The following is a 72089-nucleotide window of genomic DNA, read 5'->3' on the forward strand; positions in this document are numbered from 1 at the left end:
ATGTGATTATTACAGCTTTTATTTGGAGAAAAACAAACGAACAACAAACAAAACAGAAACTATTTTATGCATTCCTACCCTTCTAAATATCACAATTACGCATTCTAATCGGACTCAAATAATGGAGTCATTTGGGTTGTGTTTTCACCATCCCCACTGAAAAGACCCCCACTGAATTGAAATTATACAACTTTCTTGACTCACTACATATATCTGAAAAGATAATGCAAGCTATGACTCCTCGGGGGTTAATTATCTTGTACAGTCCACTTGTTGATTTATTCATCAGCATATCCATATGTATATATGAAATGTCTTTCTTCTGGAGCTTTATTTTTGTGTATTTTTGTATATCTTTTTTGAAAATGGTGGAAATTGCTGTCGGCAGGCTGAGTAATTCTATTTGCACTCTTGTCCCAAAGGTTCATATTGAATTATTCAAGAGTCCTCTTTTACTTTGAGTCTGCATGGAGCTCATTGCAATATAATTTGTGATTAAATAGGGAGATTTACTTTACGCTAAAAAAAGCTGTCAATGAGTAGAATTTAATATGGAAGCAAGACTGTTCCCTGTCTTGCTGTCCTGTTGTAATCAGTTTGGCATAAAATATCAATGTGCATCAAAGGATTACTTAGTTCGTTTATGAATTTGTTCCTACTGTTAGAAGTGTGTTTGGGAAAGCTGTTTTAAGGTTTTAAGAGCTATACATGAAATTCCAAATGAAATGGCTTAAATAATTAAAACTCTGGAATTTGGGAATTTGTTAGTGTTTTTTCTATGAACTTAAAATTGATTTTAAAGTGAAGATGAAACACAGTGAGTGGTCACAAAGGTATACACCCAAGCAGACTGTTATCTTGGCTGCCCACATCAGGGTTTCCCTACCACAGAAGGCCTACACCTAAAATGTTCAATTCATTTTTTTCTCTCTGTTGGTTTAACATCAGTAAAACAGTAACATTAACTAGATGTGCTAGTGTGTCAGGCCACTGTGTGTTATCAGAGAAGTTTGACTTTAGCATTAGTTCACCAGTTTTTATTCCCTCTCTAGTGGGTGAATATAGCATTGTTCAATCAAAAGATATTCTCTCATTTGGAGTTTTGATGATGGTAATGGAGAGCATTGTCACATAGGTGTGCAACTTGGATGAGTTCTGATAACTAAGGATCAGGCCTATGATTTGCATCATTTTCATTACTGGTAAACTAATCAGTGACACCTGGTGCACTGTGGATAGCGGCATTGTCATGCTAGAAGAGACCACTCATCAAAATAGAAAGGTTTCATCAAAATCGAAAGGTTGTCAGAACACTTCTCCGGGTGGACGCAAACCATGCCCGCAAGATGTTTGTATACCCTTACTGCAATCAGGTCTGTTCTACTCTCTTGGTGCAAGCTGTACATGCACTCACCGCTTATAAAGAGCATGACGATGACTCATCTGACCGTGTCAGTTTTTTATTATATGTAATGAGGGGTTTAAGCACTGAAACCTTTTTAGAATATCCCTCACATACTCATTTAATTGTTGGACTGTGCTTTTAATTTGTCAGCTGTTTGTAAATCCTCGCCTACAGTATATGCTGTTCTCCAGTACTGTGGTGAATTTTCACTGCACAGTTCAGATGTCACTTTATGTCTGTATAGATGTAAGTGCAAAAAGGAAAAGTACAAGAAGGTCCACAGCAGTTTAAAGTGCATCCATTGTATACGCCAGAGCTTTTTATATTCATTCTCTACCCTTGGTCTGCACTTGCACACTGCATATCACTCAAACTTAAGATCAACCTGAACTGACTTGAGTTCAGTGAAAATATGAAATGTAGCATAATGTTGGCAGAGGAAAAATCATTACTGCAAAAATTTGTGGGAAAGTGTTGTTGAGGTGAATGGCTGCAAAGGTTAAAAATTTGCCATCACATTTTTATTCTATTAATTTGTTGGACTGAATAACTCCAATGCCGTTGATACAATTGTCACTGCAGGTAGGTGTAGGTTAAATATTCTGCAGCAAAATACATATAATATAATATAATATAATATAATATAATATAATATAATATAATATAAAAAAAATATTATTGCCTCTTCCAGATGAGGTGGAAGAGGTGACGGGGGTGAGGGAAGTTTAGACTTCTCTGCTTAGAAGAGTTTATATTTTATTATATAGTAATAAACATAGCATATCGATATCTGTATGTTTATTCTCAAACTTGTCCTAGAGGACTGCTTTAATGTTGATGAAACTTAGGGTACCAAGGTTTGTCACATCTATGTTGAAAGTGATTAAAATATTAACTTGAAATAAAAAGTATAATTTCTATTTTGTAGTGTTCACACATTCATATGCACGTTACACATTTGTTTTAACTGGGAGCAGATGACTCAGGTTTTAATAATCTTGTTATAACCTATCTAGCACCCCTTTATCATCCTACAGCACTAATTAAGGGTGAAAGATGGTTGCAACAGATGACAAAATAAGGGTAATCTTTCTGGATATTTGCATGCTTAAAACCAGAAACCATACACACCCAATATTAATTTAGGTGTGTAGGAATGCTTCATAGGGATGCAAAGCTGTTAACTAAATTGTGTATATTGTTGCAGTTATTAGCTATTCTTTCTTGCGCAGGGAAACAAAGAGATAATAATGATGAAAAAATGTTTTTACTAGGATTACACACCAAAGTAACGTAGGCTGTAGTTTTGATTAAAATACACAAATTCACAACATTAGCCCTAGACAAGAAATGGGGAATGAAAGTGGGTTGCCTGCTACTATCACTAGTCCATCAAGGCACAGTGACCAAAGGACACCTTGTGCGTATTTATAAGACATAGCAGCTTGAAAAAAGAGGCTACATTTGATGCGCTTGGAATGAAGATGCGCTTGGTTATCTTGGTTTTAACATTATCCTCAGTGATTTCCATTTAGCAGCTGCTAGAACACTATCATTCAGCAAACTGTGTGGATAATGATTATAATTAACATTGCCCTGTGCCTCTGCACTGTTCTATTTCATGGATTTCTATGCATTTCAATCAATGTTACACCTGTTAGAATGGGTGTCCTTATTACAAGCCAATACTTATTATTTGCCTAAGATTGGTTAGATAACTGAGAATCAATGCAGATTTGTCCTTTGGTGTGTGTTAAAATTAAAAATCATTGTTAAAATCAGCTTAAATAATCCAAGAGACTGGGCTAGTCTAATATTAAGGATCACTGCATCTTATGCCATTGACGTCCTTCAACACAAGATTTTAAATTGCAAAATAAATGATGTGAAAAAGGTACCTGACACTATCCATTCATCCACCCATTCATTCATCTATCCATCTATCCACCCATGCTCTTCTACTCATCCTTATCAGGAGGTTTCGGGTACACCCTGGACAGGTCAGCGATCTGACACAGGGTGAACAAAGAAAGACACACAACTGCTCACACTCACATTCACACCTATAGGCAATCTAAATCCCAAGTTAGCCTAACCCCAAGAATTGTATATCTTGTTTGGACTATGAGAGGATGCTGGAATACCAAGAGGAAGCTCACAACCTGTGCTAACCACCGAGCCACCGTGCTGCCCCTACTTCACACTATACCTAGCTTATTCATTTTTGTCTTATTTTATTGTTTAGTTAAAACTTTTACATGATGACACTGATTAAGATGACAACCCAAAACTTGTTGGTCAAGTAATGCAATCGTTCTTCACGCCAGAAGTGCGGCTAGAGCTTCAACGTCTACAAACAGCCTGTCATTCTGTTGCACATCTCCTTTTCTGTGTTGTAAGGTGACGAGATCATATTGAATGCCTAGACTTAATTGCACTGAATGACGTCAAAAAAACAAGACATAGTACTTACATTTACCTTTGGGTATGACACAATGACAATGGCAGACACTCTAGATGCAAACCATGTGTTCCTATCTTTTGTAAACAGAGTGTATTAAACCACACAACTGCATTCAGTTACAAGAAAAGATCAATATTGACTAAAAAGTGCAAAAAAAAAAAAATCCAATTGTGACCTACAGTAGGTGACTCACTGCATCTTCTATGATTAATACTTCATTAGTAACACTAAACAGCAACTTTAAACAAATATTGAAGTTGCACTGTTTATATGACATATAATAAATTGATAACTTAACACAATACATAAAGATATAAAGACATTTCAATCAATCAAATTAAATCAATACAAACTGCCATACTGTGTTGTTAATTTCTCTATCAGTGTACCTTGTAGGAATAATCAGAATACAACTAAATACCTTTTTTTTGTTTACAGTGCAGTGGTACGTGCTGACTATGGTGAATTTAGTTCGTGTATAGTGAAGGATTAATGGAAAAGCCTGAAGTTTAAATACTTATATCCCAATTAAATTCCAGCGCAATTTCCACTTTAGCTGTGTAATAATATATTCGATTTGGGTCTTATTTGGCCTGCAGTGGCTCCTCTTTGTTGCTTTCAAACCAAATGTAAATAACTGTCAGTCTTTATTTTTTTTCCTCCTCGGAGCTCTGTTACATCTTCCTTTTTAATCACCAAGTTCTTGAGGGTTTCTTTTTAACTACACAGAATAATGAAATGAATACATTTTTGAAAATAACTTTCACAGACTGTGCGTCATTATGATGAACTGTGCACACCAGGCACAATATCACCACCAAATTGCCCCAGAGAATTAGCTATTCTGTAATATATCCTCCAAATGAAAAAAAAAAAAAGAAAGAAGTGAGTCATGTAACACAGGCTTAAAACCAGTTCCTCATGAGTATCTACCCCAGGAATACCCCAGAGCCAGAAAAGCATCTGGCAGAGAAGTTAAATCCATCCAGCAGCTACTGTCAGCACAGGTCCCAGTGGGTTATGCGGAAGCCAGTGAGAGATATCCATACCTTTAAAGCACACGAGTACGTCATCTCCTTAATCATTCACCACAATTAAATGTTCCTTTTTTGTTTAAATACAAAGCAATGACCACACAGATCCCTGGGAAATTGACAATTTGCAGTGTTTATACTGAGTCAGTAAGCTACAGATATTTTCGTACATTCAACGTCTTTTATTCAATTTCTTCGTGATTAGCATTCAGATTTCAAAAACACTAGCAAAGAATAACCTTAAAATGACCTCTTCACGGAGCCACAATGAAGATGTTGAGGTATCAGTAAAATATAAGACACCGTGTAATTTATGTCTATAGTATAAACATTTGTGCATTGAAGCTTTAGCCTTGTTTGACTTGTTCCTTCAAAACACGAGAAAGAACCAAGAACCAAGCTGTCAACACCCCCCCACCGACCCCCTCCTTCTTGTGGCAATTGTTAAACTTTTAACTAAATGACCATCAATGTAACAAAAGAGCAGTAGTTTCAATACATTTTATACCTGACCAACCATTCGAATGACCCTTTCTTCTCCCAGTGCTATTGAACAGCCAGCTACAATAAGTAAAAATACACCATACACGGTTTGGAAAGTTGTCTGCTGTGTTGTCAAAGAAGCCGCTATTTGAGAGTGGTGCTGTTCGATACGTCATGATTTGATTTCTCTGAGTATGGCAAGTTTCAAAGAGAAATACTGAGACTGAAAAGAAGGCTGGCAGCCTGGAGTACAGAAATGTGAAACCTCCTCCATAATGGGGGAGGAAAGATCGACAGTTACTGTGTCACCACTTGTCAGAAAGAGGAGTAGAGGTATACTGCAGAGCTTGAGTTGTTCTCAAAGTAGTTTTACATGGTACCTTGTGCTAGCTGTCTGAGAAACACTTGGGAAAAGGAGGAGTTCAGTAAAGGATATAGACTGTTGGCCATAATGTTTTAAAAAAGTGAAAAAAAACTGAGTTGTTGTGGGGTGTCAGATCACAGTTAATTATATCTCAGCAGCACTTTTTTTTAAACTTACAATACACAGACTGAATGGATATGAAATTCAATATGTGTTATCTGGAAACTTTTGTCACAATTAGACGTACAATTAGAGTCACACCTTTTTATTTATTTATTCTTTAAAAGGAAACTGTCAATAATATCTCTGAATGCTAACTGAAGCTTGGGTCATGCTAGGAATACAGACCAAAACAGTGATGCAAAACAAGTCAATAAACTTTGTCACACCATCCCATAAAATGATTCAACTACATAAGCTGTACATCAGCAAAAACAAATGGGGAGGCATATACCGTGAAAAGTATTTGTCCCATTTCTGATTTCTTTAGGTATTACCCTGACTGATGATAAGAAACTGACTATAATTACAGTGTTAAAACTCTATGCTGATATCTGATATCCTACAGCCAAGGTTCATGGAATGAAATATACATACAATATTTTCAATCTGGTCTTGAAGTGAATATAAGTGTATGAATCCTGCTTCCGGGTCTGAACTACTCTGCATTTATTAAGGCTGTTGTGTTTTTAACCTGTTTTAATGTTTTGTATCTTGTTCTATTTAATCTAAACAAGACCCTAAAAAAGTCAGTGATCACTCTTAGGCTCTCTCGGTTTATTACCACTATTCATTTTAAAGCTCAGTATTTAAACCCTTACGATGTAACTACAACTCAGCCCATGCAGCAGTATATTAATGATTAACCTTGTATTGTGGATGAATTATCTAGGTTATCCCTAACAATCGTGAACCCTCACGTTAAATTTTATTGAGTGGAAAAAAGTTAGCATTCATCCTCCGATGTCACTGTGCATTGATGTGTTTCAATTATGCTAACCATAGCTGTGTAGCTAGCCACTACATAGCACATCATTATATACCAGCTAGCTCAACTTCAGGAACACTACGAATGTCACTGCTGTTTAATTTTCTCTCTTCGTTTATGTCGGAAGGGATAGCAGAGCAATATGTTTTAATTTTTTTCAAAAATCCTTCAGTCAGAACATGCTTTATCATGTTTAGGTAGAAAGCGAGCTACCTGCTAACTTCACAAATCCTGTTTTCATGGATGCCTGGGTGTTAAACTTAATTGTTACACTTGCTAGAGCATCCACACTGATCATTTCATTAAAGATGAAAGGATTAAGATAGTTTCTAACCCTCAGTGTTACCGTACTGTTCTTTTGACTTTGGGACCGGAAGTAGAGTTTGAACCCGGAAACGACTAATGACATTAGACTTAAAGACTGGATATATATCATTAATATACATGTAAATTATAAATATTATCATATATTATATATATATTATATATATTATATATATATATATATGTGTTGTGTGTGTGTCGTGTTATTATTTTACACATGTATATAATACCATTATGTGTGTGTGTGTGTGTGTGTGTGTGTGTGTGTATGCCTCTTTTATTCCATGCATTTGTTTGTTTCACACAAAATTAAATAGGAATAAGGCCTTTGGAAACAATGATTTTATGTCATGTCCCATAACCTATCCATGGCAACACTGTTTCCATGCAATCCTCCAAGGAAAAAAAATAAATGACAGCATGAAACTGAATGCAACTGAACAATAGCTTAGAAACATACTGGGGCTTCTAATCAAAGGGTTTTTGATTAAGAGTAACTGAATCTATTCTGGCCTCATATTATTATGGGGTTAAACCCATTGGGGAGAAAGAATTGTAGGAAAAACAACAAACAAACAAAACAAACAAAAAGATTACCCCCAATCTGTTGTATACCAGTATCACTGGTAATGTCAAGGTGTTTAATTTACCATTTAATAACATGTGGCAGGAACTATAGCAAGAGCAGACCATACAAATCATCTACATGGGTGATGTAGAGCCAAGAAAGTGAAGCACAATGTCTTTTATAAAAAGAAACAAAAGAACAAAAACAAGAACAATAAAAAATGTTTGCAGTGAAAAAAAAAGATGAACGGCTTTGTTTATAATAGCCTCCAACACATAGACGTGTCCACGCCTACAGTAGGTTTTCACAAAAAGAAGTTACATAACGTAAAATCCACTATATGAAAAATAACAAATAGAAGAACACACTGTACATTGGTCAACCAATGTAGAATGGAAAGAAAGCAAAGAACTTAACTGTCTTTCATAACTTTTAACAAATAAACAGGTAACTGCAAGAAAAGCATATAGTCAAAAATATGAGTCATTTATGATGGTTGACCAATAAAAGTTGGTACACAAGTGCACAAACCTATTTGTTGGTTAATACATACATGCAATTTGAACTGTTATAAAGGGAGTTGTGCAGTAAAATATATTAAAATGTATTTGTGACTACTTTGAAATAGGGGTGTGTATTGTATCTGGTGATAAATTATGTATCACAATACAGGGGAGACAATACAATATAATGAGATACTAAAAGCCAGACGATATTTGTGTTTGTGTTAATTATTGGAAGGAAAACTCACAGTAAACAGTCCAAACCGTTAAATGACATGAGCTTGACATGAGCTATCTCAATTAAAATAGAGGGACACTTTCACTAGAGGAAACAAAAACACTCTCTCTTTAAGTTCAAAATAAATGGAGAAATTAAAATCTTGTCAGAAGTCATGTCAAATAAACAAAAACCATTTACCGATATATCAACTATTTCTTTAACATATAAAAGTAAACAATGTAACACTGAGGTCTTACTTAGTGCAGCATCAAAACGAAGCACTTTTTATGTTATCTTAACATAAACAAATATAAATCAAAAATTAAATTGCTTGAAGAATTCATCAAAGTAAACACTGAAAATATATGAGTGTTATTAAAATTACAGTAAGTGCTAATAAAAGAAAGTACACCCTTGCAATGTCCATCAATGGAACACTTTTTGTGCAACCTGAAAAGGGGAATTTGTTCATCTGTGTGACTGAAGATTCCACTGATCAGTTACGTGATGTGCTGTAACAGTTATGTACGATTCAGTGGCTCAAGTACAAGCGTCGCATGTCAAAGCAACTGTCTCTGCTGAGCTAAGTGAGTCCAGCACTGTCGCTTTGACTTCCTGGTACAAATTTGGCAGAGCGAGTGGTGTGTTGTTGGGAAGGAAAGGTGTAACGGGGCTCCAGCATTTTAATCATATTACGAAATCCTTTATACTCCACGACAGTTAGAGGGCACATGTCTTTGCAAATAAAAACAACTACTGACTATTTTTGTTGCTCTAGTTGAAGTTGCTGGTAGTTTCGAAAGGTTAACTTCTTCAATTGTACGTTGAGCACCTCCTTTTGTTTTAAAATTAGCATTAGACGCTACATCGCTATGGTGTCTAGACACATGTACTTGTAAATTTGCTGTGGTATCCAAATATTTGACTCTGGCGGTGCAGATTTTACAAACTGCATAGCTTTTGTCTTTACAGCCTTCTTTTGTCCTGAATCCTAAATAACTCCACACATCTGCTTTGAAAGCTGCTGGGGCCAGCTGTATCCTCTCCTCTTCAGTCAGCACAATTTTCCACACATCGACTGTACTTCTTTGGTTTGGCAAAACAGACACTTCTACGGCACATGCAGTGTTATTGCGAGACCTCATTTTTCCGTTATAGTGAAGGCGGTAACAACTGCTAACAACTAGCGGCCAGAGTTTGAACGCAACACATAAAAGTAATACTCAGTAAGTGCATTTAAATTATCAATAAGAAAAAAATCGATAACACTGCTTTTGAATATCAATTCAGTATCGTAGCACGGAATATTGCAATTTATCAATATTTTCTCACATCCCTACTGTGAAACATATGATACTCTTATTCAGGACTATGCCATTCCTTCACCTAAGATCCTCCCAGGCTATATGACACATGAATCCAGGAAGTTTTCTTTTTGGCTTTCCCCAGTTTTTCTTTCCATTTGGCCACTTAAAAGTTCGGATATATACACAGGAGAGTATCTTGATCAAATACCCAACCATTACAAGTGGTTTCTTACAAACAAAAGTGTGGAAACTTAATTTGTGGCTTCTTTGTGTGACATTACAACAATTAAGATATATACATTTGCAATACATTAGTGACTTGTGTTTATGAGGAAATGAAAAGTACACTAGTCCAACTAAAAATGCCTAATTTGCCAAACAAACACTGAAATCTAGGCTGAGAGGTGGTGTTATAGCACTGCAGAGAAATCAGTTAGCTGTAGCGCAAGTCAGGCAACTACATTTTACAATATAGCTCTCTTGCACTAAGGTGTCACTGACTTTTCTTGAAGTCCGTATAATGAAACAAAAACAACAAAAAAAACTAACTAACTAAATAAAGTTTTTGTTACATAAAACATTCTCCATAATGGCAGAATTTTTTTTATTTCTTGTATTTAGCATGACTCCTCTTATCACACTTAAGGTATGTACTACATATGTAGTGTAAGTAAGAGGAAACTCCACTAGATATTGAGTTATTGTATTTAAAACCTTCAGTAAGACTATGATATGTTTGTACAACTGGTCTGTTTTGGATGCCACAATGTATAGAATAGATTATTCAAATTTGCTTAGTCACATTTTAATAAGATAAGGCCATTTTAAACAAGGAACTCTTCTAAAATTTTATTGATGGAAAAGATGAGTCTGTCTTGTTGTCTTGTCCTTATCTATAGTTATTAAAATATTAAGCACAAATAATGTGATAATGAATTAATTGTGAGTGATGTGAATTATGTGCACAAATTTAGGCATGAGGAGAAATTACTGTGTGTATATGTGAATTTTATCTTTTCAGTTTGATTTTCCTCCTTAAATTTTGTTTTTCTAAAAAAAAATTTTTGTCCCCTCAAACATCCAAACCTGGCTGAAATCAAGACGTGCCACCAGAACAGTCCACCACTCTATTTCTGATGTTTCTGATGAAAACCAAACTTGAAAACCAATATTTACTCACGTGTTGGGAAAGAATAAACATAACTGATCTTTATAAATATTAGACTATCTAGAACAATGACTAACTTTAACTTGAAGTGTATGCGTTTCAGTGAATTTTATGGTAGATGTTCCTAAACGTGTTGGAGACAACTTTGATGATGTAGCGAGTGAACATTAAGGTGTCAGTTTGTAAACATGTACAGACGCTCTGATAGCAACATCTACCATCTGAATGATGATAAAAGACTTTTCAGTTACTTGAGGCTTTCCACCAGCTTATTTGAGGCTATATGTCTCCCTGAGAGTTGCCCTCAAGCCTGCATAATCAATTTTAAGTTGTAGCTTCCATGTTATTGCTATATCTGATTTCTTGCTAGGAGAAAACCCCTTCACTAGTTTAAACCCATTTCCACTAACAGCGACTTGAGAAGACTAAGCCATCACCTTTGATCTTTAAAATTGACCCTCAATTGTATTCATTGTTTCATTCATTTTTCATAAACAAGAAGCATCTTGGATTTTTAATTTGGTGTAGTCTAATATAGAGGTATTGGTAATAACCTGTTTAAACATGGTTGTGTTTTTTGTGTGTTGCATACTGTTCTACATACTGATTAGGGAAAGGTAACACATTGTCTGTCTTGAAAACATCATCTGTTGTTCAGCTCAGAATCAAGAGTTGTGTGGTCTTGAGGCTAGTATTAGTTATTAACCAATCACATCATCACCTACCCGTTATACCCGCTTTGCTGGAAAAGGATAACACATTAGATCACCATTGGTCCCTGGAGATAAACTCCAACACACACAAAACAATGAATACGGTCCACAAACAGATTGGTAATAGAGTCAGTGATAATTTTCCCTGGAGTATCTACCAGCATTTGTCACCAATCATGAAGCTCTTTCCAGCAACACCACACACACACACACACACCTCATCATTGCTGATAATAGAATTCCCCCCCCAAAAAAAAAAAAAACAAAACAAAAACCCATTTATTATATTGCTATGTGCTGGGTGTGTGTGTTGTGTGATGATATGTGTGTGTGTGTGTGTGTGTTTGTGTTTGTGTGTGTGTGTGTGTGTGTGTGTCTACGTGTGTCTGTATCTGTATTGATCATTGTACTATTTTTGTAAGGGAATAGGATGATGTGATGTTTGTGTTTTTTAGTCAGTTTAATTATTAGGAATTTTGAACATGCTGTTCATTTATCTTGTCATTAGCAATACGGTGAATATAAAATTGGCCAATGACCCATTTGGCTTTGGCCACTTATTCCTTAAAATAATTACTAAAAGACTTAATTATACCCTGGAAATGTAAGGTTTCAAAGAAGTCCATATTTATGAGCCAAGATGGCTCTAAAGTAATACATCACACTGTTGCCACATGGGAAATAAAGGATCCAGTAGTTATGGTGCCTGAACAATACTATGAAATGAAAAAAATTCTCAGCTTTTGCTGCTTTGATTTTCCCCACTCAATCATAAATCTGTCTCTCTAAAGTCCCCCAGTTTATGGAAGTGCATTACCAAATCACTTGAGTACTTCTTTAACAAAGGGACCACTTTATATCATTTTTTTTACTCTGCTTTTAGGCTTTGAAAAGTCACACTGGTAAACAGCTGTTAAAAGAAAAAAGAAAACCTTTAGAAGATTGTCTTCTTAATAGGAACTGTTCCTAGGTATATCATATGGTAGAGTAACAAGTGCAACACAAAGGATGAAGTTACCTCATACCATCAAAACTTGACAGAGCAGGTGACAGGAAAAATAGTTCTCTTGAGACAAGACGACGACAACTGGTGCCGTTTCCTTGAAGGCACACATGAGTGAGCTTTGCCCGTCAAAATGTCAGCAGCTTCAGATGATGACATCACACCAGATGAAGCCATATCACTTCAATGCAAATGACATAGTTTAGCTTTACATAGTTTAATGCGATGGCAACTTTGCTGAACTGTACAATTTGTTAGTTTACCTATAACCTATATCTTCGGTTATAGGTGACCTCCTTGGGCAGTCCTGCAGGATTTTCTGCAGTATATGAAAGTGCAGTTGTACCATATGCATCTATGAGTACGCTGTATCTACTTTGGTATGTCACGACATCCTTAACTCATTTAAGGCAAGATAGATAAAATCCCAGAGAGTTAACTCAGGTGATTATCCTGGGTGGTCAGCAAACACCAACTTGTGTAGCATAAAACACATATGGATTACTGATTTGTGGTTTTAATGACCAAACCTAATTGAAAGATTGCCTTGCTAAAAAACATTTTTTTGAAGAAAGACAACATGTAAAAGAAAATACACCTAAAATACCAGAGAGACTCAGATATTGCGGTTTTGCACACAAGTGACCGCTAAACACATTATATTAATTCGAGACCAAAAACTCACCCCAACCAGTTAATGAGTTTTTGCTAGAGGTTGATGGCAGTCACTGGGAAGCTGACTGCTAAAGCACCAGTCACAGAGGCCTAGAGACTAGTTTGTAATCCCCTGGGAACAACCACTGACTAAGTAAAATTACTTATTTCCTTACTGGTCGGCAAAAACCTAATATTTGCTGGTGTCGCCAGTAGATTACTTAGACTGCCCATAATTTGCATGGAAAACAATGACTCTACAAGCGCTCCACTTTCTACTTGCCAAACAATATTGTAAAGTGCAACACAAACCAAAAACAAAGACTGTTTGAGTTCACAATAAGTTTCAAGTTGCCTTGAAATGTGTTTGCTGTGCTGAGGTGTAAATGTTGCTTTTCAAGTGTTGTAGCGGTTTTATTTTTATTCATTAGAAAGAGTTTGAAAACAAGCAGGCAGCTGCCACAACACAAATTATATGGGAATCAGAGAGTGATGAAACAGCAATCATAAGCAGGTTTTCAGTTTAGCGTTCTCTCTAGATTTGATCGACAGCAACCACCGGGAACCACTCGCCACCAACTTGTGGAGTCAAGCTGAACCCACTATTCCCTAGCAGCCCTAGGTATGGCTGTATCACATTCAGTATGGCAGACAACCATTGAGCCATGTGGGTGTGACATCAAGTGAGAAACCTCTATACCACTGCCTCTGCAGCAGAAACCTGCATCAAACCTTATATTCATTAAACCCACAATGGTCTCATCCAACACATCATATAAATATCATCATCAAGATATACAGTCTTAGATATGTGTTCTCCTTGGTTCTACAATGCCACTGCCAAACTATGAAAATATTATACCTAATAGCATCTAAAGAGAAATAACCAGAAATGTTTACTTACAAAAGAAGAAAAATTAAAATGCCACTTATATTGGAAAAAAAAAGATCCTTATTTGTATTTGTTTATCTTATACATTAACATGTAGAATAGGAAGACTGGTGCAATAATGCTTTGACTTATGTTAACAAAATAAAAACATTCAAAACTATGAATGGTTCATTAAATGTCTTTGCTATATTCTCTAGTTGTAACGATTTAGCTGTTGCTACAGTTAGTAAGTTATCAGAACAAATTACTTTTCAAATATACTTTGACTTCTTGGCCGACCTTTTATTTTATTTAGTGTAAGTGACAAATATCAGACTTCCTTTATTGCACAGAGGAATATTGTTAAGCTTAGCTGACAAAAAAAAAAAAACACTGACTGTTTAGTGTCTTTCATTGCATTGTCATCTGTAACCTTTTATTGATTATTTTTCCTTAGTTTTCAGAAATACACAACAAGAAAATACAGTTATGCAAATTTTAATTTATTAAAATGAGTCCAAGCATTATTATTTATCCATAAATGAATGAAAGTCCCCAGAAGACTGTGCTACAAAATCTGGTAAAAGCCCACAAGGGGAAGTGGACTGTGAAATTTTTATGATAGTGCCAATTTAGTCAATAAAAGCAGATGTATCGCCTGCTGAGCACTCCCATAAGTAAGTGTTCACAGACTGAGTGAAGTGTCATCACTTTGGCTTGGACAGGAGCATCCTCAGGGCTTTTCTTGTGAAACCATCATCCAGCACTTCTTCCTACACATGACATCACTCCACACAAATGTCACCGTACATTAGAGAAGATTTGTGCCTACCACTGAAGGAAGTTTCTTCTAAAAGTAAAACACTTTGTTAATTAAAATCATTCTTTAGCAGTAGTAAATTAGATCATAATAGAGGTGTGTCTATTCACACCTCTGTCAGGACAGCAGATTGGTAGATTTGCTGTAATCTCATCTATAATCTAATGCAGGCTATACTGTCTTTTATGTGGTCTGTGGTGTTATATGCACAGAGAAACTATCAATGAAGTCTTGTGGAGGCTGTACCTCTTCCCAGAAAAAAAGAACTGCTGTGGGGAAAAGTCTGGGGAGGGGTCCTCCATAAGGACAAAGATAGGGACAGAGAAGACAGATGGTTTGAAAGAGGAGTGAATGAAGCCATCTATGTCCACTGTGAACGACCATCTTTGAACAGAGGCGGTGGCTTACAACACCAACTGTCTGCCATCTATAATCCACTTTTGAGATCCCTTCACAGATGCCTTAACACCCACTCACATCCTGAGCCTTCTGAGCTCAGGAAATCGCATGATAGAGTGGGGCTAGGTTTCACAGTGGGTTTACCTGAAGCGTTGGCTGATTGTGACCCACACCCGTTTTCACACCTTGGCTCGTGTGATTAGGTGGAAGATCAACAGGAGGGTCCATGACCCTCTTGGGGGACACTCAAATAGGTCTTAAATCTGGGGCTCTCCACCAATTGCTCTTAGAACTGAAGGAGCCTGAGAAGCTCCTCCAGTTCAAGGAAACTTAGAGAAGTCCAGACACTTTTCTTTCCAATCTCCTTAGAATATATGATCAGTATTTTCAAGATCAAATCTAATTCAGATGTGACAACATAAATTGTTAAATATTATTTTAATATGGCAGAATTAAATCCCCCCTACTGTGCTATTACAGAGGTTCCATTTAAACATGAAATACTGTCAAAAATGAAACAACGAAAACAAAAGAAAAGAATAAATACATATTCCATATACAGTTATTTCACAAGATGATGTTTTTTCCTGCTTTCCTACAGCTCATCAGCCTTTTTTACCCACATCTGTGAATCTCCTGACAGAGAATTCAGTGACCCTGTTCATTTACTGAAGGTTTGGAGAGTTAGTGAATGTGTGAAAATGACTGGGCTCTGTTTTACAACATCATGGACAACAAGTTCTAACTTGTGAATCATGCAGTGAATGACAGTTGAGTTAGGGTTGATATTTCTTTTCCCACTCAGGAGTGTGGTTGTTTAACTCTATCAGCCCATCACAGCTGCTGCTCCACCACTTGCAACGCCAGAAAAAACATGAACATCATTTCTTTAGAGATGCCCTTCATAGCAAGGCTTTCTAACTACACAATGTCAAAAATAGCAACAGCAATTCAAAAAGTTGAGATCAGAATCTATCGAACTCACCTTTTCAGAAAATTCTAATGTAGATTAGCAGACACGTGTTTTTTGTGTATTTTTTTAAGTGTCACGCAAAAACTAGCACTCAGAATCCTTTTGATTCTCTTGTATTTAGTTAGAGGGAGTTTTCATGCTGAAGCTTGGTGGCATAATGAAAAGTGACATTAGAACAGGATCCAGACCATCCCCCCATGCAGCACAAGTCCTGAAAATGAAGGGGAAGTTCTATATTTGTACTGTATAGTTTCAAGATGCAGTGCTAAAATCAGTGGGGAGGATCAATCCATCAGGTATTTGATGCTAGCCTTGATGAATGAAACATGACATAACCAGTACTGACCAGTGCTGTTTAACTATTGCAAATTCCTTGAGTATTCATTTTCTTGAAAGGAAAACTAATGGCATAACAATGCCAGGGAGGAACAACTGTACTGTGTGTACTAAGTCAAATGATGGTACAAGGTATTGTGTTTACATGCTCCATGGTTTCTAATCAGAGAGAATGGATCTGACATTCACAATATAATAACCTGCAACCCCAATCAGCTTCTGAAAATGATGGAGCTCTATCAAATACATTGCATCATTAATTTACTGCTTTTCTTTCCAGTGAAGCAACAGTTTTGTCAGAATATTACACCCCTGCAGGGGAAATAGAGACACCCGCTGCACCTAACAAGAATCAGAATCCTAAACGGGAGAAAAAGTGACCGTATAATACTTATCTCCTTTCTTTTGAAATGTCATACCATAATAAAACTTATTTACGCACAGTACCGTCTACAGAAAAATATTTTATGAATGCTTGCAAACGTAACTAAATGGTCTAAATTGAAAAAAAAAACAGTACTTTACTTGAGCATCCTGGGGTGTGCACTTCAGGCAAATTTTAGCAAAGTTTATGGAGGTTAGGTAAAATGTTATGCATGAGCTGTCATAATAATTCATGACGTGATAAGAAATTATCAAAATTGAATGTTTCTGTTTACATTTTTTAAACAACAACATGAATGACTTACTCACAACACTGGATCTCACTTACAGTAATAAACACTGGATCCAGACTATACACATTTTAAATAAGTAGCCAGCTAGTAAAAATGAACAATTTCAATTAGATGACATTGTAAGGATAAGACTAAGAAGACATACTACAATAAAATATATCCTTTACATATAAAAAAAGGAAAAGGAAACAGCATTTACTTGATCAACACTGCAGTATGATGCCAAGATAAATACATTTTTCAAGTGGAATAAGGACGAATTATTATTGTTCTCGGCATGTAAAAAGAATATTTTCTGCATGATGTTTTTCACAGATATGCATCAGATATTTTACCTATTTTCAGTTTTCATTGCACAAAATACTGCCAAGGTTACCTCATTCCAATAAATGTTTGCTCTGTGACTCATTGTTTAATGTATTTTGAGGTTCTGTAAACTCAGCGTACTTACATTTTTACCAAATAAGCCTTACAGTATGTCTATGCTTAGATTTTTCTGAAATTAACCATTTTAATAATTTTATGTTTGAAATGTTACGTGCAAATTCAATTTCAGTTATAAAACTAAACTTGCATAACTAACCAAATTGTAATTCAGTAGTTCTACAACATTCCAGATTTTTGACATGTATTGTAATTTTATCCATTCATGTATTCATTCAATTTCCATTTTTCTGAAGTCAGGTTGAGGTAGTAGCAACTAATCGGAATATTCTAGATGTCCTTCTATATAGTAACCCTTTTCAGTTCCTCCTGGGGACCCTGAAGCATTCTCAGGCTAGATAAGATGTATAATCTCTCCAGCAAGTTTTCGGTGTACCCCAGGATCCCATCCCCTTTCGGCATACCTCCGACATCTGCACCTAACACACATTGTAATTAGGTGCCCAAACCACCTCAGACATCCATCCCTCTGGATGTCTGAGCTCCTCACCCTATCTCTAAGGCTGAGCCAGCCGCTATACAGAGGAAGCTCATATCAGCTGCTTGTACTGACAACATCATTCTTTTGGTTATTACCCAGATCTCATGATCATAGGTCAGTTAGATTGATCAACTGGTAAATTGAAAGCTTTCATTCTAGTTTTGGAAGATTTTACTTTTACCCTTTTTATGCTAATTAACAAGCTTTACATGTTTAATAAAACAAAAGCTAATTTATTTTCCAATCTTTAAAGCTTATAATAACTGTTAAGAATCAAAAATAGCTATTAAACAATACTAAATCACTGCAATGCTGTCCTAGGATGGAGATATAGCAGTGGAGGTAAAGCACACTGACAAAGCGCACCCTGCCAGGAGGTTTCTATGTGTCTGCCAGCACCAGAAGGGCTCTTGAGGCCTAAGTACATACAGTACCTTTGTGCACACTGATGAGCATATCACCCATTGGGTGACCATTTATATCCACTGGGTGTTAGCTAACGGCTAGTGAGCTGTCATTCATTCTCCCAATGATTCACTCTTAACCATTCTTTTCCTTCAGAATTGCTCCAAAATTTATATAAATATTGTTTTACTTCTTTTCCCTACATATCTGCATTTTAAGAGTCCAGTGCCTTTTCTCTCAGCCTGCTTTTCATTCTCTCTGCTTTCCGTCGCCTCCTCTCTCTCCTCTCCTTTTGTCTCTCTGCCTTCAGCATCACATTCTTTCTGTTCATTTCTCTCTCTGTCCTCCTCTACCATTCATGTTCTTTTTCCTTCTGTATTTATTGCCTGTCCATTTCTGTGTGATTCCACATGTGTCTCTCCTGCAAATGTGTGTCAAAAATCATTTTTGGTGTGATTATATAAACCAGTTTAATTCAATCCTTGTGTTCGCATCATTTTAGATCTGAATTATAAAAATGTGTCCAACAGTACCAAAACAACACATATTTATGCATTAATATAAGAAATTAAAGTGATAACATTCCTTTTTGTTGTTAAATTGAGGCTATATATTTCACTGTAATAACCAAGAAACATATGCATTAATCTCTGTGGTAATTAGGCCCCCATTACTTGATTTTGACAACAGACGGATATAATGCAGATACAGTCTCAGGCACAGTGGGCAGTAACCACTCTCCCTTTGCCACCTTCATCACTCTCTTTTTTTTCCCCTTCATCTCATCAACATGTCCGGTATCTTATGCTTTTGCAGTCTTTCCGGTTTCTTCTGTGTCACTGATTGCTGTGTTAATTAATATTTATCAGCAGAATCTTGCAAATAAATGCACGAAATATAAGGAGCCCTACTCTTTCAAACCCGCTTTTCAATTCCACACACTGAAATGATACTACTGGTTCGTTAGTCTGACACTGGATTGATGGAATTATTGCTAGCTTGCAAACTAGTTAGATTTATTCAGTAACAAGTCAAAGTCATGACAGTCATGCATTGCTTAATGTAGCAGGACCGAACGGGAACCATTCAGATGATTTCTAAGTGTAAGCGGCAGTGAGCTACAAGCAGTCAAATAGTACAATTTTCCAGTTACTAGCATCACATATTGGGAACATGGGGGTTATATTTATTGATCAAATGAGAGAACCGCTTGTGTTGAATAAAGATTTTGTAATAAAGGCAGGATCACCAAAGTAGATGCCTATATGTAGATGTAGACAGCCTATATAACATAATACAAGACAAGGCAACATGCACAATTACTTTAACATTGTGTCACCCCTGAGTTTTGTTGAATCTAGAAATATAACACATTATGACAGGCATTCTCCTAAAGAGCGTTTAGCCAAAGACTTATCTTGGCATGCTGTGTAGCGTGTCCTTAAAAAACTGGACAAGTGGGGGAGAAAATAAGAAGTGGAAGCCTAAAAACTATTTGCAGCAGATGAACAGGACCTTAAAGACACATACTTAAAACATAAGGAAACAAAACAAAACAAACAAAACACACAGAAGACCTTGAACCAGACCTGAAAGTTAATTTCAAGGTCAATTTGTTGTTCAACAAAGCCTCTTCAGAAGTGGTCTCAGTGGAAGGGCAGCTGTCAAGAACTCATTCTTCAGTAAAGGAAACAGGTTGAGGTCTGACAAACTGCACAAGAACTGGAGAGATAAATCCAAATTTTAAAATTTTGGATTTTGGTATCAGTGATATGTATGGACAAGGTGAGGAGAGAGGTGCAACAGTGAGTCATAGTAAAGGCTCTATCATGGTTTTGGGCTGCATTTCAGTCAGTGGTGTTGAAGATCTTCTCAAACTTGATGAACTAGAAAACAAAGTACCATCAGATTTTTACAATACATGCAACACAATCTGGAAACCATCCGACTGGCAACATATTCAGTTTTCAGAAAGAATATGATGCAAAAAACACAGTAAAAGCATGCCTGGATAGAAAAACATACATTATTGAAGCAGTGTTGGATCATTTTGATAAAGCTCAGGAGGTAGAGCAGGCTATCTTCTAACTGGAAGGTTGGTAGTTCGATCTACATGCCAAATATCCTTGGGCAAGATACTAATCCCAAGTTCCATCGATCCATTAGAGAATGTGCGTGAATGTTAGATGGAAAACACAAAGTGCCTGTATGAATGAGTGTTCATACAAGCACTGGGTGAATTAGGCAAGTTGTATGAAGTGCTTTGAGTTCTCAGGTAGAGTAGGAAAGCTTTATATAAGAACAATTTCCCTTTTTTTCTTTACAGAGAACAAAAAGCAGCCAACATCCAAAAAAGAGCTTCGCCCTTCTAGAAACTGAAGAAGAATTCCTGGAAACTAATTAAAGAACTAACCTCAAGTTTAAGAGTAATAAAAAATAAAAGAAAGCTTCTAAATATTAAAGTTGGTCATAAATCGCTGCACCTATTTCCCATTTCTCTAGCAAAGTGTATATAAATAAGGAATGAGTCAACACTTTTGCACAGTACTGGAAAACTGGAAATAAGTAAAAAGTTATTAACTTAATAACAGTGGGTGGATGATGGAAAACTGCTGAAGTGAAAGCATTAAAACACATGAGCAAGATGAAGGTGAGAGTCTGCTAGTCGTAATCTACTGCTAGATATAGCCTTTCAATGTCAAACATGAAATCAACATTTAATGTAAGGAAGGTAGGAACAGAAAGCTGCACACTCAAACCTTTTTGCCATTTTGTAAAATATCTTCATATAACCGCAAAAAGCCCCGACAGAAGATGAAATGTGAGCTTTCAGTGCTCAGCTAATGTGGTCTTGTCATTGGCAGAGCTATATCAATAACCTATCTGCAGCTGCAGTTGTTGTGCTAGCACAGCAAACAGTGGGTAGACATCCGCACTTGTGCCTTCCTTTGGGAAGGAGAGGGAAATCAGAGAACTAATCAGCAGCAGCTAGGACTGTGGAGGTGAATGCAAGTGCAACAAGCTCGTGATGCTGATGGGAGCTGACAATGAGAATTGGGAGAGGATCAGGAGACACCCTTACTTAAGCTAGCTGTTTCCTCAGCCTGGAAAACTTTGATTTAATGTAATGGAATCTTCATCAGGAGGGAAGGAAAAAAAAACAACGGGAATTTGGAAACTGTTTGCTTGGAAGGCCTGTGAAATTAAGATGAGACGATTGGAGGGTTTGTTTGTGTGTGTTTATAAGGTAGTGAGGAACTCTGGCTCTGAAAATATGTTTCTATATTTTTCTGAAACAGTTGGGTACAATGCTTGTTCTTGTTCTCTGATGTTTGCAGAGTTGTTTGGGCTGCGTAACAACAGCGTAATTAACGTCCCAGGGGTGTAAATAGCAAATAAATTAATACTAATTCTATGCAGAGATGTACAAAATAGCCTCCATTTTTAGTAGCTTGTTAGCGCGCGCACACACACAAACACGCACACACACAAACACACACAAAACGGTGGCATGTACACACACAAACACACATGTATATCCTTCCTGCACACATATGCATATAAGTAAACATGACACACCTCGCCTCCTTCCAGTCATACATGAGCATAAAACACACAAGCTAACACATTCAAACATGCTACCAATACAAACACACACCTACTTCTTAATCCCTCAGCACCACGAACACAACAAGGAAGTGAATTATGATGTGTGAGGACTTGGCTTGGTATCACAGGGAGGCTACCACACTGCTCATTTGGATGTTAATTAGTTTGGCCTGTTTGCATTTTTATTTATCTGGTGCACAGAGTTTGAGCTGATAATCTATTCACACTGATATTGGGAGATAAAACTTCAGCTCAGATGAGGCTGGCCAGTAAAATTGCTGCTTTTCTTAAATTATTCATCAACAGGGCGGCTCTGAGTGGCATCCCATGCATTTCAAAGTCACTCCATCCCGCCATTTATCTGCTCAAGGTACATGTTGGGGATTGATATCGGCATCTATAATAAGGTATGGCTCCCTGTCCCTCTCTGTCTCACCCCTCAGCATCAAACACCTCCATGACAAATTGGTCCCATCTCTATTTCCTTCAGTTGAATTAAAATGCTATATCACCCTCAATAGCACATACTGTATTGAGATATATTGATATGCATCCAACACGGGGCATGTAATGAGAAGAGATGACAGAGCGCTTGGATTGCCGGTGCACCTGCCACATACTGCTGGCCAAGTCAGTGGGATGAGAGATGAAGAAGAAGATGAACAGGGCACAAATGCAACCCCCCCCCCAGCCTCCCTCGCTGCGTGGCTGATTTACAAGTTATGGCCTTTTTCTCCTTCATTCCGCCGTCATTGAAAGAAGATTAGATGGGGCCGATTGCTTTAGACATCAAACATCATACAGTCAATCCGTCGGAGCAGTCACTTTCAGTGCCGCCCCTTACGCACAGCTTTGTGGATGCATTCACAGTGAGAAAAGAGGAGGAAAAAAACTGTATGCCTTCCCAGAGTCCACCCTCTTCTTCAGCCTCTAACCTCCCCTGTTTCTCTATTCCACAGTCAACTGATGCTCACTGGGATGTAAGGGCAGTATTTTCTCCCCCACCCTCCCCTCCCCCCCATGCTTTTTTGTCTCGTTTTTCTCTCTCCCTTTTTCTTTATCGCTAACTTGTGAATGGCAGCCAATCAGGGGAAGAGTCGCCTCAGCTTCAGCCTCGGTGACATCCACCGCCAGAAGTGATGCACGGCTAGAGAAAGAGAGAGGAGGGGATAGAGGGAGAGAGAGAGGGAGAGAGAGGAGGGGAGGGGGAGGGAAGAAGGGAAGGGAGGGAGAGAAAGAGAGACACAGACAGAGCAAGAAGAGATGATAGAAAGAAAGTGTAGAGGAGGAAAGGGGAGAGAAGCCAGAGAGCGGGGAGGAGAAATGGAGCGAGGGAGGGAAGAGAGAAAGAGCGAAGCATAGAGTGAGGGAGGGAAGTAAGCAGGAGACTCTCTCTCTTTTCCACGCACACACACTCACACACACTCCCATACACATTCGCACCAGCTGTGCTGTTGTCAGTCTTGGAATGTAAGCACTGCCGTGAGGAGTCAGAGTCTCCACCGCTAAGCACTGCTAAGGAGTAGGAACACAGTACCGTGCACTCAGTGACACAGATGGATGCTAAGCTGTGAGAATCAAAGGTAAGGGCTTTTTCTGATTAATGTTTAAGGGTATATTTATATTTTGTCTGCTCTCAGACTCCAGGGGATGATCTGCTCCTTGCACTGTGACAAAGCCAGACTAATGCAGCAGTGTGGATATCTCAGGAAAAGAAGTGTTGGAACTTCAAAGAGCTAGAAAACAGCTGAATCAAATTAGCTGTATTTTTTTTTTTTTTTTTGGTATACCTTAAAATGTTTTATTTTTTTTTAAAATTTTCTTGAATGTACAAGGAAGACTTGAAAATCAGGGAAACTTCACATTGTGATATCCAAGTAGATTCCAATTTTTTTCCTTTTTACAAATGAAACTTAAGGATCAATTAGGGTGCTTTCTTTAAAAAAAAAAATTAAAAAGCTTCAGCTTTTTTAAAATTCATTATATTTTTTGACATTGTAAAATATTCAGCCCATGACACCTGTCACACAGGAGATAATATGTACCTGTAAGATACTATGACTATGTAAAATACTTAGTAGTCCGATATCCAAACTTTGTCACTTATTCTTAGTGTGATGTTCTCCATACTGTGCACCCATGGTTGCCTGCATAGCTTATATGCATGAGTATAGCCTATGCATACACCTAAGTGCACTTCTGCTGTATATATGACTCTATGTGTGTGTGTGGAGATGTATTTGTCTGTCTGCTGAAAGCCAGTGAGTGCGGCTCACACTTGTGATGTGCTGTGGGCAGATTTGATGGAGAGGCACTGTACCATTCATATCTCTAAAAATGCATGAAGGTGTTTATGATGGTGTTCGAGCACCGCAACAAGAGCAGCCAACAGTGTTACAGTGTACGTATATGTGCATGTCCTCCACAGCACAAACTTAATCCAACCCTGACTCTCTTTTTCAGCCTTTCTAGCAGCAACAGCAGCAGCCTACTCCCTCAGTGTGTTGCCTCACACGCAGACGGCTTCACAGTCACCAAAGTGATATATGAGGGTTTAGTCGTGTGCGCCAGGATGCCCGTGTAACACCATTATTGTTTAGTGCAAATTAGCCACTAACACGGTCCCTGAATTATTGTCAGATATGGAGCGACCTTTCAGCATTAGAATGAAAAGAGGTGGAAATCCATTCTCCCACAGAGGCGAAGAGGCTCTCATGAGCATTTGCAAAGCTGGCTTTAAAGAATCAGACATGAATACATATTTGAAAAACACTACATATGTTCAAACAGAGAAGCAAGAGTGGGAAGTGAGTGCATTTTCACAACAAAATGGGAACTGTAATAAGCTCGCTTTGAATTAAATTCTAGTATTTGTAATTTCTTTCTGGTCTCTGTCTAAAACGACTTGGTCAGACTTTCATTCCCACCTAGTTACACTCTCCTAGATGCATCTCAGCATAAACATTTTTTCCTCTTTTAATCTCTTTTTGTTACCTTTTCATTGTCAACACACCCTTTTCAAGAATAACGCCCCTGCATCCACAACCCCCTTAGAGTAGCTTTTCAACACGGAAGTGTGCACTGTATCACAAAATTGCTTTGAGGATTTCAAAACATGAGTAAAGCTTGCTGAGGTTTGCCAAAGACTGCAGCCGGCAGAGGCCGACTTGGGAAGGTCTAGGGCTCCACCAAGTGGAAGTTTGCGCAGGTGCAGCAGCTTGGTGCATCAACGCCCCTCATGCTAGATTTATACTCTGTCCGTGCTGCTCTGTCAATACCGGCAAGCAATCACTGGAGCCACTCAAACTGCCAATCACATAACACTAGTTTCTAGCACCAACCTCACATAAATGGTTAGCATTTGTCACCGCAAAAAATACAGCATTTGCTTGCTATAAATCATGCCCTTGGACAAACAGTGTAAGTACAAAAGATCACCAAGACTAATCATGACACCAGTTCGATGACCTTGCCGCCTTCCTGTGCCCTCTCTCCATCTTAGTCTTCTCTTTTTCCAATTACTCCACCTCTGCCTGTGTTTATTCATGCCACTTTTAAAATATATTCACGCGCAGAATTCCTTGATTGTGCAACATAAGACTAGAATTTTGATGGGGTCTAAAAGTCTGTGGTTTCAAAGTGGGTCAATATTGGTGTAGGAGGTAGGAGGTTTTGTGTAGCTGAGTCTTTATTATGTTGTCCTACCCTTATGTAACAATGCACCTATTCATGGATAATGTAAATGTATTATGTTACTTTGGGGGACTATTTTCATTTGATAAATCAATGTCATCCAAAATGAATTTTTGGTTAAGTAGGGTGGTTTCCAACTCCTTTTTGTGTCTTATATCTTCACTAAACAGCTAAATCCCTTATATACTTATTAAAACATGGCAAGTCTATTCACTGCAGACATTTGCAGTAAATAGTAACCACAGTCATATTCAAGTGCCAAAGTTTGCAGCAATATTCTCCCATGTACGGAGGATTATCAGTTTATTATGCAGAGAACTCTTAAAGAGGTTTACTAGCCAGACCTCTGCTGCATATTGCATCTATAATTATTGTCTCACTAGCGTCAGAGAATAAAAGTGCAAGGTTAGCGTGCTCGGTTTGGGCTTCATGGGCAAGCCTGCATGTTCAATTTCGGGGGCATAAAATTTTACACAGACTAATGTGCAAGCCTGCGCTTTTCTAGGAAGCATATCCTGATGAACAGCTAGTTTATATCTGATCAAAGATATTCTTATTCAGCAAAACAAGAATGTATAATTTGCAGATTACAGAAACGGAGCAGAGCAGAGCAACTGCCAGACTGTGTCTTAGCCAAGATTAAGAATAACAACCCTAGACAACACTTAAAAGTAATTCTGTCCCTTCACATCTGTGTGCCTTAATGCCAAGCCATATAAGCTGCCTACAAGTTAATCTAATCATAAACAACTTTTTCTTAATAAACTCCACGATTTAATAGGTTGAATAAGCTGGGATAATTTAGTTTGCGTATATAGGATCTGGCATACATTCAGCATGCTCACTCATCCTTTAATGGAGTGTTTGGAAGAATTCTGAAAAGAAACACTGGCCTAATGCTTAATAGGCACACCACATCAAAGATTAATATCCAGAATGCTATTAAAACTCAAGGACAGGCTGGGATGATAATTAGAAAATGCAATCACAAGCATCAGACTAGATTAATTGCAAGGCGGCGTTTCCTGATTTCGGCAATGCACGTGTCACACTAATGTCACATTATGAGCAAGAAACTAACATAAAAAATGTAGCACATCAGCAATTTACCACAATATCTACATTTCATCTCCATTACTGCGGCAATACTTGGACAAAATTAAAGTCTCTGTACTTGCAGAACGCTGGATTTCATTCATATGTGCAGCCTGTTGTTCTTTATAGTTTCTTAAAAGCTTTGGGTCAGTCCTACCATGTCAATGAAATTTGTGTTAGAGTTATTACATAGTTTTAATAGCTTTCTCCTCTACCTCATCCATATATCGTATACATTAAAAAAAACTTTGATCAGTTATTGAAGAATTACTGTTGACGTAACAGATTTAATTCATTTAAACTCCCCGAGTCACTGAGAATAAATACAATGTTTCAAATTAAGATCTATCAGCTACATGTTTTGATTTTCTATTCACAGTACTGCGTGTACTTAAATTTGCCATTTCGCTATCATCATTAGAAACATAATACTAATTTGTTCCCTGACATTAATAGATCCTTTGTTCATGTGACTTACTTCACAGTCCTTTTTTAAATTCTCTGAACAAAAGCAGAGGCATCGACTCGCATGGGCTTTTAAACAGCGTTCCCTGAGGTACACAGCGAGTGCTTGCTCGGGTAACTCTCGTACCTTAACCTTTATAAAGGGACACTGCTAAATAGGTTCTTTTAGGAAGAGAGGTAAGATTTATTAGGATTAACTTACAAAAGACCATCAATTATGCATGGACACCCAAATTACCTATCAGGACCAGTCAGTGGGGACACAGCCTTTAGTGAAGTATTGGAAGAAGACTGCCAATAACACAAAATACCTTTTCACAGGCACAAAGCCTGACAGACACCTGGGGATAATTTTGGTGGTTTGGGAAATTCTGTGTATGTCTATATGGATTTTCTCCTTTTGGAGTGCATCAAAACATCTCCAGGGAATAAAAATCTATGAAATTAGCCATCAGTAAAGGATGCAAAAATTAAGTAGAGCTAAAAATTGAGAGGAAGTGGGTAAGGAGGGTGAACTGGATGGAAGAGATGAAAAAGACAGACTTCCCTTTAGCAAGACGATCCATTTATACATATGTTAGTGGAAGTCTGTTCTGCAGCTGTAAAATGTAAGTGAACAACTGTGAAGCAGAACATTAAAAAAAAATCTACAGAGGATGTTGGGGTAATATATTTTGCTCATGTCAGAAGCATACTTCTCCCAGAGGTGCCTGTATTAAGCTGTTTAAACATGCTCACCGTCTTTGAAGCATCTCATCAGTGTTTGCATATCATCAGTAATGCAAGTTATAATTAGTAAAGTGCACCACAGTCCTTTAAGATGCAGGGTGTGGAAGAGATATGTCTGATTGTGAATTCTACCATATTTACTAAACTTAAATTATCTGCATCTAAAAAAAAAAAAAATACAAATTTGCTCCGGCTGATTACAGGAAGATGATTTCGATAGGGTGCCAGTGTTGGTAATAAAGGATGTGGAGTTGCCCATTGAAAAATTAATAGGACCTAGCAAAGTTTACCTGCAGGCTAATCATTGCTGGCTTAGTGTGTTTCCACTGTAGTGAAAAAGCGACTGAAGTCAAGACGACCACTGCTTGACCACTCATACATCACTGGTGTTGTAGTCCCTCCATTAAAGTTTATGTAGTTTTCTAAAGCACAAGCCACTTTGTTTGTTTGTTTGTTTGCTTTTCTGGCCATCACGATTGAATGACATATTTCTAAATGCTTCTGGTCTCTGGGGAATGTTGCTGCGATGGAGACTTAAGAGTAAAAATGTAGTACTTGAATAACTGCTTCCAAGAAAAAAAAAGGAATGTCATTAAACCCTATCACATAATGAATATGTCAAAGTCAAAGATCATTTTGATACAAAACAAGAAGCACGATTCATTAAACCGAATTTGATCTTGACATCCACTCCATTGGTTATGCACTTAGATTACCGAAGTCATCTGGTGATACATTTATTATGTTTATTGTCTTGAAATTCTTTATACTTCATGCCTTTCATTTATCATTTACTTAGAAGTTTGTCAAATCAGTTCCACCACGTTAGCTTCATCTCTATTTTTATCACTAGATAAGTTCAATTTTACTAGAAAAACATATACACTCTTTTATGATGACACTATATTAATTTATTCTTAAGCTTACGGCTCTTAGACAAGCCTCAACATTAAATCATGGCTTTGAAGCTTTTAAGGTGATTGAATAACTAGTGCAGCTCTTGGCCTTGTATAGCAAAATCTGAAGGAAATCTGAAGGAAAAGTCATTGTACACAGAGTACCATGGCTTGCAAAGCTGCTGTTTTCACAAGTGCACATGCTGTTTGACTGTTTTAATTGTATACTGTCAAAGTGATAGATAGGTGTCATGGTCTTTTTCTTGAATACAGTTTCCTCTTTTCACAGGGATCTAAAGGAGATCAAAGAAAGGAATACAATGTCTGTTCTGATGACACCACCTTCCAGTGCTGATCCTCTCAGAAGCTTATCACCATAATTCGGAAGTCATTCAGGACATTTCCCAGCTGATTGGATACCATGATAACCAATCAAGTTCTGCTGCTCCTCATGCTCTCTATCCTCTGGCCCACTATTGCCCTTCCTTTTGCACCTGGGAATATTGGGAATCTGTTTGGGATGCCAGAGAGTGATGGTAAGATTCTTCAGCGGTCCAAACGTGGATGGATGTGGAATCAATTCTTTCTGCTCGAGGAATATACAGGAAACGACCATCAATATGTTGGCAAGGTAAAACGTCCAACCACATTGTCTGTAGACTAATTATAGGAGTTTTAGCTTGTCGAAGTAGTGTTTGATGTAATTGGCTGAAGATGAATGGGCTGCCAGAAATCTGGCTGTTACAGGCACAGTTACTGGAGCTATCAGACAGAAACAAGTGTACACAACCTCACTTTTTCCATGGTTTTCTTGATTACCCTGTGCAGTGTGAACATACTATTACAGCTAAAATAAAAGTACAGATTTTTTTTTTTATGTGGCGGACAGCATTAATATAACAATAACATCCCATTTTAACAGTAATACCAAAAACAACCATTTCTGGCTTTATAATAATTTTTGTGAGATCATAATGAGACAAAAAGTCAAAGCATATAGAAGCTGAAACAGCCTGTGGACCAGCCTTTTTCAACAATATGACTATTCCTACCTTCAAATTTGAGGAGGCAGGAATGGTTATTTTGTTGAAATAGGCATGGATGTACAAGAACACAGTGATGGGTGATACATAATACAAGAAAAACAGAAATAAAAATGAATAGACAGTGGCACCTACTGGAGTCAAACTATGGCATTTGTACATGTGTTCACCATGAAACTAAGGAGCACTTCAAAACTCGTATATGAGTTTATGCAGCTTGTAAATCACCAGCACATAGAACAAGTGCAAATTTAATATCAATATGAGGTCAAGACCAGAGCAAATCCAAGCCAAACAAAAACATGAGACTCGGCTCCTGCAAGACTCTCCTAAGAATCGCCCCAAAAAGTTTTGGGACAATGCTATTCTTCTCCACCCACCTACTTCAGACAGTTCTTTGTCAGCTCACCCGTGCTAGCACCATAAAGACAGGTGTGATGGGGAGCATTGCAGTTATCAACTCAAGGGAGGGAAATGAGGTGACTGTCGACAGCCAATTTTCTAAGAGGAAGCTGGCTTTCATCACACACCTCATTCTCTGGAGTAAACAAGTGTCTTGTGCAAGGTTGAGTACGGGGGATATGACAACTTCTTTTGCTGAAACCATCATTCTGATGTGGTGAAGAGAAAGGAACAGTAAAAATAAAAAAAGAAGAGAGGGAGGAAGAAGAAAACATATCAATCAAGAAGGCCACTGAAATTCACCTTGTTGTATTATGTGATGAAGCAGCAGAGGAAATGCTAACTATAAATGGGGCCATCCAGTGATATGTCGGTGACTGGTGTGATGTGGCTTTTTCTCGACTCTTTGATGCTTTCTGGCACCCAACTTCTGTGGCATGACAGCAATCACACTCACCGGTTCCGCACTCCTCCTGTGTCCAATATCATTCACTATTAAACTGTCAGAAAAACATGAGCCTATAATAAATTACTGTAGGGGGAAAATAGGGCAAGCACACGCTGCCATTCTGCTTTACAGAGGAAGCTGACACAAATCACTAATTCCATCAGTTTAACCACAGGGAAAAAACTGTGATGGTAACAGAGACTGGTAAACAGACAAATAATAAGTTAAGATGAAGGCACATAGCCTTTAAGGAGAGTTTAAGAGTGAACAAGTTAAAAGATCAATCAATTAGTTGTCTATGAAAAATTAATCAGTGCCCTACTTTCAACCCTACTTTAATCACTAATTTTTCTCATTTATCGAGCAAACATACCAAGCACCCCCTGGGCCCAAGTCAGTACAAGAAAGCAGGACCAATGCCAAAGATTATATAGAAAGATATACAAAGACTGATACAGAAAACTGAGAGAGTAACTCTGACTGTTCAAAAGATGGACAGGAAAGAAAAACCCAAGAACTGCAAATAAAATAAGAAAAAAATATGAAAGATCAAAATAACTTAAGACCCTCTGACTGTCACAAGAAACTGAATGAAAAACAAACAAGATCATATGGAAGCTAAATAACAAAAAACAATGCCAAAGATGGAAAGGTCTATATGAAAGATACTCTTAATATACGACTGCAACCAGAGACTGACAATAAAAACTGAAAGGAAAACTGTAAGACTATACAAAAAATGGCCCAAAAAACTGACCTATATAAAAGATTTAATATAGGACAAAACTGATATGAAAAAACGGAAAGACTATATGAAATACAATACAAAAGACTGACAAGTAAAACAGATGGTGATAGCCTGATAAAATAAAAAAGAATGATAAGAATGAATGACGAACAAAAAAAGAGCAATATGAAAAAAAGAAAAATAATGAAAGATTTAGCTTTAACACAAGACTGTAAAAGAAAATATGAAAAATCACAAAAGATGAGGAGAAAGAAAGAATGAAAGAAAGAATTGGATATATAGATTGTAACCTTACAAGACTAATACAAAAAAAATGTGAGACCTTAAGAAAGAGACAGACAAAGACAGATAAACAGAAAAACAAAGATCAATCAAAAAAAGCCGGATCAATGTTAAAGGTAGAAGTAAAAAAAAGACAAAGAAGGACAGACAGACAGACAGGTATGAAGGGAAGAAAGAAAATGTAAAAAGCACTCCAGTACCCAGCACAAAGCCACCAAAGCCTCGATGGTCTTTCACATAAAGATCACTTAATGGCCTTTGTAGCGCACTGTAGCAGAACTTGTTTATTTCACATTCAATCAAAGCTCTCCAATCAGCCCCCACACACTCACTAACTCTCACTTGAGGTTGATTTCTTGGTGATGGCAATCAAATGTGATGTAAAGAACAGTCTCACACTCGTATGCCTCACGTCTCAACTGAAAAGGAAGCAGTGCACGGCTGCAAATGCACTATAATAAATGCAGATGATATTGCTTATCAGGACTTCAAAAGACACGCAGCTTTGAGGCTTACATAATGAATAGTGCAGTCAGATACCTCACAGGATGATGGAGACAAATAACTTCATTATTAAAGTCGTATTTTCAGCCAGATTCGGCAGCAGTTGTCAAGTTGCTAAAAAGCAGAGTGTATTTTATGTTTTTATATATTCTATGTAGCGCGAGTGTGTAGAATCCAAGTGTAAATCCACCAAATCTCATTTTAACTGACTTTCATGGGGGCATTAATGAGTGTGAGCACTCACTGTCTGCAGCTGTGGTGCCCTACTTCTTAAGCAGGGCTGTGAAGTGTGAACGCTTGCAATGCTGAGCAATACAAGCGCAAACTTTGGATTGTGCAGCATATGAGTGGTGTGTCTGAAGTGAACAAAATCCTATTAAATGCTCGGTACACTGCATTGTTTTTGTGCCTTGTAGACAAAATATGCTGCCTAAATTAAAACTTTCAAGGTAGCTCACTTTGTGGTGTTAATATTTTGACAATAAGTATCCTTGGCTTTTTGAAAGGCCTTGCTTAACACTCCTCTGCATGAATTTTGCCGAACCTGTGTGCGTTACAAAAAACACAAAGCGCAACAGAGATACTGTAAGCTGTACCTCTAACCAACATATTGCACATTATAGTACATGGCTCTAATAGTAAAGAATTCCTGCCTATGTCTTAAGAGACGGGGGGAGAGGAGAACGAGTGATTATTCTGTAACCGTTCTACACTCTATTTTGCTATCTCCTCTTTGCAGCACCAAGCAATGCTTACCAGAGACCTGACAAGAATTGCCAATGATTTTGGTGCTTTACTGACAATTCCTCAGTGTTTGTGCAAGGCGATTTAACTCATCAAGGCTCTCTTCTGTGCTTCTGTTGTAAGGCCTTGAAAACGTTGTGTTTGTGCTGCAAGGCCTTGAAAGGAGAGCCACTAAATCTCTGCAAATATAGTGTGGCAGTGCAAACATTAGATTTTGTAAGGGCTGTGTGAAAAACACTTTGTGCCACACTTTCTCGAGAGTGTCAATGGAAGTTTTTCTTTTTTTTTTTATAGCTGTACTAGATTTACGCTACATGTTAGATACAAAGTCTAGCACACTTGAACTGTGTGCTTCAAGAAAAAACACCCCTCATGCCTCTCTCAAAAAACAAAACACAAAAAAACCCAAAAAACAAAAAACAAAAAGTATATACATATATATATATGATTAAAGTGCATTACAGTACTGAGTGCAGTTTCTATAGGACATCCCAAAAGGAATAAAATCCTAAAATCCCATGTTCCTGGCTCATTGCCTTGCTGACAACAGGAGAACAGAAACACTATTATTTTTAGATGCTGTGGTATCTTTTCCTAACATTGCTTACTTGTGCAAAATCCCTCCTTATTTGCAGTTCCACTAAGTCAGAAATCTATATGGCCATGGGGAGAAAATGTTTCTTTTACCCATGACTATGAAGGGAACGTTATGTCGACATCCAATAATTGGCACAAGTGCACAGGGAAAGGGCTTGGGTGGGGGTTGGGGGTTCAATTTAGACTAAGGGAAATATGTAAAATACAGGGCTCTGCAAAGACTGTAAAATTCCTATTATCTTTGAGACAGCTTGGCTGCACAGGTTTAGGCTCCTTTGATGGCTCATTGTTTGTTGTTTTTGCTTCTCAGCTTTCTTTTAACTGGATTAACAAACAAGCCTGAAAAATATGGTAATAATCAGATGAAAAAAATGTGAGAATATCATGAAAAGATGAAAAAAAAAATGCAATTGCTGTGACATGGTCTGAAATTGCGCTGGCCTAATTATCACAGTGTTAGCACACAAGAGTATGCGAGGAGTCACAGTTTTGAATATCATTAATGAAATATGTTCTTCTTATGTTGCACAGGATTCCAGTGATGCGTAGTGAGCTAACCCTCCTATAAGCTATATGCCAATATATGAAAAATTATTTTTAACGATAAGGTGACTGTGGAAATATAGATTCTTTTTGAAGAGTGCAATTGCGCATAGCCAAGATATGAAGCCTATTTGAATGCAAAAATTCACACAAACAGTTTCCTGGCTGCTAAAATTACACTGTCATTCATAGTCAATAGCAGTAGCAGCTTTCACATCCATAACACATCTTAAATCCTTGGTTCACTGGCCTACGGCTCACATTCACCAACAATGAACAGACTGTCTCAGAACGCAAATATATGTGAAAATTCAAGCTGACTGATATTTCTCTTTAATAGCCTTTGGATAATAGAGATCATCTGCTTGAAAATATTTCCCCACACAGTGCCAAATGCTGTGTCTATTGTTCATCTGAACTTGACAGCATCTTGTTTTCACATGCATCCTTATTTATTTATTTTTTAATTCTACCTGAGAATAGCTACCACTCTGGTAATACATTTCTGATTTCCATCCGGAGTTGTACTGTTGACATTATTCTTCCAACTGCAGGAAAAAATAATTAGTTTCTTCACAGCATGCAGATATTAATATTAATAAGTTACTGACGTACATTCTGTGTCCCTAACTACTTGTCATTTAAAATGTGAACCCATGAGATAGTGCTCTAAATATATCTGCTGACAGATCCAGTACAGTAATGAGCTTGAATCAAGTGTCTGTCACAGTATGCCACCATTACTCGTCTGTGACACTTAGGAGATGCTTCAAGGTGATGGATAGGTCAGAGGTGACTAATTTTAGCAATTGTTGCTGTGGGTCAGGTTCTCATCATTTTTCAAAGGCACAATCTGGAAGAAAAATCCAAATCCACGACTAATTTGATTTGGAGTAATGGAGTGCGTCACACTTGATACTCTGGGTGCAAAGGCACCATTTTCAAAGACTGAACCAGATTCCTTCGTGGGTTTCCACAATTATTTCACAAAGGAACAAAAGTCAAAAGAGGAAAAACTGGCCAACTTGAGAAAGACGAGGGCAATACAAAAAAAAAAATCATTTCTCTCCTACCAGTAGTGCATGCAGTGGGTTTTTTTCTTGTTTAAAGTTAAAGAAAATCTAATTAGGGAGAAATGTAGAAGCAAAGTTCTCTAGATCATTTCCAAAGGCTTGAAAAACTAACAACAGCAACTACATTTGATGTTAGCAATTGAGAAGCACTGTTGTTATTGTATGGAGAAGTGTTCAAAAGTAGAATTAAATTTTAAATAGCTTTGTACTTTATCGCCACTGGTTACACAAAATCAATGCGTCTTACTGAAAGCTGAAGCTTTCTTGTCAGCCTGAAGTCCATGACGGAAGAGTGTGCAATTCCTCCAATTACACACCCATACAACATAACGCAATTTGTACAGGTCTGTCTTAAGATTCGTTTCAATTTTTAATATGGATCTCTCTGATTTTCAGCTGCACTCTAACATGGACAAGGGCGATGGCAACGTGAAGTACATCCTGACTGGAGATGGGGCAGGCACCTTGTTCCTGATTGATGAGAAGTCTGGGGATATTCACGCCACAAAGAGGCTGGACAGAGAAGAAAAAGCCATGTACACACTGAACGCAAAGGTTCTGGACAGAAACACCAATGCAGAGCTGGAGCCTGACACTGAATTTAATATCAAAATTCATGACATCAATGACAACGCCCCAAAGTTTGCAAAGGAAATCTACTTTGCTAGTGTGCCTGAAATGTCTGAAGTGGGTAAGTTATGGTTCGTTTAATTTTAACACTGATTAATGGACAAAATTAAATCAACAACTGTTAATTGGCTGGATAGCTACAAAATAAAACTGGCCATTTGTGCTCTGAAAAATCGCATCCCCATTGGACTAAACAATTAACTAATGATCATATTTAGCTTCTAAATCTATAAGGAAAACCATTAGTCCACATTTATTTATCTGAGAATTGATGCCATTATAATGTTAATAGAATATGGCAAAACAATTTTCAGGCAATGCAGAAAAAGCAAGCCACTATTCATCAGTCAGCTGGTTTGGTTTAATGTGACGCTGTGTTCACTTTTTTCACAGTTATTTGCTGTTTTGCGATTGTTATTCACGCGGTCAGGCTCATTGGGCATTCATAACAAGTAATGCCATTTGCCATTTTTAATAGGCGGTAGAAATATTAAAAGTTTAGATTGTCACAGTCTTTCCAATTAAGGATTTGCTTCATTGCACTCCACTTCATTCCATTCAAGTAATATAAATAAGCCAGTTGGCATGAATATAAACAAAGCTTACGAAAGTAATGCATGCAACTTGAAATCAATCCTCAATTATGCAACCACAAATTAATACACGGGAACAATCAAGGGTAAATCAAAACCCAATTGCCTATATGACAAAAAATTATATTCCATTTGGAATTCATAATGCATTTTTCTTAGACGTCCTAGCTTCAAAGACTGGCTCAGTGTCACCGCTACCCACCTCTGGACTAATAAACTTCCTTATATGTTCAGTCTGAACACACTGGTTAGCCAAGTCACCCAGCTATAAAAAAAACCAGCAGCCTCCTTTTATACTATCAGTGCTGGGACTAAGTGGGACAGATGTTCGAGGGTTCATTAGTATGCACGGAGACCGTTAGACCCAAACAGGACACGGCAGAGGTCTCCTGAATGCCAAGGACAGTATTCGCAATGTAGCACTACTGAAACGCTTGGGTGGATTATACAGGACTTAATATGGAAGTGATTTCAGTGACAGCATATCTGAGAGGAACTGAGTTCTTTCGAAGCTTGAACTTTTTTTTAGACACATCTTTAGAGTCCCCAGTGTATGTGTCCTGGTGGTAATTAGTAATTGCAAACACTCTTTCAGTCGCATAAAAAATACATAAATAAAAATGATTTAGTTGAGTGGTAATTGTACCTAGACGAGCATAAAAGCATGTCAGTTGTACCTTTATCTCTCCACACTTTGGGCTGTTAACAGAAAGGGGGGGAAACCTTTTCCATTTTTGGGGGATTATTATTATTATTATAGTTTCAGCTTCTCACAAAATATTTTATGACAGTAATTGGTGTGCAAAATGGCTACGGGCTGGCGTGTCATTAGTCAAAACTGCATGGCATGAATTGAAAAACTAAATGTGTATGTTATTACTACATCTTTTCATACCAGGTTTGATTTATGAGACAGAGAGAGTATTCTTTCCTTAAGGCTTGACAAACCATCATTTTTTAGTCTCACTGCTATTTAAATTAGACCCATTACCTGGGTTTAATCAAAGTAATAATTTTGACTGTGGATCCAGATGAGATCTAATCACAGTCTGAAAGTGTAGGTTATCAATTTTGATTCACTGTTTAGTCACTCGCCTATCTCGACACGCTTGCTTTTTTGGAGAAAATTGATTTTGTTCAGAGGCCCGGTCGTCGAATAAATACGAACAATATCAGGGCACTGATGGCGTTAATAATGGTCACTTTGAGCAACTGGCTTTCTGGAAATGAGTGTCAGATTTGCAGAAAACTTTCTCTATACAAATGGAAGTAAATTTCAAAAGTTGACTCAGTTACTTGATCATGTCTTGTTTTAATAAGCGCAGTAACAGAATCAATTAAATTTGACTTTCGATGTTTGTTTTGCAGGTACATCTGTTGTCACTGTAACTGCCACTGATGCTGATGATCAAACATATGGGAACAGTGCCAAGCTTGTGTATAGCATTCTACAGGGACAGCCCTACTTCTCTGTGGATTCTGAAAATGGTAAGCCAAACGCAGCAGGATCTCTTAGAAGCAGCTTCTAATGTGTTGCAATGTGTGTGAGAATTAAATCGGAAGAAGGGGGATTCATCTGACTCTCAGGGTTATTAATCCAAATAAGTGCAAGATTGATTTCTTCCACTAATTTCAGCTGAAATTTCCAATTGTGTTTGTGTTTGGCTGAAAAAAGTGTTCATGTTCAAGTTTTCTGTCAGGAAAGTAAGAGTTTAATATTTACAAGAACACTGCGGTATTTGTAGCCATGTAATCTTTCATCTTGCATATATCATGGAAGAAACCAAACATTTTGTCTGTGAGTCATAAAATATTAATAAGACAAAACCTTTCAAATCCATTAGGCCCATTATTTACGTACAGCATTTCTAAAATTGGATATAAGTAATGCCTGACATTTTGGGAAGTGGGCTGATAGGCTGTCGTACCAAACAGAGCTAGATGGGACGATCAATGTCAATTTCATCTCTAAGCATTCACTCAGTGTCAGATGGAAACAGAGATTGATGCAACCAAGCCCTGTTAAAGCAACAAACAACTGCACACTGTCTTATTTACAGAGCGATTATCTTATAATTCAAGAAGAAAATGATTTGAGAAAGTTCGATCACAACAACTGGGCTCTGTATTCACAAAGCAGGTTAAAATTCCTTATTTCCAACCATAAGCTGACCCTGAAAGGTATTGTTCTCAACAATGTTACAGAGGTTGTCACAGAATTTATTTCTAGTAAGTAAAACCAAACTAAAATTACATTTATTAAGGACTTTAAACAAAATGCTTATATTGTGTAATCATAAAAAAGAAAAGAAAAAACAGAGAAAAGTACTGCATCGTGCATCTGGTATACAAATGTAGCACTTCTGACACTAAAAAACATTGCCAAGAAACATAATCCGGGCAGCAATTAGATTTCCCTTGAAAACTTAATTGGCAAACTAAATCAGAGGCATATAAATGTAATTTTCTAGCAGACATGGTTGCGACAGAGACAGAATTGATAATAATCTCATCGCATTTACAGTAAGAGAGGAAATAATTTCTCAAAATAAAATGTATCTTTAAAACAGCAAAAGTGGTGACTAACTTTTTCTTTTTTCTTATTTCCAGGCACGATAAAGACAGCTCTCCCTGGTATGGACAGAGAAGTCAAGGAAAACTACCAGGTTGTGATCCAGGCTAAAGACATGGCTGGGCAGATGGGAGGGCTTTCAGGAACCACTACAGTCAGCATCACTCTCTCTGATGTAAACGACAGTCCGCCTCGCTTTGCGAATCGTAAGAGGCCTCCCTCTTGTACAAAGCATTTTAAGACAAGAGTTTTGAATCTATGTACAATAAAAATGATCATGGATTAATGAAGCAAGCACGCAACCAAAGATTTTCCCATTTAATGTCATGTTTAGATTCCTTCCGTGTGACTGCTGTCGAGTCCACAGTGATTGGAGCTGCTATTGGGCGAATTAAGGCTGATGATCCAGATGTGGGCCGTAATGCTGAGATGGAGTACACCATAGTTGGCGGTCATGACATTTTTAATATTATCACTGACCAAATCACACAGGAGGGAGTCATTATAATAAAAAAGGTACCTCAATTCTATTTCATCTTCTGTTTCTCTCTATTTCTTATACTATTTTATATGTGTTTTCCACAGTCACTGTTCAAGTAACCAGCTAATGTCATAGCTGTAACATCAGACAAAAAAAGTAGTTACATTATTTCACATTTTGTAATTGGTTTGAATATTCCAGATTTGGGAAAAAGTTTGAAATATAGCCCAAAAGTATGGTTTTGATTTTAATTTGACATAAGATATGTAAAATATCTAAAATAAAGATCATTTAACTTCAAACTGTAAGTCAGGACAGCATAGTTTCAGATTAGATATTAGTTAGCAGTTTTGATGTAAGAAGAATATGACAGCCTATTTTTGAACTGAAATGTAAAATCACCCTAAGGTAGTAAAATGAATAATATAAAAATTTGTGTGCTACAAATTCTCTCAAAAGATCCCCAGATCAGTATTCCTTATTTGGATTTGTAACCTAGAATTTGGAATATGATTAAGATAAAGGCAGACAAATGAAAAGCAATCAATTGCACATCAAAATCCTGGAGGCAGATAGTTTTTTCCCCCCTTTCTTTTTAAATGGAAACGTCTACAGCTTGACTTCTGATGTGCTTTCATCTCTAGCCACTGGATTATGAAACTAAGAGGGACTACGAGTTCAGAGTGGAGGTGAAAAATACCTACTTGGATGCAAGGTTCATCCATGGTTTGCAATTCAAAGACTACGCCACGGTCAAGGTAACGGTAGAGGATGTGGACGAGCCCCCAATTTTCACCAGGAACCCTTACATCATCGAGGTGCACGAGGACACGGCTGCTGGCAGCTTCGTTGGTGTGGTATCAGCCAGGGACCCAGATGCTGACAACAAGCCAGTCAAGTATGCTACAGGGCTCAGAAGTGCTGAGGCCTTACACTGTGCCAGACTCTTTGAGTAAAATGCCAAATAGCTTTCCTAGCCTACAACAACAAATTCCCTTTCATCTGGAATTAGGTACTCGCAATTTTGTAAACTTGCAAAACAATCAATGGCCTGTTAAGCAAAGATTTCCTAACCAGCCAATTGGGTGTAATGCTTTATTGTAGTAATTTGATTGTTTCAAAACTCATTGTCCCAGCTTTAATTATACCAGAATAAAATCAATGCAAAAACAAGCAACACATGGACGAAATACAAAGTCTCCTCTTATCAGTTTTATAGAGTGAGGATTAAAATGTGCCCACTTAGTTAAATCTAATCCATCAGCCAAGCCATGTGTCAGTGTAGAAGGGGGGGAGAATATTATTCATGGGTCCCTCTTGGTGATTTCCCAGTGGAAGATGGCGGCAGCATTGTGAAGTGAATACAGACTGTTTATTTCCCGGAATTATGTAAGCCCTCTGTGGCACTGCACAAAGTCAAAGTGAAAGAGCCTAATTTGCTGTATCGATTCACACAGCTCAGCGCCGCCGTTCCACACATATGGCGCCTGCCCATCTCTGACACAGAGATATGCTGCTCTTGGCCAATGCCACATGGCGTATTGTGTTGCATATTTCAGTTTCACTTGTGTATGAAAGGTGACTATGACAAATGAGCAGGCTCACAGAAAGATGTATCATCTTTTGACAATGGGGAGCCTGGAAAGCAGTTTCTTTTGCAGGAATTAATGCACTTTGTAAAACACAATTTTAAGTAGATAAGGACGTTAGTGTGTTTTTTCTCATAAAGACAGCCCCGTGCAAGCAGAATGACTTTTAACTGGTCTTCATTTTACAACAACAATAAAATAGAGTTAACATGATTTGGTCTGTTTGGAGATTTGTGAGCACTTCTATCTCACTGGTATTAATAACGACGTTATTTCTTGCAGATACTCCATTGATCGACACACAGATCTGGAGAGGCTGTTCAACATTGATTCTGTGAATGGGACCATCACAACACTGAAAGCACTGGACCGAGAAACCTCCAAATGGCACAACATTTCTGTGGTGGCTACAGAAATAAGTAATTGTTGTTTTTGATATCCAATTTATAATAATAATAATAATTTTTCATCTGTGCCGTAAATAACTAAAATTATTTTATGTAATCATTTTAGATAATCCACGTCAGACAACTCGAGTGCCAGTGTTCATCAAGGTGTTGGATGTCAATGACAACGCCCCCGAGTTTGCCATGTCCTATGACACATTTGTCTGTGAGAATGTCAAGGCAGGACAGGTATCAGTGGTTTCCGTCATTATCATGGTTTCATGGGCAAAATAAGGACATATACAAATGGCACTGAAGCACAGGGTCAAATTCGTCAGCTGCATATATTGCATAAGTATTCACACAACAGAAAATACTTAGATGCGACTGTGTTCCCAGACACAATTTTCATGACACAATTACATTTAAATATGCTGCTTGTATTGGCTTGGGATGCTGTTGGAACCCTGCTTTAGAACTACTTTATTTATTTGGGATAGTGTATTATCCTGCTGGAAGCACCTGACATGGAAATTTAATGCTGTTTACATCAAATTCTGACCCTTTTTCCAATATTGTAATTGTCTAACTTTAGTTGAGACAATGCGAAATGTAGCCTCAGTTTGCTAATCGTAACTGATGGAAGTGGTGCCTGGTATAGTTTTTTGCTGCTGTACATTCAGAGATGCTCTTCTGCATACCTTGGTTTGGTTTGAGTTACTGTTGCCCTCCTATCAGCTCAAAGCAGTCCGGCCATTCTCCTCTGACCTCTGGTATGAACAAGGTATTTTCTCCCAAAGAACTGCAGCTCACTGGATAGTTTCCGTTTTTTAGAAAATACTATGTGAACTCTAGGTTATTTAGGAAAATCCCAGTACATCAACAGCTTCTGAAATACTCAGACCAGGCCATGTATCACAAACAACCATGCCATGTGGAAATTCACTTACATCACCTTTCTTCCCTATTCTGATACTGAACTTAAGTTGGTCATCTTGACCCTGTCTAAATGTCTAAATTTAGAGTTTGAGTTGTAGCCATGTGAATAGACCAATTCTCATCCACACTACTTCATAATTCATATTTGTGCTTCATTAAATATCCCAAATCCTGAAACTGACAAATGTCTTAAAAGTTATTCCAGTGTTTTACGATATTAATTGCATATATTCATATGCTTTCTAATGCGTTGCCCTAACCTTTTGTTCTGATTTTTTACAGTTGATTCAGACAATAAGTGCTGTTGACACAGATGAACCTCTCGTGGGACACAAGTTTGTGTTTAGTATAAGTCCCACCAATCCCAATTTTACCATTGATGACAGGGAAGGTAAAATATTCTTCTCTTTTTTTTTTACCATTTTTACTCTTAGAAATATTCATAAGTACATCCTCATTAATAAACAATGATTCAAAATCAAAAGCCTTGTGCGATTACAGGGTTTTTTCTGATGTTGTAATTTTTGTACTCTTTCTTGAAGAGCTCTAGTTGATTGCCAATTATCTTTCACTGCACAATAAACACAGAGGAAATGCCAACCTTCACAGTCAGATATATTGGACTGCACTGTGTTACAAACAGATTTTAATTTTATCTGCCCTACAATAGAAAATATTTGCTTTTCAAGAAAGTGGAAATGCTCATGAAGCTTTTCAAACAAGATATGCAATGGTTGTTCAGTAGCCATGCAGTAACAGGTCTGAAAACTTTACATGTTTTTTCAGTTTTCTCCATTTAGTCCAAGACTTTAAATAATGGCATGTATACTGTAAGATAATGTGACATAACAGACTCATAACAAGGACAAATATTCACAATTTCAACAAACAAACACAACTTCATACTTGGACCAGGTTACTGTGCCTTTGAATGAAGATGTCTATAATTACCTAATAAGCTGCAATTTGCTCTTTTATAATAAAAGCCTTTATTTACAGAAATAAAAAGAAAGCTATTCTAAAATCTCGTCATTGACAAGGTCTGAATGTTTCCACAGATAACACTGCCAATATCCTGACACGGAGGGGAGGCTTCAGCCGCCGTGAGATGAGCATGTACCTCTTGCCTGTAGTGATCTCTGACAACGACTACCCCATTCAGAGCAGCACAAGCACACTGATCGTGCGCGTGTGTGCTTGTGACAGCCGTGGAAACATGCAGTCGTGTAACCCTGAGGTCTTGCCCTTCTCAGATGGTCTCACAACTGGAGCTCTAGTGGCCATACTGCTCTGTGTCATCATCCTTCTCAGTAAGTCCACTCTTGAGTTCAGTTCAGTTTTATTTATATAGCGCCAAATCACAACAGCAGTTGCCTAAAGGTGCCTATGAAATCTGTTTTTTTGGGGGGGGTTTCTCTCTGCTTTTTGTGAGTCTAATGAAAGAAGTAAAAAGTCTTGACCAAAAATAATAAAACAATAAATAAATATAATAATAATTTTAAACTAACTTCCCTTTAGGGTAACTAGCCAGGCCTGCTTTATTGTGTTAGTGACCAGTTTGTTCACTGACAATGGATGGCTCGTTCATGGGATCATGAAAACTTTAACTTCTTATTCTTGTAATGTTTGCTTCTTCATTTAGGCACAACAGTATTCAGTGCAAATAATAGCAACTCGGTTCTCATATTCAATTCAAGTCAGTGAAAACAATTATAAATCATTCAAAATAAAAACAGCTGCAGCTCCATCTCTATTACCGTATTTTAACAAGTTGCACAACTCTATAAAGTAGGGGTGTAACATATCTAGTTACAAATGAGCAAAAATCAAACAGTGGAAAAAAATGTAGAAAACCAGAATGTTTTTTAAGTATCCACTTGATGGAAAAACACTGAGGGTAAAGGTGTATGTACAAGGCAAGACATTATTATGCTTTATAGGGGTGAGATGTGAGCAATAAAAGCAGTAAGGAGACTTTAAAGTTCAGGACTACTGTGAAGAAAACAATATAATATTATATTTTAAGCAAATAAGATCCAGGTAAAACCTGCTGGGAGTAAAAGATTTTCTGGTGGAAACCCAGAACACCACAGCATCATCAGGTTAGCTAAAGAACATCTGTTGCCATGGAAGAACTCTTGGTTTATGAGACGTGGCAACAAAGAAACTGGATTTAAGAAACATTGTTACAAGTAAAGCACTTATTGAAATGAACAGAATTCTGGCTGATCCTAGTTTTATTCATTGTTTTTTGGAAGAGGTCTGTGAAGATTTTTTATTCATTTGTTTTTTTAAATCGAGGCTTACCTGTCTTTGAAGGTCACATCAAACCCATTGGTACACATGTTTAGTTATCTGTCTACTTCTTATCCAACCTCATTACCATTGCTACCATGGTTATGTTGAGAACTTGCTGTTCTTTTGGCATATTAGCAGTTACCATAACTCCAAAATGCAAAATTATCACCCCAGGCAGGCCTTATACGCATCATGCTGCAGGCAATTTTGGCTGAAAAAGTCAATAACATGGACCAGAGTGACTTGTTTGCTCAAGTACATGCTGTTAAGTGGCCGCATGGAGTCGAAAAACCGAATCTCTCTTCTATCACAAGGTCTGCCATTATAAACAGGGAATTGATTAAAAGGTTGGACTCCCAAATTTTTTTCCCTAAAAGATGCCACTCTATCTAGGGACTCCACTTTGACTGGCAGCAGCTTAGCATCTTAATATGTTAAAACAATGATTAAATCCTGCATTAAAGAATAGCTGATTTAAGTATTTCACAGTCAAACATTACAGATTGTTTTAACAATAACAGAGTGAAGTGCCTCAGTCTACTTCATATGAGCTGGCTGATGACCATAAAAAGCTTGCAAACCATAGTGAAGATGGCTTATACAAAAAAGGTTTAAAATAGAAACCTGCCTTTGTAATACCAGTGACCATGTCCCATGCAAACAAATGTGGCCAGTACAAGGATGCCACACATCAGCACTTAAACCATGTGGTTCCAGTTGTCATGGAAACTTAGTTACGTGTTAAACTAGTGTTACTAAATGAGATGAAAACGCTAACACCAAAAATACCCACTGCAATGTTCTCCTTAAGGAGAATTGAGGGTACAAAGTAGCTTATTGAGAACACAAGGAGTTATGCAATTTTAGACATTTGAACAGACTATTACATTTGGTATGGATAACAAATAGAATCAAGGACCCTGAGAAAATCTTTAAAATATCTTAAATTATATAACTGGTAGCAAAGTGCAACATGGGGTCTTTCTGGATTCCTTTTAAAATGTGAACAATCAAACATAATTACTTTTGTCTCAAAAAGGAGTACAATGGTGCTTCTAAGCACCCTTCATTAAGACATAAAACCACTTAACTAAACAGTCGGTATTTCTCTGGGAGGTAAGGTTGTATGCTCCTTCCTAAGTAATAAAGCATTTCTTTCAGAAGTCCTTGTGATCCGCAGTCAGGGAACAGCAGTAGCAGTTCTACTGAGGAGAATTTTAAAAAACATGTAGGAGTATTTTTTTAAGTGCATGTCCAATAAGTAATGGGTTTCAACCATCACTGAACCTTACCTCCTCTGTCAGCATAATACTTGATAGAAGCACTTAAGGCTTAGGATTCCTTGCAAACTGCTGAGGGCAAAATAAAAGACAAGTACAGATCTGTCCTCATGAATGTGTATGTGTTTACTCCTCTGTCCCTAACCTTTTTCATGAGATGAATTTGACCCTTTTCCTCCTTCCTTCTGTCAAAATATTGCTTTGGAGTTTGGTGTGTTCCTCGAGTGACTAAATTTCTAATACAAGCCACCAGATTTTCTTGTGTCTGTCTGCTTTAATTCCAAATTTTAAATTCTGTCAGGGCAGACCGCATTGCACAAATTTAGTGTGCTGAAGGTTAAACTCTGCACTCTCCTCTTGAGCAAAATATCATGACATCTGCTCATTATCCAACGCTTTTCGCGCTTGAAGCTCCCTGACAGACTGTCTCATTCACCTCTGCTTGACTCCAAAAGACAGGCACTGAGCTGGAACAGTTCGTCATAGCTGGTCCATATCTTGCTGCATCTCCTTAAAAAATGACGCTGGTCAATCACAAATGTTCCTAAAGTACACTACTCAGCAATATAGCCTGAAGGCATTAAAATTAACGTCCAAGTGGGATGCAAGTAGAAAACTATGCTACCTGTGTTATCTTTTTATCTGATGAATAGCAGGTTAATTTAAAATAATACATTTCTTCCAAAACTGTCACTCACTGAAAACATGCTCACTCTGCAATCTCCTATTCTCTTTTACTACTGGGGAGAAAAAAAGATGAGGATGCATGTTAGAGAATGAAAAAGGGTCCTCTAACCATCGTGCATTTTGTACAGTGAATGTAACATTCAAGGGGGAAAGAAATAAAAAGCTTTTTCACTGAATCTTCAATAATAGGAGGTGAATGCCTGAGGCAGTGTTGAGGATTTGTCACTGGTAGCAAATGTGTTTCCCCTATGTGCCTTTGCTCTCCTGTGCTCTTTAATGCATGACACATGTTCGGAGGCAGACATCTTATGCTGTGCTTTCTCTCTCTGCATTTCCCGCTGATTCTTGTGTAGTGATTGTGGTGCTGTTTGCTGCCCTGAGGAGACAGAGGAAGAAGGAGCCTCTGATCATCTCCAAAGAGGATGTCAGAGACAACGTTGTCAGCTACAACGATGAAGGGGGTGGAGAGGAGGACACTCAGGCCTTTGATATTGGCACGCTGCGCAACCCAGAGGTGATGGATGCTAACAAGCTACGCAGGGACATCATACCCGAAATGCTGTTTCCCTTTCGGAGGACATCACCTATAAAGGATAACACGGATGTCAGGGACTTCATTAATGGGAGGCTTCAGGAGAATGATTCCGATCCAACAGCACCCCCTTATGACTCCCTGGCCACGTATGCTTATGAGGGCACTGGGTCACTGGCAGAATCCCTCAGTTCCCTGGAGTCCGCTGCCACTGAGGGGGACCAGGAATATGATTACCTCAGCAATTGGGGACCACAATTCAAAAAGTTGGCAGAGATGTACATAGGGAAGAGCCCTGGCAGAGAAACTTAGACAAAGATAGTCTCTTTTTTCCAAGTCCATGCTTCTCTGTCTGTTTATCTAGCTATCTGGCTAGCCAGCTATTTGTCTAGTCAGTTAGCTAGCCAGCTAGTTGACTGTCTGTCTGCCTATCAAGCTATCTATCTGTTTGTCTAGTTTGCTAGCTAGCTTGCTAGTTAACTAGTTGTCCATTTGATTCTCATAAATGTGTGTGCAGGCACAAAAATAAACACACACACACACACACACACACACACACACACACACACACACACACACACACACACACACACACTTAAACAAAAATCACTGCTATCCACATGTGGATGCTAAAATGAAAATTAAGACTTGAACTGTGCAGAATTTTCTCTTAATGGAGATACAGTATAAATCTCAAAGTTTTACTGTTTTTGGTCATAATCAGTAAAGATGCCTTTGAATTTTAGGATTTTTTGTGAACAATGATGTGGACAATGTGTTTTGTAATTGACATGAGCGATAGTAGTATTGTATACTATCAATGTTTAATGGTACCGGACTGGGTTTGGGTGGGATAGGGATGGAGTCGAATGGCTTTTCGAGCCAGCTCCATTAAATACTGTACATGTACAAAATGTTTTTAACGATGGACATCCTATATACTATTTGCTATATCTGTTTGACAAGCAATGTTCATGTGAATGGTTGGTGCAGTTTATTTGTCAAACTGTGAATTCATTTCATCATATAGGTGTAACATGTAATGGAAAGTGTATGTTGTAGAAAACTGTCATACACTGAATTCATGCTGTTTGAATGCTGAGTCATATTGTTTTATATTTATATTTTTATACTTATTTTCTTAATAAAACAATGTAAAAAAGAAACCACACATTTCCAGTTACGTAATTTCAACTAATGTGGTTCATTAAACTGCTTTTGTGATGAAATACAGAAATAACGAGAGAACTGTAGCTATTCACTGAGTAAAAACATGTTGGATCTGATATTGACAAACTGTCTGAATTGAACAAATCTGTAAGAGGTACTAAACTGGGCTTGGCAGATATGATGTGTAAAATAACTGACAGCGTAAGAAGCGGGTAGTTGTGCTATAAATCAACATCCTGATAAATCTGTATTTGGAGAAATATGGAGTATTTAGAAAAGTACACAATTCAGAGACTCACTTCTTCTGATTTTCATTTGGATTTTCACGAAAGTTTGGATTTGAAAATGTATTTGGGTTTTGTTTTTTCCTTTCCCTTGCCACCAGCAAACTGCGTTTTCCTAGAAACATTACACCAAACTCTATGTAGTTAATTTCACAGTCATCTGCATTTTATTTTTAATAGAAGGTAACAGTGGGTGGCTTTGGAGAACCTCCCATCAATGTCTTTCTTATGTTGCTTCATTAGATTACAGATCTTAACACCTACAATCTCACTGCTGTAGTGCCAGTTATGTAGGTGCCATCCTACTTTTAAGCACTTTTCAGTATTCCAACCACACCAAGAGGAAGTACTTGCAAATTAAAACAGTTGTCAAATGCCTGTCTGGTCATTTATATTTTTATGTTCTGAAACATTTTTGCAGATCAACACATTTCTTCTTGACAACAAAAGAGGTGCAACTGAAGTAACTTACCTCTGAAGAAAAGCTGAGCAAAGGGAAGTTGCATGGCTCTACAGTAATGGCTGCTTAATACCATCATACGTCCTATCATAGCTATTACCATATCAGAATGAAAGACATGAAAATTGAAGCTCTCATAGCACAAAACAGCTCAATGGTTCTTATGCAAACTGAAAATTCCAATATTTAAAACCATTTTGAAAGATACCTACAAATACTCTGTAGAAGTACCAACTATTTAGTTATGTACAAGCTGTCCGTCATCCCTAACAACAAAGATGTATTTCATAAGGCAGCTATTAATTGCATAATGTTAAGTGGTGATTATGTGCAAGCTAATAAATCCAATATAAGAGCTATAAAACCTTCAGTGAGTAGAAAGCAGAGATGTTAAATTTTCTATTCTGTGCAAAGACTTCATAAAAAGTTCAACCAACACCTCCAACATGTTCTGTACTGGATTAACTTTTATTTGATTTAATAGATGTAGACATTTTGTGTTAGGCACTTTGTTAAGTGCAATGTGCTTTCCAAGACTGCAGTCAACATAAGGAAACAATGCGTCTGCCCTTTTATCTGTGGTCATGACTTTTCTGTATGTGAGAGCAGACAGTTTGTTAACTTTAAAAAAAAAGAAAAAATAGACTTGTGGATCCAAGGTCTGTACAAAACCATAAGCAAGCAACTCTTGTTAACTTTCCGGCGTAGTTTTGACCACAATGATTTAGAGACAGCACATAGCATAACTGCTGCATAATCGTAGTCATACGTTTTTCTTATTGATCACCTTTCAGCTCCTAATAATGATGGGTGCTATTCATCAAACAAAGTATTTCAGCCTGCTGTTGTGATCAGATTATGATCTAGCAGATAGCAAGTCAATATGGTTATAACAAATGTCTTGAGACACATAAATGTTTCCTACACATCAGATCTTGGGTTAAAATACTTGAAATTCATGATCCATGAAAGACATTTTTTTAGGAGCACAAAATATATGAATTATAATTTATATAATGTCACATTCACTGCTAAACATAGCAAATATTGCAAAATGTGATTAAAAAAAAGTGTTTTACCACAGGATTTGCAGGGGTACATTTATAGAGCTGTAGACCTTATAGACCTGTTTTAACTTGTCACATTTCTCTCATCTGAATGTGAGAGTGAATGAATAGTGGTATTGTTAAGCGCTTTGGGTGCCTTGAAAAGCGCTATATAAATCCAATCCATTATTATTATTATTATTATTTTTACCTTCCACTTCCTGCCAGGTTGCTGTAACGAATAGTTGTCGGTTCTTAGAAACTACCTGTTCAAACAGAAGTTACGCTGATTTGTTACACCTTGTTGGGAAACAAAGGGGTGCTAACCCAGCCCTAGTTCAACTTGTGTCACTTCAACCCAATGCATAGATGCTTGGTACATCTTTCTTCTGCTGTTGATAGATTTAGTTCATTTTGGAAGGGTTTAAACCATTCTAAATACACTAATTTACAGTCATAAATGTTCATCAGTGAATGGAAAGCAGGCCTGTGAAATGATTTTGCCTCTCAAATGAATTTCATTCTTTGACCAGTGCAATGAATCAAAGGAAATATTCTGCATTTGGCCTCTAGTGCAGACACATGTGCCCAGTGTGGAGTGATTATTCTTCAACATTTTCATTAAAAGTGTATCGCCATCATGTTTTATGTCTAGCCACTAATTCAACCACAGTGAGCTCCAAATGTGGAGAGAAGACAGCTGCATTTTTGAGTTTACACTGGCTTTTTGCACAGAAACTATTTTCTCTACCCATCATGCTTCGCGCATGATTAGCACGTAAGTGGAGGATGGTTCTGTTGTTGTTCTAATAAAGGTATTTGAATATCATGTGGAATATTAGGTAATAGCATAGGACTGATGGTTAACCAACTGTGGGATTCTGTACTTTATGACTTTGGGTTAAATAAAAGAAGAGAAGAATCCATGCTACTTTTTCTGTATTTGACACGCTGCAGGATATGACCACAGAATCTGAGGTTTGAGGTTGTTTGCGTGATATTTTCACTGATTCCTGATTGTGTTTTTCATTCACTTTTTTAAACATCAGGTTTCTAAACACCGAAATCATAAACAAGATGTGGTTTTCTTGCTGCAAAGTGGCTACATCCATGACCTTAAGTTCAGCTCCAACTTACTAAGGTGCTATCCCATTGTTTGTGGCCAGCTGCTCAAAGATCATCACAACCAGGCTGCAGGCACCAGGTTAATGCAGTAACTTCAAGTCTTAAGCTTTGAGGATGTTTTTGTGCCCCCTGCGAGGCTTGTAAGAGACAGGCCTCGTGTCATGATTCATAATGCATGATGTGTTTTATGGGTCTATTGTGGCTAGAAAGACTAAAAGATTCAAAGTACCGCAATCAATAATGCAGGTGAAATATTGGTATGCAGACAAGATGTGACAGCACTGGCGAACTGCCTGAGGCTTTTTTTTCTTGACCAGTGCCTGCTCTATTAGAAAATGTCCTTTCTTGCACAACATTTTCCCAAACAACAAGCAGACAGTTACTAACGCTGCCTGTGTTTCATGGCTAAACTGTAACTAAAGAGACTTGTTTCAGTTTTTATTCCCCAACACACATTGATGATGTAACTGTCCATCTGGCTTCTTGTAAAGGCCTAAGTTAACCCACTTTAGTACTCTAACTGAAAGAAATGAAAACACCCATGTGCCACTATGAACTGATGTCAGAAATGTGCTGTGGAATGTTTTAAAGAAATCATGAACAGAATTTATTTTAACATGTAGTGCTGGAAAAACCAACATCTAAGGCTATAACCTATATTGATGTTACTTTTTCTTTGTTCGAAATTTCATGTTTTGCATCCATTTTATATTCGGTCTGGATTAGAAATAGATTTGCCCCTTGTTGCCAGGTTGTACACCTTAGGACAGACTGTCACATGTATGTGAGCCAGAGAAGTCACAGCATGACCCTGTATGGCCTTGTGAGGAGAACATAATTCTGTGAAGCTTGGTTGAATCCTGGGGTCCTGACATGTGATGACACCTGCTTTGTTTCTATTATAAGGTGTGGACTTTTGAGATTATGAACCATTTTCAAAGCACGTGTTTTTGAAATGAGTAGGAAATTATTCACGTAATTTATGTCTAATAAGATCCTGTCCTGAGCGTGTTTTTAGTGGTTACCAACTTTGAGCCACTTTTCCAGGTTTAGAGCAATTTCAGTGCATCACTGGCTAGTAGTCATGGACGTGGGATGAACATAAAAAAACAAAACAAAAATAAAAAACAAAAAAAACCACAAGGCAGCTTTTTTCCCCTCAGGAAAGGAAAATTACTTCTGAGCACAAGGGAATGCATCAGTGACATGGCATACTGCCTAGTTTGTTATAATTACAAGCAAAAGCAGCTCTGAATAGGCATCTTAATGACCAAACAAATTGTTGCATATTTCAAACCCATCTGGATAATTTCCTTAAGGGAAATGTAATTGCCTTCAGAAATGGTGAATGCTATCTCTGTTGCGTGCATGCATACAAACACGCATATAGCACCTGAGATGATACGTAATGACTCTTTAATCACTGCCAATGAAATGGTTTCCTGTCAGGATTAATACAATACAGGTGCACACGCGCCTGTCTTTTGTCTTTCTTTTAATTAGGTATGCAAGAGTTTATTTAGTGTGGATTTGAGACACAATTTACTACACTTTTTTGGGGATATCATGACATTTTTAATGGGGAATTTTTCAAGCAGATATTCAGTACTGTCCAGCAGTGCTGGTTTGTTAAGTACTGTGGAAGGAATTACAGTATTAACCTGCCATCTCTGAACATGTTGTTCTATAATGTGCTTTAAGAATACAGAACATTACCATGTGAACAAGAGACATCTTCAATTAGTATTTGGCTCCATCTCCTGGAAAACTCCAACAACAACATTCAGATGACGCACTACTTTTGTGATTTTATTTACAATTGTGCAATATATGTGATATTTTATCTGAGGTATGCAGTTTTCTGCAATGCTATCGCCCTGGCGACTATGTAAATGATACAGTACCAAAGTAAAATTGGCATCTAATCTGGTTGAGGGAAACAGAACCTCAACCAGATGTATGCAGATGTATTTAACATGAAATATTTTTTTAGAAGAGTGAAACTGCTGAATGCTTTATTTGTCTATGGCCAGTATTACTTACTCAAAAAAAAAAGTATAATTAGAATGGAAAATTCAACTTGAATTTTAATGTCTATGAAAAAATACATAAGATTTGAAAAACTACTAATTTGAACAATCAAAGTTACAACGTCAACACAACTATATAAAAACACTTGATTCAGTGCATTTGTTTCACACCTATAGTGTTTCAGTCTGGCATTTGGGTTATAAGATTAAGTTTGCAAGGATAGCACACAAGCACCAGAGGGCACTAGAGATCTTTCAACAAGGACTGGGGAGCAGCAAGAAGCCTTCTGATGTCATATGAGCTGTACATTAAGCTAAAGCAGCTCCAATATTTTGTAAACAGGGCATCTTCCAAAATGCAAAACACACAAAGGGAGTTGTTCTGAGTCTATATACATTTTAAACTTAATAGGCTGCACTTGCCTGTCCTGTAGCCTGTTCAGCATAAGCAATATACTGTAGCTGTACTTGGGACAAAGTTGGGTTGCTATATAAAATGGAACAAAATGAATCATTTACAGTTCATCAAAGCTTATATCTACGTAACATTCACACAAAAACAAAATATTACAAGTTGGGACTATTCTTAGTTATAGTTATGTAGTTTTTAATAAATACATGCCATTTGATGCTGGCATCACATGTTCTCTTTTAACAATAACCGGGACAAGTGTTTTCTCATTTGTACTCGATTAAAGCTAGCTGCTCCAGTTTCCTTTGTCTTCTGGATCATTTTCTCTCAAATTATTTTGAAAAACTACCTGTAATTTCCTTGAAAATGTTATGGATTAACATTTGGACATGGTATAATCAAAAACCATCATTAGATCAATGTATTTTGAAACCTAGTTACTAGTTTGATGAGTATTGACAATTATTGGCAAGTATTTTGACATTTTCTTAATGTGTGGATTAGTGGATTTTTATGCAATTCCAGTCATGATTAACTAATAATATAATCAAACACAAATACAGTTTATTTCATAGCTTTTACACAAGTAACTACATAATGTATGCAGCATTTGTATGTGATTGTAAAAGTCTGTTATTTCATGGTTCTTTTCTGGCGCCCCAGCTGCCAAAATATTATTGTTTTTAACATTTTTTAACAGTGTATGTCAAGTTTTACTACAAAAGAAAAAATATCCTTACATAATCAAACCCAAACAGAACAAAAACTGTGTGGAAGTGTGGAAAAAGTGTGGGGGAAAAAAAGGGTCGACAGACAGTATTTTTATATATGAAGCTGAAATTTCACAGCAATAATTATTTATGTCCAGTCTATACACGATAATTTTTTTTAGAGAAATCATTGATGGTTGAGCAAAAAGTCCACAAGAATTTGAAATAATCCTCTATCCTCTTGTTTTAACTGGGTGGCACGTTGCTGGTAATGTAGCATGTAGCGTGGTGTTAGCTTGCTGGAATAAACGTGTTTATGAAGAGCACAGTATGGATTGAAGCATGCGGATCTAAAACCTTAATATACCTATAGACATATAGCTTTTATGTGTCATAAAATAACAACAATTTATTAACAATTTTTCTATGCCATGTTCATCAAATCATATGGCAAGCGATTTGCTGCCATCAAATTCAAAATTAGCATTTGAATGCTGCTGTGGAGGAGCCTGTCCTTCCATCATGGTTCCTCTTCTTGCTCGGGCTTCTGCTGTCTAAGGTATTCACTAAGCATGTGATCAAATTTGGTGGTTGCGGCTTTCCTATAGTGGCCTCTTCATGGTTCCCAGCTGTATATATCCTCAAAGCCCTCAATGTAGCCCTCTGGTAGTGCAGTCCTTGCGGAGAAAGGTTATTGACCATAGTTGGGTGGAACGAGTCCCTTCTGGTGATGCTTGAGGATCAGGACTGTCCAATCTACAGATAGCCATTCGGGCAGCATCTCATCCATCAGCAACAGGTCCATTTGTGCTGCCAGATGCTCATGGAGTGCATTTCACTTCTTTGGCCAGTAGGTGTAAATCATGTCAGGGCCTCGGGCCTCTTGGATCTCTGCCACATATGTCATCCTAAGAAGTAATCCTACGGATATCCTCCCATACAATAGTAAACAGTCTTTTTCTGCAAATGAAACAACCTAGCTGTTTCCGGTGTTTCTAATTTTTATGGTAACCTAGAAAGTCCCTCTGCACATTATACTAGTGCAAATTTGGCAAGAAGGTAAATAATTACCCACCTTATGACTTTGTAAGTATTGCAGTTATCAGATGTGATACATTTCTATCTATATGAGGACCACAAATTGATTTTGCACATTTGAAAACCTATGCATTCATAGGACAGTTTCTCCATTTAGGTCTCTGCCATGCAGCGATTGAACTTACACCTCCGTGAATTCACGCTTCATTAAGAGAGAGTTTCAGTGCTTCAAACAATGATAAAACAGTGGCCATGCAACACAAGGTGCTGAAATTGCAGCAATAGTTCGGGAGGCCTTTTCATTAGGTGCGGTATATCAGTTGCACCATCAATGTTTATGATCATCGACATTTTATTTCAGGATACACAGATGAAACGCTCCCCATACCATATACCCTTTGTAGAGATGATTACATTTCTTGATTTTGACTTGTCCTTACTTTGACCCCTCTTACAGTGCAAACACAGAAGAGACAGATACCCTCCATCAGTGAAGAATTTACGAGATATCAGTCCATGTGACCTCTCTGAATCTGCCCAGAAAAGCCTTTACTAACCCATCTTTAACCCATTAAAAAAAACCTAAATAAAAGCTACATAAATTACATAAGTTTATAACATTTAGGATCCTTACTGTACTTCTTCTTCAAACCATCTTACACCTTTGTAATGTAACAAAATCTTGACCATAGAACATATGAATGATCATCAAGTTTATGTATTGTGCAGTGCCAGCACATGACAGACTACAAAATGTATATTCCTCCTTCTTTAGACAATCTCTGTGATTGCAGCCCCAAGCTTTTGTTGTATGGAGTGTGTTCCAGAGGTCAGCTCGGATCTCATCTTTTATTTTCTACGTTCGTTAAGCTCCATTCTGCTAAGCGTGTCCAAATAGGGTAATTCTGTGTTCAATTAAGCAGGGCAGACACAGGACATTTAATACAATGTCAATGAGATGCCACTAAGAGTGAGCTATCAGTTTGATAGACAGTCAGAGAGGTGGATAATAAGCTGTTGTATGTCCCCTAATTCTGCACTACCCAAGGCCATCCCTATAACTGAATTACACCAGTGCCTTGGTAAGTCACAGCTGATGGGCCCTCATGCAATGCAAAACCACCTTGCACTGACTGGCTATGTTGTATAATTGCGTGGCTGTCTGTAGCTATCATGGCACTGTGTTCCCACCAGCCATGGCCACAAAGCCAGTATAAAGAGACCCGCTAGGCCACACAAAGCACTGCAGTTGTCCTTAGGCAAGTGGCCAGAGAGAGCAAGGAGAGGGAGAGAGAGTGAGAGAGAGGTAAAGATGGGAATTAGGGGGGTGGGGTGATTCTGCTATGCGCAGCAGGCCAAATATCCCTGGGCCACAAGCCAAGTGGCCAGCCACAAGGATGGTATGCCAAGAGAATGCCATCCGGCCAGGTTGCACAGCCAGATAAAATGCTCCATGGGTTGCCCAAAGCTCAACACAGACATCCCGCAATACAGCAGTTTCTTCTCTTCTTACTAACTAGCGCCTTTTCATAATCCAGTTCACGGCAATACATATTTGTGGCAATCACTGCAAAGAAAGCCAGACCAGAAACAGAACAGTCCTATGATCTTGAAAGAAATCTGCCCAGGTGTTTATCCCAAGGTTAGCAAAAAAGAAGAAAACAAAATTCAAAGCTTTGATTTTGTTTAGCCACAAAGCCCAGAGTCTATGAACTGACATTTCTGTTGTTCTGTTTCTGAAGAAAAGTTCCCTGGGGTATTCAAGCATCTACCTGCTGTCTCTCAAAAAATATAGTTGAGAGGTGAATGAAGTAGTTAGGAAAAAAACTTTCAGAAGTACTTAAAATTCTTGGTCCCGGAGACTGGCAAGTGCAGACCAAGTAATGGTCAACTCGACCATTTATTTTACTGATGAGCTAAGTAGATCAAATGTATTTATTTTTATAAAAAATACTAGATGGGATCTTATTCAGGATTTTAGTACAAGAGTAACATATAGAGATGAGTTACAGTACAACTACCTATTGTCCAATTTCCAAAAAGTTTCTCTAGGCCTGTCTGTCAAGCAATTACTTCAGTATTTTTGTTTGCTTTACTTAAAATTCCTGCCATGAACAGTATTTATCTGTCATTATTCTTCTATTTTGTACTAGCGAATTAACTATCCTTGCACATTTTTTATCCACTCACTAAAAGACTCGACTCATAGCTGGTCTCTTTGCGGCTTTGACCTCCAGGTTCCTGACGAATAAGAATTATAAAAGAAGGGAGAGGGGGAGAATAAAAGCCTCTTATATGCTTTTGTCCTGCTCTGATTCTGTTAATATACCAAACATGCCTAATCCTTAAGTCCACTTATTTAAATACAGCTAAAAGGCCTGAATATTTAGTTAGGACATTTCAAGATATAAATGCACACTCTCGTGTGTGTGTGTGTGTGTGTGTTGGTTTTTCTTTGTGTGTGCCATATGAGCACCACGATGATGTCAAGAAAGGAGCTTGAGGGTGGCAACTGAGCAGCAGGAGGGTGTAATGACAAAATTGGGAATGGCAGGAAAGTGACAAAAGCGAGACAGCAGGGTGTCAGAGATGGGAAAACTGGCATCCTCAAAAACCCATGATGTGTCTGCTAAAAATAAGAGAAACACGGTTAAAGGATTATGTAAAGGAGATAGGAGGAGAGAGAGGTGAACACTAACTCAGCAGGAATTTGCAAAGTAAGCAGATAGGTACACACTTCAGCCAGCTTTTTCCCCTCCTTGTTTTAAACAGTATAATTTTAGTCATTTATTACTTTGGTAGACTATCCTATGCAAAAGGCATATGCATTGAGAACTTAAAACATTTGTGGATGTGTCTTGTATGACACAATAACATTCTGTAGATCAGTCTTTCTCAAGTGGTAAGCGTACCACTAGTGGTACTTGGGCTCTCTCTGGTAGTACGTGGGAAATCTCCAATTTTTTCAAAGATTAATTAATATACCATTGTTGAGGTATGCAAAGACGACACGAGAGTTCCCGAGGTTCTTCTGGGAGCTGGAGTAAACCAGAAAACGTCTCTTCGCGCGCGAGTCCTCAATGAAGAGCAGCCTTTCCTTATCGCCAGTGGTCGCGGCCACTACAGAGTGCTGGCAGGTTAGTTTGCCTAGGCCTTAAAACTGCAAAGGCGCCACGGCGCTGTCATGCTAATGGTAAAAACATGGCCCTTTTCCGCGGTGCCGCGATCCCAGCCACGATCGGTGGGGGCGCAGGCGATACCGTCGTTTAGTCGGGAACTATCACCCGGATGCCAATGCTCCTGGTAGCCAGAAGAATGCGATCCGCTTCTTCTGCGAGAGGGCGTTAATCCTTTGGGGCCCGCAGCGGGGAGTTGGCGAGGCCACCTCTCATGGGCAACTGTCAGAGAAAAACGTGAGTGTAGAGGAATCCGCCGTTGTCCATTCCTATCAAGGACAGCCTGCTCTCCATGAGCTCGAGAGCAGTACCATTACCCAGGCCTGAGAGAGAGAGGAGTTTCACAGCCCGCTCTATGTGAGAGGGTGAGTAGCGCCGTAGTAGCGGTCTATTTCCCCTGGCTGGGGGGATCCCAGAGGAGGGTCATCACATGGCGGGTGAACAGCGGGTCCAGCAAGGCCACCACATTTCATGTCGTCGGCTGAAACACCACGAAGAGCAAACTGAGCTTCAACGTACACGAACTACAAAGGAGGGTCATGAAGCCAAAAAAATGGCAGCTTATCCACCACAGCAAAAATTCAAATGTACAGCTCTGCTATCACTTCCGACATAAATGAAGACTTAAAACTAAACAGCAGTGGCATTTGTAGGGTTACTGAAGTTGGGCTAGCTGGTATATAATGATGTGCTGCGTGGTGGCTAGCTACACAGCTATGGTTAGCATAATATAAACACCGTGATAAATAAATGCAGAGTAGTTTGGACCCAGAAGCAGGATTCATCAGGTCATCACTTAAAGATTGGATATCCCACGTGCTGTGAATGTTTTAATGCAGTACAGTTGTTATTAATAGCACTTTATGACAGATAAAATAAATAACATTCATATTAGAAATAAAATTGTCTTGTGTAAACTGTATGTGGTGTTAAATAGGCCTATACTACTGTACTTTAACATCGGTCATAAGGGTGGTACTTCAAGAGCCATATATTTTATGAGGTGGTACTCATTGTGAAAAGTTTGAGAACCACTGCTGTAGATAAAGCAGTTAATGTTACTCAGTTGCAAAAAACCTCTACACAGGAAAGAAGTCATCATGTATGGATCGAAGGGTTATTTTAAAGAGTTAATGGTTTATTTCATAATTAAAATACTCATGTCAAAGGTTTGCAAACCCTAACAAAGTTTTCTTTTTAACCCATACCACAGCATTTTCCCAGCCTTAAACAAATATCTAACCCAAACAAATTATCACTGGTTTAAGAATGTAAAACAACTGGAACCAAGCCACGATCATAAGCATAATCTTCGCCAAGTCATTGTCATCTAATGTATGTAATAAAAACATAAAAACTTGAAAGATTAAGAATAAGCACAGCAATCTGCCAGATCATTTGGTAAAAGGCCATATAAACATCCACACAGCCTCAAACCATATAAATATCCCATTGCATTTAACTACGAAAGAGATATAGCAACAGACATAGCCCCTTGTAAGGATACACTGCTGTCAACATAAATGTGTCTTTTAAACTTTTACACTTACATACTGCATTTCAGTTCATTAAAACTAAAAGTTCAACCCAATTACTGATGTAAACATTGAAAAATTATGATCATTTCCGCAATATGAAACAGAAAAATAATCCTTTTCCATTTTCCGTCAGCACAGTTAAGGATCCATAATTTTCATATATCCTGACTAAAATCTCAGGTAGTAAGCTTTGTGATCTAAATAGCCTAGTAGCGTAGTGGACACACTGCAAATACTTCATGCAGTTGTCATGGCCTAAACCGACTCCCACCACCTCTTAAAATTGGAAAATTTTGACATTTAAGATGTTTTTCTTAGACCCAAGCCACAACTATTAAGCCAGGATATGTATGCAATTAGCCTCATGTTAATGTTATATGACATGGTGATGTACAGTAGTAGATCACCTCCCCCCTCATGACTCAACACAATTCACAGATTATTGCAATGTGTGAAGTCATAAAGAAAGTTACGACTTTTCTTGGCATTAGTTGGCTGATAATTAAAATCTACTGAGAAGTCAGAGAGGCTGAGAAAAAGTCATATGCAGAACAAATTATTCACAATTCACCAAAATCCAGGAGGAGGAGGAGCTATTCTTGTGAATGGTGAAGAGATGTTGCATGATTGATGTCTCACCATGGCATAAGCTCATTGGTCCTTCAGCTGGATTAACTGAAAGAGCCTGAATTGTTCAGTTGTTCAGCTGTTATGTTTCCATATGTGTTCAGTCATTATAATAGGCTAATTAATGCATCTCTGTCTCTACGAGTAGCAGTCTATCTTTAGTCTGAAGCTGCACCTTGAAGACATACTGCTGTTCCGACACAGTATGCGGTATTGTAGATGGATTGTGCTCTGTTCAGCTCTGTTGTACAATTAGTGTAGAAAGTATTTTATTTTCAGAAGCTCATAGGTGGATTCATACCTCTAAACCTGACTGCAGTAACACGTTCATTTCACCATTTCAGCCTTAGCTGGGTGCTCAATTGTTACAACTGCTTTTTCTATTATGTATTCTTTAAAATTTACTGAAATGCACCAAAATACGATGGCGTTTCAGCAATTTACAATGCTACTATCAACATTTTTTGTTTCATAGAAGAGAGTGTTGGTTTTTTTCTGTTTTGGCCCAACCCAGAAGGCACAAAGCTCCATAACTCAAGTTGGTTTGTGAACTATCAATCTGTCTTTACATGTAGCCCCATGAGTGACTGAATCTTTGCTTCTGTGACTGGAATTGCGTGGGTTGAGCAACAAAATATCATTGATTCAGGTAACAATTATCTCTTGAAGGCAGCTCAAAACTTTGGCAGCTCCTTGAATTCAAATGGAGTCCTATTCCCTTTCCAATTAATAAAATATTGAACCTAGTGTTTGAATGTCAGGATAAGAAAGAAACAGTACACTCCTTCAGGCAGTTTTTTTTTTTAACAAAATTAGAATAGACACAGAATAAAGCTGTCAGGAGAATGCATTTTATTACTTAGACATTCTGCGATAGCGGTTGTTGAGAAAACAACTGAAAGGGCTAAGGAATTTTACTTATTTATGTATATATTTGTGAGTGTGTGTGTGTGTGTGGGGGGAGACAGACAGAATCAAAATATTTGACAGGGCTTTCAACAAGCCCAGCATGAGCAGATTTCACCTTCACGAAATATACATACTACTGTGACCTCCAGAGGTACAATCAAGGGCAGTGATGATAGAGGACACTTGTCTGTTGTTTCATGGGAAGCTCTCCTGCTGGTGACGGGTGCCAACTTGGCTGGGCTTTGTCGATACAACTCATATGTTTCATATTTATAACCTCCTCTCCTTTTTACCCTAAGAGCCTGTGATGCATTATTTATATGCCAAGAAGACATATTGAATTTTGGCCTGACACTTCAATAAGATATTGTCTATCCAAAGTTAATGGGGATATTTAACAATCACAACATTTGTTTAAGGAATGTCAAAATTAAATAAGTCATTTGGCTTTGATTTCAGCAAAGTACAGATGTATTTAATCAAAGTTAAAACACTGACAGACTAGCAGATCGCTAAATGATTTTGGTTTTCAAGCCAAATGTCTCCAACCTATATCAAGTCATTGTCCTTTTTCATGTTTAACATTAAAGATTCATGCATTTTTAATCATCAACATGGCAAAAGTTGGGTTTTTGTATTGGCAAAGTGCTATATTTAGCACTCAGCTCAATCACACAGGCTGAGGAAGGTAATATGACCTTAATGTGTCAGACCCAAAGACCTCTCCTGGCTCAGCACCTGCCAATAGTACAACCGGATCAGCATTTCTTAAAGAGCAAAGTCCCCCACCCCACCTGAATCTCCGCAGAATGAGGTGCAGAGTGGGTTTTACTCATTTACTGTTTACAAGCACGACAGGGTCGTATTTTCCACTCATGTGATGCTGCTTCAAGTGTCTCTTTCAATAAAAGTATGTGTGTTTCAGGTTGAGTACGATAAGGCTGTGCCAATATAAGATTTATTGGAAACAGGATATAAATGTGGTGCAACAAATAAGTCAAATGATGTGACTTGGCATATGCTATACATCATGTCCCAGTTATCTCTAACCACATCAAATTGCTTGTTAGATATTAAACTACAGGTGCAATTTTACAAACCTGCTACATGCTCTATATTTAAAGTTTGACCTTGCTGAAAGTTTCAGAAATGCTCCTTTAATGCATATGTTATCTCTTGAAGTAATCAGAACACGAGTAATCTGGTCACCTTTATATTCATGGAGATGAGATGTACCCAAGCTGGAGAAGTGTATTCATTTCAGGACCAAGTGACACACATGGACAGATTATGAATGCAAATGTGTACAACCAAGGTCTCAGTAATGTATTGTGTTTGCTTGTGCACTATCAATCTAATGATATCTTGTTTTTAGCTAGCATAAAATACCCTAGATGAAAATCTAGCAGTATTTATGTGCACACAAAATGTGTGCAGACATATTGTCCTTACTATGATATGGTTTTTGATGCACGTAAGGGATAAGGGTTCACTTTTTTATTTTGAGTTTTAATACAAACTGACCGACTCAGCACACACCTGAAAATATAACTCACCAGAACATCTTTAAAATAAATACACAGACTGAGATTTATAAGTGATTAGTATATGTAAATGAATGCCTATATTTAAAATCTGCACCTCAAATATGTTTGTTTACCAAGAAGTTTTATTAATCGACATGTAAAGGCTGTGTAGTGTGAAGCAAAGATGCCTGCAGCAGAAACACCCCCTCCTCACTAAGTATTAAAACAAATAACATCTGCTTCTGTTAACACCTCCTTCACTGCAGCTGTGTTGATTCCATATAATCCCCAAAGGACATATAAATCCACACTGGTAATTCTTTCATGATTGTCAGAACTGTTTCATCACCAACAACAATTGTTTATGCTGAGCCCATCAGTTTTTTTTATTATTACTAACAAAGACATCAAAAGCTCAATATCGCTGGCATTGGGCGACAAGTTACTTGCCTTTTAATTCTGTCAGTGCTGGGAAAATTAACAATCACATTGACAGACAAAAGTCTACTTTATACTCCAGAAACATTTTCTTTCCATTATGTTAAAGGACGTATGATGCAAAGTCTACAGATTCTGCCAAGCAAGCAGATTTTTATTTTATTTTATTTTTTTTTGTGATTGGAATTGTTTTTGTCAGGTCATACACTGTAAGCTATTGACCATTTCATGCAGTTATGATGGTGACATTGGAATAAGGGTCCACTTTCTTTTTTAAATTAAAAAAGCTCATCCACTAAGAAAAGTGTTGTGTGATGCATTTGCACATGCAATGGCCCAGATAAAAGTAACTGCAAGAAAAGGAAACTAATTCTATTGTAGCAAAGACCTCATTACAAGGTTTCAACTCTTACAGGAGAATCCACAGTCATATGTCTTCAAAAATACTTTTTTGCACAATTAGAACTCTCTTGGACTGCTAAACATGCAAACAACAATGCTCAAATGATGCAAATAATGTATGTAAATCATTGATGGTATATGTAAGATTCAGCAGCACAGTGGTGTGGTGGTAGGTGTTGTTGCCTTACAGCAAGAAGGTCCTGTGTTTGACTCCACTATCTGGCTCTGTGTGGAGTTTACATGTTCTCACCATGTTTGCATCAGTTGTCTTTGGGTACTCTGGTTTCTTCCCACAGTCTAAAGATATGTTGTTCGTGTGGTTAATTCTAAATTGGCCATATATGTGACTGAGAGTATGAATGATTGTCCATTTCTCTGTGTTAGCCCTGTGTCAGATGGCAGGTGACCTGTTTAGGGCGTACACTCCCTCTTGACCTATGGTAGACCTATGAATTGAAAGGATGGATGGAGCATGTAATGAAAAAAATGGTTAGGTCTTAATGTAACATAAAGAAATTTTTTTTTCATTAAAATACAAATCACAACTCTTAATGAGTTTTATTGTAATTCATAAATATTGCGTTAATTAAATCTGCACCTAATATGTGACACTGTGTGTTTTGTAGTCATACGTGAAGAGTCCAGTGGGTTTAATTAAAAAAACAAAAAAAACATCTGGCAAGTAGATTGGACACCTTGTGGTCCCATCAGAGCAAGTGACGGTGTCTCATCCAGTCACAATCACAACTACATCTGTGAATTCAACTGTCTATGTACTGGAAATGAGCACACGAGTAAGCATTCTTCTACCAAACAGCTTATATTGTATTGCTTATATTGGACACGCCACACAATTAACTGTCGGATTTTGGCTTTTCCCTTAAGTTAACAAGCTCAAGACCTAAAACAGGGCTGAAGCTTACTCCCTACTCAAAATGAATTACCAAAACTGCAAAAGCAACAGAAAAATACTCGTTAAAAGTGGCCTGTAAAAGTCTGATCAACTGGCCCAACACTGAAAAAAAAGTTACATTGGACACTGATATGTAACCGCAGCAGGAAACTGTTAGTAGTTCTTGGTTCATTTACCCAAGCCACCGAGGTTATCTGCCTCTGACCTCCATTTCTACTATCTTTCATATGTGAGTATTACCCCTGCTGCCATCCTGCCACAGTCTTTCTTTAGAATTCATCATCATCGATGCTACACACTGAAATAATTTAATGTGGGTGACTCCCAGCATGGGCTAATCTCTGATAAACTCACCTTTTCCACACCACACCATTAAGTGGGAAAAATTCGGGGCACCTGATATAGTATTGTATACTGGCTCGCTGTTACAGCTAACCTCCTGAGGCCATCTTAAAAAAGTAAGTTAGAATGCATCGCTATGTTATGCCCACTGCACCTCACTGAACATTCACCCCCTATTTGTGATGCACTTCTGCGCTTCAACAAGCAGTGAGATCCCTGAGCACTCTGTAAATTGGACAATCAGTAATGGTATTTGATGGCATTAAGAGTGGAGATGAAAGGAAGGACACTTCAGTTATCAACAGGATAATGGGGCTGTTGCCTTGCACTTTGTGTCCAATGAAATGGGACTCAGTTAATTATCCTTGCCATTAATTAGGCCATCGTATCAAGGAGAAAGGGGTTACTCTTCATTGACAATAACCCGTATTATACTGAATTACTGGCCTGCAGAAATGCGGGTTGCTTTGTGCCTGCATTTAAATAGGATTGCACTCCGAAAGTGTACTGACCAAATCTCATCTTACAAGAATGTCCACCAAATAAACCCAATCTATCTTTAATCTATCTGTAATACTGTCAAAGGGTGTTATGGTGGGCACATAGGTAATGATCTCTGTCAGTGGGTTGCTTTGTCACTTTGTTTCCATGAATAGGAGAGTTTGCCCAATGCATTTTTCCTTCTTTATGTTGGGACCCAATCCACTTTAGGGTTGCCTTTTTGTGCATAGTAGTAGCAATTGTCACTAATGGTCCCACTCTTCCAAACATGTAGACTAGATTCTAAAGAAACACTACACGAATGTGCTTTGCAAACGTATATACCCATATGCTGGTATTTTAGCTACTGTTAATCAAAAACATCCATCTCCATATCCACATATTAGACCAGCGGTCTCCAACCTTTTTTGCGCCACGGACCGGTTTATGCCCGACAATATTTTCACAGACCGTCCTTTAAGGTGTCGCGGATAAATACAACAAAATAGAACTAGTACCAGTACCGAAAAAAAGAAGATTTATTCATAACACATGTGAAAAGACCCAGGAAAACAGAGTTAATGATAAAAACAATAACAAAATAATGCTGAAAACCGATAAAAACCCTGAAAACCATACATTTCACACCTGAGCCTCAACTCTTGCTGCCCGGTACCAAACAACTCACAGACCGGTACCGGTCCGAGGCCCGGGGGTTGGGGACCGCTGTATTAGACAATAGAAGCCAACTGGTGAACTAAATAGAGCACCAAAACAGCAGTTATTCTCTTTCAGGTATTGCAGGTCTGAAATCCACAGCATCTTAACTGAAAAGTCCTTTGTTCTTTTCCAGATCCTGTTCTCTCTTGATCAAAGCCCCACCTAGAGTATTCATTCTTTAGACTCTTGATTAGCTGTCTAACTTGAACCCACATCTACCATCATTCCAAGGTGACACAATCAATTGTATATATTATAGTTTATATATATATTATATATATTCACAGTTTTGATATGGTTGTTCTCTCCAGCTTCCTCTTTAATAAACTAATTATAAGCTCAACTGACAATAGGAAATAAGAAAAGGCTCATCAAAATGTCATGACATCAAAAAATTTATTAAAATATGATGGGGTAATATGGAATATGTGGAAAAACCAAAAGTCCAATGCATTCAATTTACATCCATCCTCTTCCACTTATCCTTGTCAGGGTTGCGGGGGTGGGCTGGAGCCTATCCCAGCTATCCCAGCCTATCCCGCCCCCATAGAGCGAGAGGTTCAATTTACAAGAAGAAGCATATAGAGAAACATCACTAATGTTTGACGGGAGTTGTGTTTATATATGTATGAAGCATATTTGGACATAACAAAATACAATGAGCAAATGAGGGTATCACCTTTTGACACGGACCGGGCACTTAGAGCTAAGTGTAGAGCTAAGTGTATCAGGTTATTACACTAAAAGCCAAGTGATTATCCTGTTTGAGCACAACGATGAATGGGAAATATTTTAAAGAAAGTATGTGTTTTCTTTTCACTTTAACAGAACGGACTACAAAAAATGTTAATCTTTTATGCATAACATGACTCGAGTTTCAAATGGAAATATGTGTTTTTCCTCAAGTTAAGTCGCATATAACTGCACAATATGAGATAATGTTCTTTTGGGAGTGTCTATGTGATGGACAGACATGGCAATTATAATAATGAAAGGCTCTTAGAGGACTCCAGCTCCTCTATTTTGAACCCACTGACGTGCAGATACCATGTCCCAAGTGGGCTGCCAAACACAGACAGAATAATTCGTTTTTATTATCAGGTACCAAAAGGGGGTAGTAAAGGTGTGCGCTTCGAAGATTCCCTTTATGTCTTTATTTTATGAGATAACACAACTGGCACACACGGCCTAATGAAGAAAACTGTGAATGAAATATTTGGCAAGTACTGAAGTAACATTAGTTTGTGTACTCTGATGAAATGCAAGTTTCAACTTAGAAGTTATACCAAATTAACACCACAGTTGCTTATTAACACCACTCGGAGTGTGCTAATTTAAACTTAAATTGGCCCCAAGACACATCACAGATTGTTTTTCTAATCTGTTCTGCAGGAAAATATTCTGGTAACCCTGGGTCACGTTATATCTTAATTTGGCTGCATGACAGAATTAAATTATTGAGAAAGATGGGAGCAGCTAAGGGAAAAAAAGGAGCAGACAGTTTTCAGATTTTCCAAGTTCACTATCTCTTTTCCGGGTTAAAAAGAGGCCTTAAAAAGCATCTTATCTGTGCTTTACTTTTAGTACCACTACTTCTCAGGAACCAAAATGTAATGATAAGTAAAACGGGCAATGCCTTTTTTACAGTTAACAAATTATGCGGTCTTTTCAGTATCTGTATCTTTTCTAAGTTAAGCTATTTACAAAATATACAAACTAGTTAACAGGTAGTTGACAGACTTCCAACAAGACTAAATCTGAAAGAAGACTGTTCCAGCTAAAGGTGGAAACAACTAACTTCTTTCACTGCAAACACACTCTGTCATTGGCTATGAAGACACATGAGGAGGAGATAGCAGCTGGTGATGTGCAACCCAGAAGTAAACAAATGACTCAATTAGAAGCAGAGCAAACAGTGGCTAGAAATTCTTGACACTCTTAACATGCTGGAAAAGAATTGTTTAACCAAATTGTTAAAAAGCTTGACCTAAGATGACGCGTTACAAAGACAACATTTTGAATCTATGTAAAGTTTTGTACACGGAAATACTGGTTCTTTTTTTGCATGGTGAACTTAACACACTCTCATAATTATCTTTACTGTCATCATCATAAACTCTTTAAGTGCTCTTAAAGAAAAGTCAATTAGCTGATGGGTCACAAAGTATGAGTTCAAGGTGTCAATGAAGGTATTTTTTCCCTCTTTTGTCTTCAGCCATCAACTTTTTGATGAATGAAAAATAATTCATTTTATTTTAGGTTGAAAACAATACTGGGATGTAAACTTTCTCTTGTTCAAAATTCTAACATGATCATCCAAGTGTCACTGATGTTGATGTCAACTTTCATTTTGGAGCTATTTTTCAACCATGACTAGACTGCCAACTAACAGTCATTCAATACTGAAATGTTTGGGTGCCTGCGAGCTGCAATCACTGATAAAACATTGTTCGGTATTTTTGTCCAAGTTGTCATAAATCTTATTATTGCATTTTTTTTTATATTGTGAGACTTTTTCAGACTTTAAGACTATACATAGCACCACTCCTTCAAAATATAAATCAGTGACAGACTGTTTAGTCCCACACTAGTCTAAAAACTCTAAATAAAATAAACTAATTAAATGAATTAATAATTTTTATTGTCATTTCTTCATTTTTTTTATTGTTATTGACAATCTTTCAATTCATATCATTTAAAGTCATTTCACTAAGCGGCTACTTCTGCACACTTTAAGCTGTAGATTTAATTTTCAGTTGATAAAAACAAAGTGCAAAATTTTGCCGCATTATTTTACTTTTCAAATGAATTAATGTACAAAACTGTAAAATAACAAAAAGAGCAAAGAGATACAAATCATTTCCAAAGCAGCTGTGGGGGCATATATTCAAGTTCAAGAATATATGACTTACAAAAGTCATATAGTGCAGTCATAACTGCAATTTTCCTCACTTAAATTTGCATTGCAGTGCATATTAACAAGCAAACCACAGAAAACAAAGATACACAAAGTAGCAACCAGCTGCCAAAATAACAGGGAAATTAAACAGTAAAAAGAACAGACAATGCTATTTACTGCATTGGCGGATTTAAGATCTTAATGAAAACTAAATTTTGTAACTGACAGCGAGCAATTAGCATTCATTGTTTTAAACACAGGCATTGCCATTCCTCATGATAGCAATTTGCTGTTTATTTGAAGGCGATCTGAGCTCTCTGGCTCCCTAGTTGATCAACTCCTTTAATTAGTTCTATGGAGAATTTCGTGATATCAGGAAACGTGATTTGCTAGATAATATGCTCCAAACTTAGGAATATGTTGTCTAGTTGCTCTGCTTTGTTTTGTGTCAGTTTGATGGAAGCAGAGCTATTCATCAATTAAGTAGCCGGTTAAAACTTTTTCAGGCAAGACAATACGATGATGGTCAGGAAAGCAAGAGCAGCAAGGTGTTGGTGAAGGAGGTAAATCTGTAAGTTTTCCTACCGCAATAAATTCACAGATGCACTTCTGTTATGTCTGTAGGTGTCGGTGTGGTTAATGATGAATTATTTGGCCAACATATATCAAAATTAATTTACTAATTTAAAGGAAGTTTTATCCAGATCATACATCATTTTTAATGACTCGTACTGTATAATGTTACAACACCAGATGGCAAGAGGAAGGCTGATAATGACTGAATAGAAGGAAGAATTTTAATGGGAGATTATCGTTTTTGATTTCATGGTTTTAAACTATATAGTCAAAAGTCAAAGGAGCTTGCAAAGAAAAGAGTATGGATTTTTAACATCTAACATATAGACCAGCCAGTTTAATATATGGAAGATATTAAGTTTAAGGTAAATGAGTGGAGAGTAAGATATAAATGTGGGAAGTTTGAAACACACACAGGGAAAAAATGAAATGAATGATACTATATGCATACCACAGCATGGGAAAACTGGGGTGGACACACATCAGAAGAGTTTGGGTATGTTATTGTGAAATGTGGAAAATGGAAAATTATATGGATTTAGAGGTAAGATACGCACAGGTAGATATGTGGGTTAAGGAGTAATGGGAGGGAATATAAAGTGGAATTATAAGATGAGAAAGAGAAGTTGGTAGTAGTAAAAAAAGGTTGTTTCAAAGATGGTAGTAAAGTGCACGCGCACATAGTACTTATACACACACAATGTAAACACACACACACAAGTGTGGGAAACAGAGTGGGGTGTATACACATATAAGTGATATATCTAAAAATTCATAAATGGAGTTATAATTATTTGTTTTGTTATAAGGTAATAATGTAAAATTTAATGTAATATGGTATAAATAAGTTGAGTTACATATCATATATATACGGCATAGCACATTGGGTGAGGTAAAATAAAAATTTGAACAAAAAAATTAAAAATTCATATTTAATCACACATAAAGGTGGACACATGAACAAAACAGTTTGAAAAATGAAATATTGTTTAAAACAACAACGCTCACACGGTTAAACGCATCACATACCCACCAAACCAACCACACCCACACCACAAGAAATGAAGAATAAAAAAAGAAGAAATGGTTCACACATTGCAGAACTCCAGATTCCTTATTTATTGCATCTAGTGATGTTTCGAGCACACCTGCTCTTCATCAGTCTAAGAAACAATATTGAGCAATATATCATATGAAGGGGCACGGAGCAAGCTGTGCAACGCTCTTTGTCGCAGACTCACACACTGCATGAATATGTCTTTAAATATCAAGTTTTTAACAGAAGCCAAAGCACAAAGATTTAGTATTAAGCAATGTATCTGTCATTAGGGGACATAAGGGTTTTTGTTTGAGCTCCTTAAGACATTGTCTTTTCAATGCAACCTTATATGATTTCACAGTGACACAAAAAGATTAATACACTGCACTAGATTACCATATTAATAATGCTGACATTAGCACAAATGATCTATGAAAACAATGTCATTATTGGGGATTTCCACATTGGTATACCAATGCTCACATCAACATGAAACATCAAATTTTGGGGGTTTTCTTAATATTTTTGAGTGTTAGCAAGACTGAGTGTGTCTGTTTGTATCTCTGAGGGTTTTTTTGATAAAAGAAAAATTAAACTACATCTCAGGGATAATTTGAGCTCTTAATGCATACAGACATACATTCTCTGTGATAAATATACTAAACTGGAGATCGATAGGGTTACCGTTTACTGACTTTCTAGTAGCAGCTTACAGTGAAGACACTACAAAATTGGCGATGCATACTTTGATACATGTGCTGCAGACA

At 37.6% G+C, this 72089-nt stretch overlaps 1 protein-coding gene across 1 annotated transcript; it reads left to right on the forward strand.

Annotated features, from left to right (window-relative positions):
- Positions 1–23536: 23536 nt before the first annotated feature.
- Positions 23537–48628, forward strand: cdh10a (cadherin 10, type 2a (T2-cadherin)). Its single transcript, XM_005932083.2, has 12 exons — positions 23537–23796; positions 29381–29722; positions 35872–36166; positions 38067–38186; positions 39309–39476; positions 39605–39786; positions 40396–40649; positions 41623–41759; positions 41854–41975; positions 42948–43056; positions 43724–43975; positions 47284–48628. The coding sequence occupies exons 2-12, from the start codon at positions 29513–29515 to the stop codon at positions 47772–47774; spliced, it is 2340 nt and encodes a 779-aa protein (XP_005932145.1). The 5' UTR covers positions 23537–23796; positions 29381–29512; the 3' UTR covers positions 47775–48628.
- Positions 48629–72089: the final 23461 nt, after the last annotated feature.

This window comes from Haplochromis burtoni, unplaced genomic scaffold (genome assembly GCF_018398535.1).
Source record: "Haplochromis burtoni strain Fernald_Lab_line unplaced genomic scaffold, NCSU_Asbu1 Contig_101, whole genome shotgun sequence".
NCBI classification, from domain to species: domain Eukaryota; kingdom Metazoa; phylum Chordata; class Actinopteri; order Cichliformes; family Cichlidae; genus Haplochromis; species Haplochromis burtoni.

What these genes read in the sequence shown, in the direction of transcription:
- cdh10a (XM_005932083.2), top strand. Translation starts at nt 29,513, where the DNA reads ATGATAACCAATCAAGTTCTGCTGCTCCTCATGCTCTCTATCCTCTGG. An exon ending in GCCTGAAATGTCTGAAGTGG is followed by an intron (nt 36,167 to 38,066) that starts GTAAGTTATGGT and finishes TTTGTTTTGCAG; the next exon opens with GTACATCTGTTGTCACTGTA. An exon ending in GAGTCATTATAATAAAAAAG is followed by an intron (nt 39,787 to 40,395) that starts GTACCTCAATTC and finishes TTTCATCTCTAG; the next exon opens with CCACTGGATTATGAAACTAA.